The 60948-nt window shown below is 40.3% G+C and overlaps 1 protein-coding gene across 1 annotated transcript; it reads left to right on the top strand.

Moving 5' to 3' along the window:
• The first annotated feature begins 1617 nt into the window (after positions 1-1617).
• On the top strand, positions 1618-51122 carry fam83b (family with sequence similarity 83 member B). The gene is made up of 5 exons (XM_067385456.1): positions 1618-1705; positions 8324-8814; positions 35540-35704; positions 45729-45853; positions 48241-51122. The coding sequence occupies exons 2-5, from the start codon at positions 8371-8373 to the stop codon at positions 50282-50284; spliced, it is 2778 nt and encodes a 925-aa protein (XP_067241557.1). The 5' UTR covers positions 1618-1705; positions 8324-8370; the 3' UTR covers positions 50285-51122.
• Positions 51123-60948: the final 9826 nt, after the last annotated feature.

The raw sequence follows: 60948 nt of genomic DNA, 5'->3' as shown, positions 1-60948 counted from the left end.
TCTGCACCATCTAGAGTTTCATGACAAAACTATGTACACATTTGCATTAAGGTGAGTTTTAGATGAGCCAGTATTTTTTGCTCAGCTCATTGTTCTCACGTTATCCTGCCTGTTATCAATGATTGGAAATCTCAGTTGTCCTTTAGAGCCATGGGAACGCAGATAAACACTCCACAAACATTGAAATAAATCACATTTAGGCAGATGAGTAAGATTGTGTTCCGTCATCCACACTACTGAAGGGATGCCTGCTGGAACAAGCCCACACGAAACGCGATACAGTTCAGGTGACGTATATTACAGTGTGAGCTGCTTGCATTAAGATTTTCCCTTTCGGATAGCATTACTCAACTGTGATGCAGTTACCTTAAGGGACAGAAACCTGTTGTGTATGTGCTAATGTGCCTAATGTGGCCTGAAAGACTGCACCTGCTTCTGAAATCCTCAAGCCATACCGGAACAATGCAGCCAAATGATATGCCTCGTACTACTTAAGGCCTCTGGTGTGTTTGTGACATTGACAAGACTTACCTGTGTCTGTGAATGAAAGAATGCTTTTCCTAAGCAAGATGAGGTAATACCAGGGTTTTTCCCAGTTATGTGGATTCTGGTCTGCCATCAAAGACAGCTGATGTTTGCTGCCAAATTCAGGGTTTTTACTGTGCTCAACCCTGGTCACATGTACAACCAGTTTGTAATTACACTGATTTCTGTTTCACAAGCAGAAATTCTTATGTTTCATTCTTACAGCACCAGATCCCTCAAGACAAAACAATTGCTTCAAGCTAAAACACTGAATAGCAGTTCCATGAAACACCGATAGTGTCTTACATCGAGAACTGAACAAAACATCATGAAAATCATTCAGTAATTTCCTTTATAAATGTTCTCAAACTGTTCTCAATTCTCAGTCTTAAAAATGAATCATCACAATGACAAGGATTATGAAATGTTCAGTTGCAAAAGTGCCTGTATGGGGGGAAGATGACAAAAACACCCACATGAAAACTCCCTGTGTTTTTCTACATGAAAGACCGTTGAATCAGCAGTGCACCCCACTGATGTCAATGCGATCATTTATGGCAAGCACATATATATCCCAGAAGCCTTTTGAGAGACTCCTTGATCTTTAGAGTCGACAATTCACAGAAAATAGATCAGGATTGTGTTGATAAATCAAAACATGCTTTTAAAAAAATAAATGAATTAATTCATAAAAAGGTTTCCTCTCAGTAAGATGCCAAAATTAGAATGCTTTGCCTTCCTACACACTGTGAAGGACTTGATTTAGTACAGCGAGACAGAAGTCATACGTGTTACATTTAAAAAACATTGCTTCTGTCAGTGAGAAGAAGAAATAGAAACTGTCAACTTTATCTCAGTGAACTATGAACTCTCTGAAAGGATAGACACACAGGACGAAAGATAGAGGGGAAGAGGTGTGTCCTCGGTATGTCAGACAGGTTTACTGCCTCTGGCCAGTGAGACGCTATTATTATTTGCATGTGAAAACTTGAGTCCCCACCCTTCACCAGGTTCTCAGCGCTTCTCATGTTAAAACACATTCAGGTTTTTTTTTTTTTCTTTCTTTCTTTTCTTTTTTCTGAGACTAACCAATCCACTCCGGCTTGAGACATACCTTATCTATACTGGTACAACACGGGATAAGAATGCTAAGAGACACTGCATGATGATTTTCTCTTAAGTAAGTAACTTTTTACAAATGGCATAGACTTAGATGTCATACTCGATGTTACTGAAGTAGGTGCTTTAGTAGTTTTTAGAGGTAGTTTGCAGACAGGTTACATTGCTATACATCTGCTCCTTTTGTTTTTGCATATTGAAAGATACGTTTCAGTACTTAAGCACAATGTCAGTGCATGGAACTATGGTTCTCACAGATGCTTAATCTTTTCTGTACATGGATTTTAGTTCTGGTTATATCGTTGGAATGTGCTGATGTCTTATGGTCTCTTAGATGAACAAATCTTAGAAAAGTTACCTGCAATCTCTCAAAATTAACTTTTTTTTGTATTATTCTTGTTTTGAGTGAAGTGTTTAGTGAAATCATGTTTTTGCAAGTGAAATTAATTTTCAAGATATTTTGAATATAAATATGCCTGTTCTTATGCGCATTCTTATGTATGTGTTTATGGGAATGCGATGAAATGTAATGTCATACTAAATGTCAAATGAACTTTAATGTCACTCTTACATGCTATTGCACACATATCAGTTCACTTTCTAAACAAATTCTATCACTGAAGAACTGTACATCAATATTTCAAGATAGAAATTAATCACAAACTTTGTGCAATAATAACAGCCAATATTATGACTATCTCCCACACAATTCTCACAAACTGCACTGTGACATAATTTTCATAAAAATTTGCCTGCAATCTCTCAAAATGAAGTGTTTAGTGAAACTTTAGTGTAACACTTTATTTGAGTTGCTTATTAGCATGCATATTACTAGGATATTGGCTGTTTATTAGTACTTGTTGTAGTACATAATAATGCTTTATTCTGCATGACCATATTCTACATTCTTAATCCTACCCAATACCTAAATTTAACAACTACCTAACTATTAATAAGCAGTAAATTAGGAGTTTATTGAGGGAAAAGTGGTAGTTAATAGTGAATACATGTTCCCTATACTAAAGCGTTACCCAAGTTCCTCTCACAGAAAATGAGTTATTTAACATGCAGCATTCAGTTTTGGTTGACTAAAATCAGTCATCATATTCATCAGAACAGGTGGGGCTCAGAATGGCTTAAATGCCAACCCCTTGTAATTGCTTTAGGCCTGTGGTGATCTCAGCACCTGCTGATCAAGTCAAGTCAAGTTGAATGAATTAATTATGCCTGATGGGATGCATCTGAAATATAATGAATACTGACAGCTTCTGGGAAATAACCTTTTAATGGCATTACGTTTTTCTAGTGTATGGTTTTCTGAATCATCAGTTCCTACTTGGTACATACATTCTTAAAAATGAAAGTTCTTGACTGGTTCCACGAAGAACCTTTAACATCAGTGGAAACTTTCCATTGCATAACAGCTTCTTTATGGTGGGAAAAAAAAGGTTCCCTTTCAAAAGGGAACTTCAACTCTGCGTTGAACGCTATAAGGAACGTCACACGCGACCCGATGTCTGAAAGCCAACTATCCAACAACTCCAATTCCTATTGGCTGGTGACAGCCTATGGCGTAAAAAGGCGCGACCTGTAAGTATAAAAGGAGCGCCTGGAAAACAAACAGTATCTCTTCGTCTTTCGGGTCTGTTCTGTCTGATCGCAACTATATCGACTCTGGTAAGGGATTCTTTAATATGCCTTACAAACGTTCAAGAGAGTGTGTTCATCCATGTCCCATTTCTGGGCGTTTTCTGTCTGGAGAGGAGCGTGCATAGACTGTGATTGAGGGTGCCGTCTGTGTGTTTGTTTGTTGTTTACTGTGAGCGAATTTATTTCTACCCTCTCTCTCTCTCTATATATGTGTATATGTATATATATTTACATATGCATGGATATATTTTATAGACATATATCATGCTCAGATGCTTCTTATTGTCAGACTGATGGCTGGGCCCATAGTGAATATTTCTGTCGGCCCGCTTTTTCGGTTTGATAATGAGAGGATCTTTTAGGCTTAAAACCCTAGATTCCATCCTTTCATGTGAAAACTAGGAGTCTTCTGTCTTTGAGCCGCAGGAGGGTCTATATTTTATGTGTTTAAAATAAGACCTTGTTTTTCCTGTATCGTTTTTCTGAGCATCTAGTCAAAAAAAGGAGGGAAAAAAGTAAGGGTTTTTTGGGCAAACTGAAGTCGACAGACTGGCTAGAGTATGTGTTCTGCAGGCCACAAAATGGCTGCCTCTTAGCCACCTGTTGTTTAGAGTAGCTTCTCATCTGCTGTTTTCTAGAGTAGTTTGATCACTTCATCTTCATCACTTCAGTTCATATGTATGTTTAGGTCGGCCTTAATCGGCCGCCTGACATTGTTTACTTGTGAGCTTTGCTTTCTTTCTCTTATCCATGAGATTTGGAGTGAAGGCCAGGTTTCACTAGGCTTGTGGCCCTGTAAGAAGGCCCGTAGCTTAGTGGCCAGGCTAGAGCTAGATTAGGTGTGTTATATGTTAACCCCAAATATACTATCCCTGATCAGGTGGTATAGTTCCTAGTTCTGGCCTTCTCCCGAGGGAGTTGTTAGGCTGTATGTCCATTGTCCTCTTGTTTATGTAGGTGCAACTGGTGAGTTAACAACTAAGGTTGTAGACTGATTTAGACTCCCTGATGCTGTTTTTCTCAGGTGGTAGGCCCTTATCTTTGCGTAGATAAGTTATCAGTGTATGCTAGGCCCCACTTTCTAGAGCCTTTCATGCTATGAAAATTTTTTTTTCCTTTGAGCCACTTGATTTTCCATTCAAGTCTGAGTTGACGGAAGCGCTAGCTTTTTAGCCTCCATCCTCTAGGGCTCAGCACAGATTTGTGAATCTGTTTGGAAAGAAGCCTTTTGAGTGTGAGCTTACTTATGCTGCCACAGGTTAGCACATGTTCTCATAATAGGTTTTTGGATATTAGCCTCTATTTAGAGAGATTGGTGACTATTTTAATATTCCCCCGTTAGGGTTTATTTGTTTCACTGAGTGCATCACCTGCTGGATTGCATACTCAGGACAGTGTTAGAACCGCTTTCGCTGTCTGGTTTCTATTAGCTCCCTTTAGTAATCTTGATAACAGCTATATTGCTTATAACTTGGAATGTAGGCTATTATGTCTTTAGCCTCTTTGTAGTTAGCAGCTTGTGTTTTTCAAGTGCTGTTGTTAGGTGTTTGCTCACATAGATTTTACATTCACAAGCTGGCACCACGTGTCACTGAAATGGTAGGCCCTAATAGGCCTCCTTTTTAGTTTACATGTTGGCACAGTTCGTGTTTATATTTTTCAAACGGGCTGAACGTCACTTGTTGCTGGACTTGAAGGCCCCATAAGGCCTCCTTTTTAGCTGACATGCTGGCAGGATGCTTGTGAATCCAGTACCACCATAAGCCCCGCCCCACCTCTGCTTTGAGTAGGCCTTAGGCAGGCCTCTTGTGGAGTATGGTGGTGGGATATGCATTTTCTAAATCGCTGATTTCATAAAACAGAAAACACCAGACAATGAGTCACTGAAACAGGGCATTATATGCACATGAACTAATGAACAAAAATTAGGAATAGGTGTGTGTGAATCGATGAAACAATGAATAACCATAGCACCGGAAGAAAACAAATACAGAAAATGATGATAAACAAACTAAGTGCCCTTGGAAATAAAACCAAAACACCAAAATAACGTGACACTCTCCTGCCCACAGCAAACAGAAATTAATGATCTGGTTGTTTCTCAAGAACTCTATTCATATGCACTAATTTGTTTTTAGATTTACTGCACAATATGCTATCAAATCCTTAATGCTGACAAACACCCCATCAACGGTCTATTGACTTACCCACAGTTTCATTAACAGTCTTAATTTGTTTCTTTGAAGGTGAAATTCATAATTTCTGTGCCACTAGATGATTTATTTATTTTTTTTAAAGACTCGAATACGAAAATATAACATTATATTATAGTAGATGTTTTGCCAGGTTTTTTTTGTGACCGACTCTTAAAAGCATGAAATGGATTTCACAGATCAGGGTTTGGTGGCATTGGCAAATCAGCTTTGTCATGACGTGATTCCCCTGCAGCTCCAGAGTAATTAGCAGATGCCAATTACAGCCAATGTGACAATGAGAAATGCCTTGCGGAGGGTTCTGCACCAGCTGAGCAACCATTGAGGGATAACTGTATTTTCTTTATAGACCTCCTTATTGGGCAACATTTAAAGATGGTCAACTATCTGTCCTGCACCCAGCAAACAGAACCTACTGAGTTGGAAATTAATGTTCATGTTGTTTGAGAAGCCCTGACTCAGTAACAAAGCGTGATGCAACGTTAACATTTTCTCAGATTTTCAGTCGAAGAAAAGTGATTACAGAACAGCTTTCTCATTACAGAAACCGTGAGTCACTCAGAGTTTCATCATCAGCAGAACATGGTACATCTGGAGACTTTTATTAACTTATCTTTTTAAATGTGCACACATTTAAAAAAAAGTTTAACACATAATGAACAGAATATAGAACATGTATACTTACCTTGTGAGGGCCACCGTGCTGAAATCACACAACCAGCTGTGTCTTGCAATTTGATAAAGTTACTACTGCTAATAATACCTACTAATTAATTGTAAATAGTAATAGTAATGCCATATATAAAGGCCAAATGTAATGGCTTGCCCAACATAGTTTTCTTACCTATTCTGACATATTTCCTAATGAAGTATGGAGCTTTGCATGACATACAGTACTGTATGTCCAGACTAAGGCCTATTATTCACAGACATGAACTATGATTTTCTACTTTCTATTGCAACTTGGGTTCAGGCAGTGTTGAGGGGAGGGAGGATTTTACTGGACAAAAGAAAGGAAAGGGCTTATGATATTATGCAGAGTGATGGTTGATCCATCATTTCAAACCAAATTATTATGGTAAAATAACGAAATAAAATAATGTAACAAACCATGAAGGTTGTAGAGTTGGGACAAATGACAGGACCTCAAGCTCAAAGCTACAGCATATATTGCTTTTTATGAGTTACTGTATGGAATAAAACTTCACTGTAAAACGTAATTTAGGGACTTATTACCACAACTGTGTGTTTACATATTAAAAATTCTAATTTATTGATTTAATTTAACCTTTTAAGTTGCAAACATTATTTTGTTTGGTTTATATGACAATGTTGATCATTAGCTTAATATTGTGTGTAATTTAAACTCAAATAATAAAAAAGTAAAATAAATAACTTAAAATTGTCTTAACTTTAGAAATTAGTCAGTTGATTTCTAACTCTCTGCATGCTTTGCATAGGACTGAATAAGGAGAGTAAATGTTGATGATTTTTTTTAGTAAAGGGAAAGACTGGTTTAATGTTTAATGCTGTTATGTTCAACATATCTGTTATGTTGTAAGTTTTTGTGGTTATCATTGTGCTGAAGAGTAGACACATGAAGGTAAACATTGACTCTATAAGTGATGCCTGTGCTAATGCCAGTGACAAGTAATATCTTAATTGTTCATTAAATATACATACTAAATAAGTTAAATTAAGCATGTGGTATGATAGCAATGGATTTTAACTGAAATAGATCAGATTAATTGGTTCCAGGGTTCAAGTAGTTGGAGCGACTTCATTTTTTGAGTATTAAAAATGTATTTAATGTGCAAAAACTTAAAAAAATTGGGTTTATGTTACAGATTGCATTCCTCTAACTCAACATAGTTTGAAAATAATGGTAACACTTTATTTTAGGGTCTTTTAAGTAGTTGTTTATTAGCATATCTATTGATATTTATCGATTATTAATACCTTATTCTGCATGACCTTATTCTACATTCTTAATCCTACCCAATACCTAAATTTAAATTTAACAACTATCTTACTAACTATTAATAAGAAGTAAATCATGAGTTTACTGAGGGAAAACTTGTAGTTTATAGTGAATATGTGTTCCCTATAGTAAAGTGTTACCAAATAATTTAAGTTGTTGAGGTTGTCATAACTCAAACAAAATTGATGGTGGTTGCATTAAGCATTATTTTTAGAGCATTTTTCTAAAAAAACAGTGATGACTGTCCTTCGAGGGTCGTATTGGAAGCTGTAGTGATGACGTATTTTTGTAGGCTATCCCATAAGTTTGCATCACCCTGGTTCCCTCTACAAAAACGTATAGCATTTTCCATTGGCTTTTGGATTTTTTCAGCAAATAAGTTCTGTGACCAGCAAAAGTTTATGCTTCTTACACATTATAATGTTCACAAATAATATTAAAACCTCAATACAGTACATGACTTCAACATCACTAAGCTTCCTTTTCTTAAGAAACATTTTTAACGGGCATTTAACCAAATTCCCATTTAACCCAAAACCCATTGACTTCAGGATGATGGAACAGGAAGAGCAAAAATTCAACTAGTTTCTGGGTTTTGGCTTACAGAAGTATGTCATCCCTGCAGTACTCTGCAAGCGCAGCTGAAACCAAAAAGCTAAAAATGCACAAAGTGTGGAAAACCAGGCCTTAATAGCCAAGAAAAACCTCCAAGCAAAAATGTATTTTGCAACGAACTATCAATACAAGACGCTATTATACATGCACCTAGATAAGTTGTTATATTATTGATGTACAGAACTGTCTTAGTTGAACATTGGTGTGTGTTTTTCCTTAGGTGGCAAAGGCTGTACGGCGTTTTGAGGAATCCAAATCAACACCGTGATGGAATCCGATTTTTCACTGCTGTCCTCCTCAAAGGGAGAGTTCAAGGCAGAAGATTACATACAGCCGCATTACAAGGAAGCGTATCGGTTAGCCATCGACTGCCTAGTCAAAGAGGGAGAAGTTTCTTATCAAAATTTCATCAAAGAGGAAGGCATATGCAGTTTCCTCTCTGAGGACGAAATCAACCATATTACACAGAGCGCTGTACAGCCACCCGCAAGCAACCAAGAGGAATTGGACTGCCCACAGGATGACACTTCCTCCACGGGTACGTACTGGCCCACTCACTCTGACACTGATCCGCCAAACCTGGAGTTAGGCTGGCCAGAAGTCCTGCACCGAAGGCTTGAGACCAGCATAGACCTACTCTTCCACCCGCCGAGGCAAAACAGCCCCACTATCAAGGAAGTGATCCGCAAACAAATACAGGATGCCAGGCAGGTAATGTTGATAAAACAGCATGCTGAAAAGGGTGTAAATAAACGCCTCTTTGAAACCAGTCCTTCTGTTGATCATGTGCTTTTGAACTATGCTAAGAGTTAAGAAACACACTGCTGCACACATAAGCAGACATAGCTTAGGCGTTTCTCAAAAGCATTGTGAGCTAAATTGATCATAGAGATTATCGGTGCCAGTAGTTGTAAAATCTACTTAGGCTTACTATGCTTTTTTGAAATGCAGCCTTGGTCGGTAATTGAAATGTTGTGGGTTCAAAGCCCACAAGGGCTGATCTGTGCCCTTTTCCTCGAGGACACTGTTTTAGTAGTAAGCTGTAAGATGTACACCTTCCAATTTCCATCATCAAAGATCGTGCAGCATGTTGACAAGGTCACTCTTCAGAAAAATCGTTTCAGTGTCACCCTGTTGAGCATGTGATAAATAAATTAACACATCTTTGAAATGCTAATCGAGTGCACAGGGTGTTTCATTCAATTTATTCATAGAGAAATTGATTTTTAGTAATAACGTTTAAACATTTTTAAGACAGGCCTGCCATGAGCACTAAGGCTTAAGTGATGAAATATGCTTCTGTAGAAGCTACAAGCCAGTGTTTCATTTGAAAAGACCTACACTACCCACAATCCTGAAGCAAAAACTGCTGTCAAACAACCTTTCCACCTTTTGACCTACTGCATTTTGGATTATGGGTGACACTTCCAGTTTGGCGAAGCTCCACTCAAAAAGACAAAACATATCAAATCTTAAGTTTGTGCTACAAATAATCCTTATTCGTCAGTTTGAATTCTTTGAATTCTGCTATAACAGTATGAAAAAGACATCATATACTGTGCATTTGTGGTCTGCTCTCCCAATTTAATTTACAATATGCCATGAATAATTCACTGGAATGCACTAATAATTTCTTGTTTTCTCCCGAAAACCTCACGTCTCTTTCCAGTTTTGTTTTCACACTGATGCTTTAAAATGTAATTTTATCCCCTTTTCACTTCTAATTGATAATCCAGTAAATTCATATCAGGGTTGCCAACTCTCACTCTGCCAAAGTAAATCTCACAGCAAATTACATTTGTTTTTTCTTTCTTTCTTTCTTTTTTTTTTTTTTTTTTGTTCTCCTGCTTCCACACAAAATCCACACAATTTCTGAAATCCTCAAACACAGGAACCAATTCTCGGCCTTCAACTCAGTTTTCAATTTCATAAAACACTTTTTGCAAAACACAACACACAATTCTCTATGTAATGAAAAATCATCTAACAGGAAGTATCTTGATTTCCTTTTTCAAACACAACCATTGTGTCTGTCCAACTACACATGGTTGATGTATTTCTTTTATTTCGTACTGTGTAATCCTGTATTCACAACCGCAAATGCTTACAGTAAACAAATAAATAGTTTCAATCTTAGTTCAATAATAGTTTCAATGGTTTCAATCTTGCTTTTGTGTTTACCGTTAATTTTTCAACATCTCTCTGCCAATTACTTTCAGTCTTGTACAGTAATGTACACAGGAGCTCATGAAAGAAGAGCTTTAGGTTTTGAATAAATGTGTTTATCATACATCCAAAAATAGAATATTATGGCAAAGGTGTTTGCAACATAAGACAAATGTTTGTTTTTTGAGATATGTTTGTGATATTTTGAATGCAGTGCTTCATTTTGCAAGAGATGTGAGGCATTTTGCATTTTGTGTGTGCAATTCTTGGATTTGTGTAAAAAGTTTTGAAAAAAAAGAGGCAAAGTTTTGAACTTGTGTAAGCATTTGAAAAAAAAAAAAAAAATGTAAAAAAGCCAACGTGCTGCACATACCATTTGGCATTTGACATCAAGAATCGCGAGAGCTGTGCTTTTGAGTCACTGTTGCTTTATTTTGATGTCATACACCAATTCTGTCTATGCAGCATTGCATAAAATCAAACACATGTATTGAAAAGGCATGGGTTTTAATTAGTTTTTCTCAATTGATTTGACATGTTTTTCCAAATTTTTGATTACTTTTCTCAAAACAGCGATCTAAACACTTTGTAATTGTCCTAAACAGATTGTAAGTTTTGATTTCACACAAATTGCAAATCATGTGAACCATTTTCTTAAAACACTACGCACAAAATTCTCAGATGTTTTCATAATAGCTCATACATCCAACCAAAACTTTAATATATCAGGAAAAAACAATCACAGCTATTTTTATTGGCTTTTCACAAATCACAAACATTTATGTACCATTTGTCCAAACACAACAAACTAAACTCTGGAGTTTGTCATATTATCAAATGCACATGTTATGTTTTCATTTAGCCCCAAAATGATATCTGCTTGATTAATAATACACAACACAGGAAATGCAGTTTTCCCAAATGTTTACGCATTTATCACAATTGCATTACACTCAAAAAAATGATTCTAGCTGCTTGTTCAGTTTATTTAAATAAAATAAGCTGAACCAACACAAATCTTTAGTTTTTTACTTAAATGGCATTCGCACTCAATTGTATTATGTTAAATGAAATTAAATTTGCAAAATGTTAGGTCAACCTAAACCATTTGTGTTGGGACTACATGAATCATTTATGTTGCATTGATTGAACCTGGGCAGTGGATTTCTAGTTCCCAGCATGCTTTGCATAGGGAAAGATTGGGACAGTAAATGTTGAACTTAAGTGCTGTTTAATGTGTTTTTTAGTAAAGGGAAATACCTTTTAAAGTTTGAAGTTCAGTTATATTTGACATTTAAAAGAGTTTATGTTATGTCGATTTTTTTGAGGTTACCATTATGCTGAAGTGTAGACCTTGTGGTTAGGCTCTAGGTGGCTACGTAAAACAAATTTATATTTTTCTCAACGAGCATTAACTGTGCTCAAGCCAGTAATGAGAAGTTTATTATCTGATCATTAGTTGCATGCTATAAATGTTACTTAGCATATGAATAAGTGTTATTTTAGTTTAGTTTTTATAGAAATATAAATAAGTTAGTTTGAGGGCCAGCACAAAATTTACACAGTCTACATATGGTCATCAGCTTTTCCCCTCTCAATGGTCATGAAACATGTATGTCTGTCTACAACAGCTTCTCAAAACCTAAGCACAAGCGCACATCTTCACCATGATGGTAACAAAAAAAAAAAAAAAAAAAGCACTGGTTGGATCAACAAGAATGAATTATGTTCAGGAAACATACACAGAATACGTCAAATGAAACTGGTGTGATCTCATTCAATTAGGATGAATTTCACTCATTAGTACAATTAACCAAGCTTAAGTTCAAATAAATCAGTTCAACTGTGTGGAAATAGGTGTCATAATTGAATTAAGTTAGACCAACAAGTTATTTTTTTGAGTGTATGTAATAGGGAAAAGTATACATAGAGCAAGAAAATATGCAAGAGAATGGGAAAATAAAGAGATAAGCGTAAAGGTGGTGGTGTGGGTAGAGGAAGGGGTGTAATGAGAAGGAAAGGAAGAGTGGAACAGATAGAATGAGATTATACATGAGGAGAGAGGAGGAAGAAAAAAGGAGGATAGGAGAAGAGCTGAGTATAGTGGAGGACACTGGTGTAGTGGAAAGAGCAAGAGGAGAAATTGTAAATTGACATGGACATAGTGAAAGTGGACAGCAGGGTGGAGGGGTGGATTTCACATGAAATTACTGTAATTCACTGCTTCTGAATCCTGGACCTGGAGAGCCCTGTCTGAGAGTATGGGGAATTCTGGATTCAGCCCCCGTTTTTTATTTTATTTGATTTTATTAAATGGTTTTATTTATTAGAATTTCAAGAAAAAATACTTTGGCATAATGTTACATTTGAATATACATGTAAACAAATTCTATAAATGGTAACACTATAATAATGTTCAGTTATAAGTCACTTATAAATGATTAGTTAATGATGAACTAATCATTTAAAAAAAACAACTATATGTTCAAAAATTATGAATAAGTTATATGTTAACATTTTATGAATGTTTTTATTATTTCAGTTATAAGTCATTTATAATTTATTAGTTAATGATGAACATCATTTACAAAACATGAGAATATACGTACATAAATAAGTGTTATGCTAACAATTTACAAATGTGGTGTAAGTTATCTTAAAAACTGTAAAATCATGAAATAAATCAAACAGATCATTACTAAATGGTTTATAAGTTATTAGTTGACACTTATCACTTATAAATCACTAAAGTATTTATGACAAAATTGTTTTAAGATCATTATCTCAATAAACAATTGTTAATCATGAACAAATTATGAACAAACCATTAGTAAATTACCAGGATATGATTTATTGATGAAGTTGTAAGCTGGTCAGTGTTCAAAAGCACAAACATGGGTAACACTTTATAATAACTGCACGCTATGAAGCATTAGTTAAGCATTAGTAAATAGTTAATTCATCACTTATAAAGCATTAATAGTCATTAGTAAGCACAAGCAGTTTATAAATACAACTATAAATGCTTTATTCTTGATTTATAAGCATATCTATAATGTGTTTAATAATTGTATTTTCATACTTTATTAATAATCAATTTATCATTTCTAAATTAAGTATTACATTATTTACAAACCAGTTATTTAGGAGTTGTCAGTGGTTCGTACAATCATTTAGGAAGTGTAAGTAAATGATTAATAAACTATTTAAACATTAATTCATACATCATATTATTTAGACATATAGTAATAGTTACTTAGTGTGTTAATAAATGCTTTATTAACACATATTCCTACTGCAATTCTTGATTAATTCAGGTAATTATAAAACATTTAGAAGTGGTCAATTAACTATTTTTGTGAGCTCATCTAAAGTGAGGACTATTTATGCTTTGTAAAGCTTTTATAAATGAGATTTAAAGGTTCAGTGATCTTCTGCACTGCTGTTCTCTAATGTTTTAAAGTTAGTACTGAGGTAGTTTTGACACTAGGAATATGTGTTAATAAAGCATTTATTAACACACTAAGTAATTAATACTATATGTCTAAATAATAAGATGCATAAATATACATTTAAATATGTTATTAATCATTTAGGCAAGGCAAGGCAAGGCAATTTTATTTGTATAGCACATTTCATACATAATGGTAATTCAAAGTGCTTTACATAAAGAAGAAGAATAAAAATAGAACATAAGGAATAGAAATAACAGTAAAAACAGATAATTTTGCTATTTGGATTTAAAATGCATTAAAAGTCTGAATCATGATGATACATAAAAGAAATGACATAAAAACAGGAAAAGAATTTAAATAATAAAAAGATAATAAACAACAAAGACAACAAACAGACATAACCCTGATACATTGTTTGTTTACAGCATTAGTTGAGAGATTTTATGTTTGTTATGACACCGGGCGGTGCACATATGCATGCGCCGAACGCGTCTTTCCATGGTCTTTCCGCGCTCATGGGTAAAGGAGTTTCTCTGAAAGGCTCGCGCGAGACTGAACAGAACGCGGGAAATGTAGTATACCTGGGCCTTAACCACTATAAAATGTAATGGACTGGAGCTCACGTTCACATCGGGAACGCGACCGCAAAAGGCACTTTCACTTTCACGATCAAAGTGCACGCCACTGATAAGCATTGTAAATTAAGTATAACAGTATACACATACCAATGAACCACACAGATCTCCTCTCGTGCGTCCTCCACTGGATGAGGCAATATCACTTTCTATTTCATGATCTATATACCATCGTCCTGTCCTAAAACGTTAGCATGCTTTGATCGATGGTTTGGAGATCGCATGTTTCTCCGTTCGAGAGCGCATTTCCTGTTCACATCCGCGACAAAACAGCTGATTATTTACGAACGAAAGCTCACAGAAATGTGAAAATGGTCTAATTTGAAAGAAATATCCTAAGCTAAAAGATGATATAGTGTGACTAATTGAAACAGCCCTTATCAAAAGTGCAGGGGTCGACTTCTATCTTTTCAAATCTGCGGGGGTCCTGACCCCCCGTCCCCCGTGCCAACGGCGCCCCTGAAAGAAATTCATGTTTATTTGTCAGCAAATCTTTTAACAGCTCCAGGACTTTCATGAAAACGTCTCAGGTTACACATGTAACCATGGTTCCCTGAGAAGGGAACAGGATGCTGCGTTGTCATAACAACACTTTGGGGAATCCTTAATCTAATAAGCTATAAAGGGAGCCAGCAATACAGCTGTTTCAGCTTTCTCATCTGAAGCAAGCAGTTCCCAGGCATGCAGGAAGTACGGCAAGGGGAAACAGCGTCTTGTTTCCTTCTCAGGGAACCATGGTTACATGCATAACCTGAGACGTTCCCTTTCGTGGGAACTCTGTGTTGTCAAAACGACACTTTGGGGAACAATATACCTACATCACCATGCTGACGGAATGCCTGTCCTGGTGTGAAGCAATTGAGGCACAGCTCAGGACATGAGCACCTGAGATCCTGGCCCGGCTGGCAGGTCCAGGTTAGAGAACCTGATGAAGGTGTGTGGAGAGGACCATCCCGCAGCATCTTAAATGTCTTGGAGGGAAGCCCCTGACAACAGAGCTGTAGAAGATATCATACTTCGTATGGAATGTGCTTTGGGGGGGCAAAGGTGAAGGCAGACCGTGCACCTCGTATACCTTAGAAATAGCCTCGACAACCAATTTACCACCAACTTATAGTTGGTTTGGTAGCCGGGCAGCACTTATCAGGGGGCCCGAAGCATACCAAAAATTTTCATATGTGTACCTCAAGGACCCTGACAGGGCAGAGTAACTATAGCTTCTCATGTTCAGCCAACACCTAAGGATGATGAAAGGTGAAAGGTGATGAAAGGTGCAAAATAGCTTTGACGCTACCCAAAGCAAACTACAGACAGGAGGGAGCAACTGACAAGGCTTGAAAGCCCCCAACTCTCTTCAGGGACATAATTGCTAGAAGAAACAGCATCTTTAGTGTGATACATTTGTCAGATGCTGTGTTCAATGGCTCGAAGGGTGCAGGGGATAACCCTTCCAGAACTACTGTCAGGTCCCGGTTGGCATCCTTGAGCCATAGGCCTCATCCTTAGGGTTCCACAGAGGAAATGAGTTACATGATAATGCACCATCTAAAGGCAGATATGGCCATCACGTATACCTTAAGTGTGGATGGTGAAAGACCAGCAGAAAAGCGTTCTTGAAGGAACTCCAGCACGGAAGCCACTGGGCAGTTGACTGGGTCAAATTGATGCCTCCTGCACCATATAATACTCTCCACTTGAGAGCTCTAGATTTGAGTATGGTCTCTACTACCTCGTTAGAGAGACCTGAATTTAAAAACTGATCCCCCTCAGGGGCCAGACCCACAGTTTTCACATTCCCAGCCGAGGGTGAAATATCAAGCCCCCCGCCTGTGTTAAGAGGTCCCTCCTAATGGAAATCTCCCACAGGAGGCTGTCAAGGAGGGCTACCAGGTCCAAAAACCAAACTCGGGCCAGCCAGCAGTAGACGGACCCTGTCCTGGCAAACTCTTTCTAGAACTCCCGGGAGCAGAGAAATCTGTACCATGGCGTCCAGTCCCAAAGGAGCTGGATGAGAGAGGGAGAGCCACAGTGGGTGACGAGACATCTCTTGCAATTGTATGCCACAAGAGATGATGCTCAATCCACAGACCCTGAACTAAGCGGCCTTCCACGACCACACCCCGCCCTGTGCAGGCCATATATTTTGATGCAATGTTTCAATGTCAAGATGCTCCTAACACTGGGCCTTGGGAAGGATGGAGATATGTAAATAGCTTCCTTTAGATCTATTGTGACAAACCAGTCCTTGGACTTTTTTTGACCCACGATAAGAGGTATCGTCAGCATCTTAAACCTGAAGATCTATGATGGGACGTAACCCTCCATCCTTTTTTTAGAACTATAAAATATTGGCTGTAGAACCGGTACTTCTCTCTGGGGGAGGATAATGTCTATGGCCTCCTTCATAAGAAGAGATTGAACTTCCTGCTCCATAACCTGTGCTTGCTCGGGGCCACCACTGTAGTCAAAATATTTTTGAACCTTGGTGAACCCAAACTGGAAGCGCCATAGACAGCGGGGTTGACCATTCAATTTCCTGAGGGCTCGACGGAGGAGCGGGTATAGTTCACTAGGGGCTCGCTTAGAGAGAATAACGGTCTTCAGATCCGATTTATCCTATGGAGCTTCAGCTAAGAATGTTGTTTTGATCCCTGAACTCGTTGTGAGCAACAACACTGTCTTTCTGTGCCGGTATGAGGAGCCAGACGTAAATGGCTGTGGACAGCAGCCCTCCACTATACACCTTTCCCACCATCAAAAAATATATATATATGACTAGGCTTGGTGGGCAATATCAGGGTTTCCAGGGAAGACACAGCGTCAGTGGAGAGATATGTAGGTAATGTCTCTTCAACAAGTGCATCATCCCATAGCCGTTCTCTTTGAGCCCCACAATTGATGAATAAATATAACTGTGGGGAAATATGAGGAGAAGGCTTCTTCCAGGGTCTCAACACTTCAGTGCAAAGATCTGGAAAGAATGGCAAAACCTCAATGTGGAGGCTGTATTGACTACATTAATTGCTTATCTTTTTTTTCTTTTTTTTTTTTTTGAATGCTTCCTGGTTCTCAGCCGGCCAGATAATATTGAGGTTTGTCACGGCATGAATTAAAATCTCCACAAGCTCCTCATACTGTGGAGAAAGGGCTGGTGAGTCACCCAAGTCATCCGCATTGCTGCTTAGGATGTCTACTTCCTCAGAGCTGGACCGTCCCAGCAACATGCGCTCGTCCAGGGTGGAAGAAGCCGCAGAGTGGGCTTCCAGATCCTGAAAATGAGTGCTGGAGCTAGTGGTTGAGAGCTGAGAAAGGGCCAAAGCCATCGCAAATGCTTCCCTGAAGCACAAGATCCACACCAAAAGACTTTTTTCCCTCAAGAAGAGAATCAACAGGACCTAAAACTACCGAAAGTGCATGCTCTTAAGCAACCACACATAGATCGCATCATCGCACCAATTTATTTTTAGTGTAGGGAAGAGGGAGCTGACTGTGCATGCCTTGCCCCCATTTCAAGTTCCTACGGGACAAACAGCTCAGATTGACAGAGGGTTATTAAGAGAACAGTTATTGTCAGGATAGGTTTACTGCTGAAAAATGTATCTTAATATGTCTACTCTTTAAAAAGAATTATGGTAAAAATGGAACATTATGGCAACAGCTTTTGTTACCTCTATGTGACAGCCTTTCGCTTCAGGCGGAAAAGACAGAACGGCAATTTATTTCTGTTTTTTCCTCTCCCTTTGGCCTAAAACACTATGTTCGTGGTCATCCAGTTTGAAGTTGACAACAAACAAGGAGGTTTTTCAGATTGTCTGTTGCAGCGTTCTCTCCATATTTACAATTCTTTGCAGCCTTTATCCACTGCCTACAACTCGCTGGATCCTTCACTGAAAACGAAAGTAACTCACTCCTGCTAAGCATTTACTCTTTGAATTCTTCCACCTGGGAACAATACAAGTCAATACCATTATGACTAAAAGTTTGCTAAGTATTTCCTACTAAAGCAAGTTGGTATTTGACTGTGGTAAGTGTACCCATAGCAGACCAGTGGGAGTGGCCTTGGATGACAACATGCTCGGTGCATTATGGGTGCTGAAGTTCCCTTTCGTGGGAACTATCGACGCTACGTCGAATGATGTGATGGGAACCCTCTGCATTTTGTGTTCGTGAAGCACCTCTATATCCAACCAATGAGGAAACGTGACGTCACCCGCCATCTCCATTAGCTGTCCGTGTTCACTCGACTAGGGGTATGGCGGCCTCAAAGGCCTTAATGTCAGGAGTATCCATTAATGACATATGTGGTTCTGCTGGATGGTCATCCCAGCACACATTTATTGGTTTTACAACCTGGACGTAGGCTCCTCTCCGGGGTCCTCAGTTCTGTCTACAAGATAATGGACAGGTACTTGGTGATACGGCATAGTTGGGATAGAGTTCCCATCAAGTCATTCGACGTAGCGTCGATAGTTCCCACGAAAGGGAACGTCTCGGGTTACAGATGTAACCCCTGTTCCCTGAGTAAGGGAACGAGACGCTACGTCACGTTGCCGTACCCCCGGCATACCTGTGAGCGTCTTCCTTCAGACATATTCCAGAAGCTAGCTTTCTTTGTTCTGGGTATGCTTTATAGTTTCCTGGTCCGTGATGTCACCCGCCTCTGACGTCACGTTTCCTCATTGGTTGGATACAGAGGTGCTTCACGAACACAAAATGCAGAGGGTTCCCATCACGTCATTTGATGTAGCGTCTCGTTCCCTTACTCAGGGAACAGGGGTTACATCTGTAACCCGAGACGTTTTCCTACCTATTTGTCAAAAGGGAAGACAGCAGCCTTTTTGTCTATTTTCTTTACTCAGTTCTTTAGTCAATTTCCCCCTGCCTTTCTACTGTATAGGCAGCCAAGTTTTATTAAAAGCCCAATTTGCCAGAGGTGAAGTATCCCTTTAAAGTCAATTGTGTTAATGTTTGTTATTGATTACATCATTGAATGAGTGGCATGTTTGGTTTAGTAATTATTTTTAATGCCTATGGGAAAAAATTGGTAAAAAGAAGCAATGTAGTAACAAAGGGGGCCACCACAAAATACAAAAGCTAAATGCTGAATTTATTAACCATTAGGCTGGTCATAACAATTCATGTAAAATGTTAGTTTAAATTGTTTCAAATAAAGTCTCTTGCCATCATCTAGAGCAGCACTTCTCAAAGTCCGGACTCCGGACCCGGAGGGAATTCAATCCGGACCCACTTCCATTTTGCATTTCAACAGCAGTAATTGTGTGTAAGGGATTAAAAATCTGGATTTCCTACTTTGATAAACGCATGTCAAAATCATTTGTTTAGTGTTTATGTCTTTTTGGAGATGGTCCGAAATTAAAGCGAAGGCGAGATATTTAAAGTTTTCCTCCGTGATTCAGTTGCCATGACATCCAGTGAGCATATACTTTTGATGTAATTGGACACGAGTCGCGCGACGCAACATTTGAATGGGTGTGGAGCAGTGGTTCTCAACCTGCGGCCCGTCACAAATGTAAATGCGGCCCGCGATATGCCGACCACAATAATAATAATAATAAAAATAATAATAAAAATAGCAATTTATTTTTGTTTTAAAATTTAAATTAAGGTGAATTAAATAAATATAAATGAGCTATAATGCTTTATTTGTCATATAAAATAATTTTGGTGAGCATATATTATTTTCAGACATGTAGGCTAATGATGCAATCACTCAGTTAACGAAACAAACACAAGTGCGCGCTTAGGAAGAATTCAAACAGTAGCCATTAATTTTGTAAATTTAAGCCTCAAAATGGTCAAATTTGTTATTAAAGGAGAAAAGCTAAATGTGGAAGATAAAATGAAGGAACACATGCAAACAAGAAGAGTCGCAGCATCAGCAGTAAAGGTAAGAAGAATGGAAGAATCAGTTTGCTGTTAGGCCTAATGAGCGAGATGGGCAGCCTTCCTGTTTGCTCTGTAGTAAAGTACTTGACAAGCAAAACCAACAATTTCAAAAGACTGAACTGTGAATTTGATGTGTTTGTTTGATGTATTTTAAATCAGTAAAAATAACCGCATCAGCGCACCGCGGCTGGAATGAGCCCAACTCTACGACACTCGCGGATCCGATGCTGCGCGAGGGATTGAGACATGACAGAAAGCTTGATATCATCAGAGATTGTAATTAGCCTACAGTGCGCTCAGTGTTGAGTAACATTTGCTTATTAAGGCGTTTATGTGATTGTTTGTAAATTGTTCATAAAGTCATACAGAATTAAATAGCAACTTAAAGTGATGTATATACAGTTTGTGTGTTCATTGAGCAATACTGATTATTATTGTAAAGTTAATGTCAGTAAGTTAGTTTTTATTTGTTATTTATTTTGTGCAACATCTTGGTATAATGATAGTATTATCTGCTAATACCATAACATTAAATCTGATTGGTTTGCATTGGTGACGTCATATGTAAATTATATGCTGTGAGACTTGCACTTGGACCATTGTGCGGCCCACTGGGAAAAAAGTTTGAGAACCACTGATCTAGAGAGTGAGTTGTTATTGTAGCTTGCTGTTTTTCTTCAGGGTCTAATAGTAACAGATCAAAGCTATATAAGCAAAGATCTTTTAAATTTAGAGATAAACTGTATGTCTTTGATCTACATTGGAATCACCTATCATATGAACATGTTTTTTTTTTTTGTTTTTTTTACATATTTCAGACTAGAAGACAGTTTCTACCTTGAAAGTAAAGTGATTTTTTCCCTAAAGACATGTCTTTATAAATAAAATATGTTGGTACGCTTCATGAAAAAAAAAAAAAAAAAGGCCCTTAGAGTACTCTGTTGCTGAAACAAATTCCATTTTTAGATACATTGTTTTCTATCTTGTCAATTGACCCTTCACAGGGAGTTTGATTGACAAGCGATCAAACCAATCAGAACGCTGAATCCGCCATTTTGACCAACAAAGCAGTCAGTAGTTAGAAGATTAACCTCGGTGGAGTTAAACTTGAAAAATTGTGTATATTGAGGTCTTTCTGCATTTGAAACAACATTCATTCTCATGTTCATTCATGTTTATTTGATGCTATACATGAACTAGTAGGAAGAGATGATCGATTCATGAGCCTCTTGAGCTGAGGCGTTACAGAAATCTGTCACGACCATGGTCACGACACATTAAAGAGCCACAAAACTGTTTTTATTGTTTGAATTTCTTAAAAAAAACTACACAGTTTGAAAGCTGGGACTTTGTTTAATATCATAAGTAACCTGCTCTGTCTTGTCTGTCGACATGTTGTCAGTGTCCTCTTTGCTCCGCAATGTATTTTTCTAAGGGGGGTGGGACTTTGCGAAGGGTTAATTGGAAACATTTTGCAAAGGCAAGCTTGACCTGTAGAATTAAGTCCTTATATTCAGTTGATTACACTTCAATTGAACGTTCTTTGTTCCCAGCATTGCTAAGTTAGTGAGAGATGGTGACAGAAAATGTCTAACTTCCAAAATTGAAAAAAAAAAGAAAGAAAAAAAAGTAGTGCTAATGACACATTTTCATGACAATTAAGCAGATAGATTTTTTTTTTTAATTATTATTCCCATTGTTCTCCGTGGTGATATTAGATTGTCTTTACTTTAACACAATGATCATTTTAAAAATTATACATTTATTTATGAAAGGCAGTATGGTGAATTCTGATGTAATGGTTAAACACTTTCTAAATTAAATAATAATAATAATAATAATAATAATAATAATAAATACACACACACACACACACACACACACACACACTAGATTGCATGCTTGAATTTCCATTTCTTACCAACTTTAATGCAAATTAGATTTTTTTTGTTGAACTTTATTCCACATTATGTGCACTTACACAAGAAAGTGCTGAGTAATATGGATAAACTACATTGACTTATCACAGTTCAACATTAGTTACTGTAATTACTGTACTGACTACATAGCACGTACAGAACAGGACTGAAATAATGTGCTTTTTATGGTAATGAGCATGGTAGTGATTTACATTAATGAGCACTGGAGGTTGAATGCTTAACTGTCATGAAAATAATGTCACAATGCAAACAAAATATAAGTTATTGTTTCTTTCTTTTTTAATTCGGGTTAGATTTAAACCCTTAAACTGGCTCTGAAACCACTGCAGTGAATGTTTTATTTTATTTTTTTTATTTTTTTTGCTCATTGGTGTCCATAATCTTGTATAAGTCATGTTGTACAAAGCCCTGATGGGACCAGCATTTTTGTCTGTCAGAGAACTGAACCTGTGCAATGTCACATGAGTATAGGAAAAGTGCCAACCATTTTCAGTGCCCTGCCTGTTCACCCCGTGAATCCCTCATAATCACAAAGGAGACTCTAGATTGATTTCCTTTAAATCACGGCTTTTGAAAGCAGCCCCACACATCTTGAACTATTGCTAAAGATGTGATAAGGCCAGGTACATCACTTCCTCCCTCATGTACAAATTACACAAGTCTTTCCCCAGCAACAGTGGCTGCTAATCCGTGCTGAACAAACACAGAGCAAAGAATAAAAGTAGTTGTGTAATATGCAATGCTGAAATGATCGCTCCCTTCGCAGTTGATGAGAGAGGAGTGCCAGGAACATCTAGGTGTGCCCATGAGAAGCCAGCTTTACCACAAAAAAACAAAAACATTTTGTCTTGCAAAGAAAGCTCTTCTACTGGGGTGTGGAGCTCATTAGTTATAAGTGAGATTGCAATGTCTTCTTTCTGAGCAATACAATCTTATTTTGATTATGATAGATGATTAAAGCTCTGGCTCTAATAATGAGAGAGCTCATCTAATAGCTTCTGTTGAACATGACACACTGATGGACTGAGATAGATGTGTACAATATCATCAGCATGTGATCTCATAAATTCAGCGCTGACCAACCTTTATGCTCTTGACAAGAAATGAAAAAAACAAAACAAAGTGATCATATAATTTAAATAAACATTATATAATTGAATACTTTGAGTTTCTTCCCAATCCATACAGTATGTGAGTGGAAAAGACATCTGCTTTCTGAAAGGTTTCTGATGCGAATTCTTGGGAAAATGAGATCCAGGCAGATGAAAAATTATTTATTCATCACAATTAAATTTAGCCTCACACGCAAACTTTAATCGATAATGAAAATACTTAATAAAACCAAAAGGTAAAATAACAACCATAAAGAAGCAGTCAATAGTTAATAATAAAATTTAGAGTATTGTATCTAATAGATGAAGATCAAAAAGAGCAATAATTAAGACATTTGCAGATAAAAGACAAGAAGTAGGGCCTAGAAGCCAAGGAGAGCAAAGGAGGAAAAAGCTGAATTATCAATGACCCGGTCAGCTTTTATGAGCATATAGGGAAATTTACATCCCACTCAAATTGATGTTTTGTTCTAAAAGAAAAGGTTAATTTCACCCATTACGTCATCTACTGGTCCAGTGTCAAAAATAGTTGTTTTATCCCCTATAGGGAATTTTGCAAATGTCAGCAGACATATTTTGATCAGATTCAAATGAGCAATAATTCTGAAAAACACCACTTCTGCACTACTTGGCAGGCGTCCAATGTCTAACCACAAACGTGTCAGCATGACCTGTCACACTGGAACACTTTAAAGAACAACTGAACATAGAAATCATACTCTTAAATATAAAATAACCATAAAGGTACAATCACAAGTGAATACTTGAAAATATGATATGAATTAATATATTAAGTTGGAGTACATGAATATATGAAAGCAAAAGTAAAACTGATAAATCATAAGCCATAAATGATTAAAAATAAATATTAATAAAAATGCATGAATATGAATATTGACCATTTCGGATCCATCAGTTTCATAATGAATACAATATGTGTTTTATTTTCTATACCATGATAATCTACATTTGTATTAAAACATTTTTTAAATTACTGAGTTTTCTGAACAAACGATTTTATTTTGAAAGAGTTGCTGAATTGCGAGCTTCCATACAGTCAGAATTATTGGCACCCTTGGTAAATATGAACAAACAAGCTTGTGAAAATAAATCTGTACTGTTAATCATTTTTGATCTTTTTATTAAAAAATAAATAAAAAAATCACAGAAAATCTAACCTTTCATTGAAGTAAAAGAATTGAAAACGTGGGGAAATCTCTTTATGAAATAAATGTTTTCCTCAAACACACATCCATTTATTCAATACATTTTGCCACCTCCTTTTCCCAAGATAACAGCTTTTAGTCTTCTCCTATAATGCCTGATAAGTTTGGAGATCAGAGACCATTCCTCCATATAGAATCTCTCCAGATCCCCCAGATTTCCAGCTTCATGTTGGTGCTTCTCGTTGTCACTCCACCCCTACAGTGTTCAGGTCAGGGGATTGGGATGGCAAAGGCAGAAACTTTTTTTGTGTTGATTTTGAGGTTTGTTCAACCAGGGCCCATCATAAGATCTCTAGAAGAGGCCATCATGTTTCAATTTATTTTTATTTTTATTTTTTTATTTATTGGTATTTGCTAGAATCCATGATGCCATGTATCTGAACAAGATGTCCAGGATGTCCAGCAAAAAAACTAGGCCCAAAAGATTAAAAATCCAGCAATATATTTAGGGGTACCTTTTATCCATGTGTGCATCAAACCCATCTGGTAAGGTTGCTGCCAAAATGCTTTTTTTTTTTTTTTTTTTTTTCCCTTCATCTGACCATAGAACCATAGAAATCTTCTTTGAAGTTCCAGTTGACAACTTAATATGATGGAGTTTGTGTTTGGATGAGAGCACAGGATTTTTCTTGAAACCCTCCCAAACAACTTATGGTAATGAAGGTGCTGTTTGATATTTTTTTAGGCTTTCTGACTTCAAGACTCAACTATTTTCTGCAATTCTCCAGCTGTGATCTTTGGAGAGTCTTTGTCCACTCAAACTCTCCTCCTACTGCACATTAGTACTATAGACACTTTTCCAGGCAGATTTGTAACATCTTTAGTTGGTTGGAACTTCTTAATTATTGCCCTGATTGGGGAAATCTGGATTTTCAGTGCTTTAGCTATTTTCTTACAGCCACTTTCTATTTTCTGAAGCTCAACAATCTTTTGCTGCACATCAGAACTATATTCTTTGGTTTTACTCCTTGTGATGAATGATTAAGCGAATTTGGCCTTTGTGTTTCCTCATATTTAAAATCCTGTGAAACTAGAAGTCATGGCTGGAAAAGTTCATACTCCTAGTCACCCTGGTGTTCTAAAAAAATTAAATATGAATTGGAATATACTTCAGAGATATTTTTGCTCATAAAATTTCTTGGGGTGCCAATAATTGTGGCCAGGATGTATTAGAGAACAACATTTATTTTATAATGTGAACCCCCTTCCCACCCCCTCTTTGTTTTACTTCAATGACATTTTAGAATTTGCATTTTTCATGAATGAAAGATCAAAAGGATAAACAATGCAGATTTATTTTCATAGCCATAATTATGCCAATAATTATGACCATAACTGCTGACAAGTCAATGTATAGCCAATACTCAAAAATTTGTGCTCTGCATTTTACCCATCCAAGTGCTCACACACATACACACTCACACACACAGTAGTGAACACACACACACTGAGTAGTGGGCACCCATTTTTGCTGCAGCACCAGCGGAGTGATTGGGGGTTCGATGCCTTGTTCAAGGGTACCTCAGGTGTGGATAATGAGATTGGAAGAGAGCACTGAGACTCAAACCCATGACCTTCAGGTTACAAGTCTGACTCTCTAAACATTAGGCCATCTCTAACCATTAATGAGGTTCCATTTATTAACACATTAGTTAACATGAACTAAAAAAATACTTATTAATCTTTGTTGATGTTAATTTCAACACTTATTAATACATAATGAAAAAAAAAAAGTCTGTTAAAGGATTAGTTCACTTTCCAATGAAAATTACCCCAAGCTTTTCTCACCCTCAAGCCATATTAGGTGTATATGACATTCTTCTTTCTGATAAACACAATCGGAGAAATATTAATAAATATCTGACCTTTATAATGGCAGTGAGCAAGCTGAAGAAAGTCTCCATCCACATCCATCCATCATTAAAGTACTCCACATGGCTCCAGGGGGTTAATAAAGGCCTTCTGAAGAGAAACAATCTGTTTGTGTAAAAAACATATCCATATTTAACAAGTCATGAAGTAAAATATCTAGCTTTTGCCAGACCACCTTCTGTATTCTACTTAGAAAGTCTTAAACTCTCACAGTTCAAAAAGCTTATGCTACGCCCAGGGCTTGACATTAACTTCTTTGCTCACCAGCCACTGTGGCTAGTGGTTTTCCAAAGTTACTAGCCACTCAACATTTTCACTGGCCACAATTTTGCTGTTGGGAAAATTACATTTTATATGATTAAAGTTGACTTTGGCATGCTTAAATTGCTTGATTTTGAGTCATTTTACTTGATTTACAAGATTTAAAACCCTTTTAAACTTTCAAATAAAGATTGACCACCAAAATCAAGACTACATTATATATCAGCTGGTATGTACAGTTATTTTTGTTTGGCTATATAAAAAGAATATTTTTTTTCAGATACATAGGTTTATTTAACATGTATACATTTATTTAACATCTTTTGTTGTTTGATTAACATTAATGACAGACAGGTATTTATTTGGGGGCTGCTGAATGCATGTACGTAATATACTGACACATATTCAGTTTTTTACCCACCTGTTTACATCCACTGAAGTCATAACCGACTATATCTATGCGAGATACTCCACACGATGGGCATTGTGACATCTGTTTGTGCGGATATTTGACTATTCAAGCGCAAGGAAAACTGAGTGCGCGCGCGACAGAGAGAGTGCGCACGCGAGAGAGCGCTTCTGTTGCGTCATTCAGCGCAATTCCGCCTATCCGCCTACACTGCAAGTTAATCGATAGAGAATTGTGATTGAATTGTAATTTTGTGATATGAAGAGCTTGGCTACCTTTCATATGTCAAATACACCTAGGAGGCTTGAGGGTGAGTAATGCTTGGGCTAATTTTCATTTGAAATTGAACTAATCCTTTAAGTAAGGAATAATCCATGGCTAGCTGTACATTAAATTAAATCTTTCCGTTCATACCATGGTCATCTGTCAGCACTGACAAGTTAAAGCTATCATTGATGTTTGCAGCACTAATTTGACTGGAAGAGTTAAAATGATGGCTATTTTCATCCACTACGACTCGTTAGATCTGCTTTGAATCAGAGACAGAGATAAAGTAGTGCGCTTAGGTTACATTTTGTACTGTTTCCAGTGTACTTTAGTGTAGTTTAATTTTTGAGCCACTAGATGGTGCTATTCTATGTTTTTGATAGTAACCTCTGACCTTAATAGCAGCCATCTTGTTTTACTCAGTTGATGCTGATAGTCACACGGTTAAAGCAGCTATTTTCAATCCTTTCATCATCTTTGCAATCATTTAAAGAAGCTTTGTCTGTAAGTATTACAAGTGTTTACAAGAACGTTATCATCATCTTATATTGTTACTGGTGATGTTATTCAGGACAAATTTCATATTTAGAGAGATTATTTCCAGTACAGTGTTACATGCATCTGCTTTATTAATGTGTATAGTATATGTAGTTATCCCTTATGTGAACTGTTAAATTTCTTTAATGCACATTCTTTAGAAACTTATTTTTTCATTTTTTATGTATTTCAGTTTTACTCTGTTCCACTTATATTTGAAGTGGTGGTCACAATAAATCCATGCTTCAATTCAACGTCCCTGTGGAAGGAGTTATCTATCTGCCTAGTTAAGAAGGGGAACTCTTTTACGAGGGCAGAATACATTTATTAACTTTTATTTAGTAAGGTTAAATTACTTCAAAAACAGCAACGTTACAACCTCCTTGCTGTGTAATATAATATATCAATTCAGTAGCAAAGTTAATTTTTTTTTAAATAAAAGTCTTGGGGCACCATTGACAACAAGTTTTTGTGCTTCTGTTTCTGCGTGTGTGCAGCGTGATCTCACATCTCTGTGTGCAAGTCAGTAACATACAGTATGTGTGTGTGTGCGTGTAAATGAAAACAGTGTTTCAACTGACTGGAATTATTGCACACCTTCCAGCCAATCAGAATTGAGTATTCAGACAGACCATGGTATAAGTAAGCAATAAGGTACGAGAAGCTGTGCTGTATCGTGAATAAGTCACCGCTGAAGGACATTGTTAGGTATGATACAAAGTGGAGTAACTACGGTGGCCGAGAGAGCTCAACGCGCTGCAAATGAGAAAACATCTTCATCAGTTTGACAACACATGCGCTGCAAACTCCACAACACTTACAAATAGTGAAACGCGCTGCAAATAAAGAAAACATGTGGAGTTTGCAGCGCGTGTGTTGTCAAACTGATGAAGATGTTTTCTTTATTTGCAGCGCGTTTCACTATTTGTAAGTGTTGTGGAGTTTGCAGCGCATATGTGTTGTCAAACTGATGAAGATGTTTTCTTTATTTGCAGCGCGTTTTTCTTTTTGTAAGTGTTGTGGAGTTTGCAGCGCGTGTGTTGTCAAACTGATGAAGATGTTTTCTTTATTTGCAGCGCGTTTTTCTTTTTGTAAGTGTTGTGGAGTTTGCAGCGCGTGTGTTGTCAAACTGATGAAGATGTTTTCTTTATTTGCAGCGCGTTTCACTATTTGTAAGTGTTGTGGAGTTTGCAGCGCGTGTGTTGTCAAACTGATGAAGATGTTTTCTTTATTTTCAGCGCGTTTTTCTTTTTGTAAGTGTTGTTGAGTTTGCAGCGCGTGTGTTGTCAAACTGATGAAGATGTTTTCTTTATTTGCAGCGCGTTTCACTATTTGTAAGTGTTGTGGAGTTTGCAGCGCGTGTGTTGTCAAACTGATGAAGATGTTTTCTTTATTTGCAGCGCGTTTTTCTTTTTGTAAGTGTTGTGGAGTTTGCAGCGCATATGTGTTGTCAAACTGATGAAGATGTTTTCTTTATTTGCAGCGCGTTTCACTATTTGTAAGTGTTGTGGAGTTTGCAGCGCATGTGTTGTTAAACTGATGAAGATGTTTTCTTTATTTGCAGCGCGTTGAGCTCTCTCGGCCACCGTAAGTAACCCTATTCACAATTTACAACTTATTCACAATACAGCACTAGCCTCGAGTACCTTATTGCTTTTATAAAACGGTTACCACACAATACAAATATTAAAGCCAAAAATATGTATCAATGCAACTTTCATGAAGTAAACTTTCACTAAAGCCTTCCTTTACGACGGAAAAAATAGACCCTGACCGTGAACAGCAACAGAAGTTACATTATTACGCCATTATATGGCGGCAAAGACTGTCTTTATGAGTGTGTCAGTCAGTAGTGAGGCCTTTTACATTGAAAATACACGGAACACGGAACAAGAAGCAACTGACAAATGCTTTAACTAGAGACTGTCAGCCACGGGAAAACCCCTTAAATGTTAAAAGGACAAGATAATACATCACACATTTAAATAGATTTTTTTTTTATTTTGAACATAGGACTGACCTGAAGGAAAATGCTAAATCCTCTTATACATAATACAGTAAGCTTCAGTGAACAATATCAATTCATACAGTTTACGTTGCTAAGAGTGGTTGCTAAGGGTGTTGTGTAGTGATGCATCGTTGAAGCATCACTACGACCATTTTATAATATTATTTAATGGACCTGAGTTAACATGAAGTAACAATAAACAGTTCTACTTTTATTAACTTATGTTAACAAAGATGAATAAATAGCCTACTATGACAAATGTATTGCTCATTGTTAGTTAATGTTAGCTAATGCATGTTAACTAATGGACCGTATTGTAAATTTTTACCAGATTTTTTTTTATAGAATACATCATACATCGCCCTAAATGATACTTTGTTTGGATAAAGTTATATGTACTATATATCAAAATTTATTACATTTCTGTGTGATGATTAATTTAAATTTTGTGATGATATAAACAATCACGCAGTCCAGATTTGCTATATGGCTTTACGTGAGTGTACCGCATGTTTGCAGGCAAGATTGGATGTACTATCTATACAACTTTTAATATATTGCTGAGTGATGATATTGTTTACATTTTGAGATGATATAAAGAATCAAGCAGATGAGATCGGCAACATTTACGTGTCTGTACTGTATATAAGATACTAAATCCCCCGGGTATAGCCTACTTCATTTTTCGCATTTTGCTCCATCTTGTGCACAGTGGAGTGCTTTATACTTTTGGCTTTTTAGTAGTAGTATAATTCATTATTTATTATTAATTAATTAATTAATTCAAGTTATTAAATGAATTAATTCATTTTGTGGTGATATTGAATATCTGTAACTTGTGAGTTGAAATGATTTCTGTTGGTATAATTTAAAGTTTATATGAATGTTACAGTACATAAGTGATGTAAATTTTTTATTTTTTTTTTATTTGCAAGAAGCAAGGCATTTTGCGTGTAAAAAATGTAAACGGTCTTGGAAGTCTTAGTATATCTTGGATCACTTTTCAACAAATCATTGTTTCCAGTGCAGAGCCACACACAATAGGTGACACAGGAGATCTCTTGGGAGAAGTGGATTTATCAAACCAATTTCAGTGTGTGGAATGAACTGACTCGTGTGGTTCTGGCGTTCTGATTACATGTTCTCCCTAGAGTAATGAAACACTTGAAGGATGTATACAGTATCTTCTCAGGGGGGGGAGGGTGTTCTCATCTACAGTGCCACAATGATATCGATTGATATACTACCCTCTGCCAAGCCAAGTTTCAATGAAATTAAAGGTTTTATTTATAGACAATAGAATGTAACATTATGCAACTGAATATGTCAGCAGCACATCAGCAGTGTGTTTTGTGAAGTTCCCAGGAGTTTTACCAACTACTTCAGTAAATGTGTTGATGTGTTTTTGCATAATAGAGTGTAAACAGGTAAGGAAGCTTTGTAAATCATGGTAATTGCCATTATAAGTGTGTACTTGTACGTGTGTTTTCAGAGGAATTTTAAAGCAGTAAACATATAATAGCTTTGATTGTGCCTGGCAGTGATGATGCCTTGTCAGTATCTCAATGACACATGAAGAAGTACATTAGAAAGGCTGAATGGCTCCTTAAGGTGCAGGATGAGAGGAAGCACTTTGAATAATAATGCATGAGAGTCCCCTCGATGTGAGCTATAAATGAAAAGTACATGTAGCAAAACACATGGGTTATTTTTGTGTGTCTAAGTATATACATGATATCCTTAGGAAAGGTTGAAAAATGTGAGAGCGTACAGAATGAACAAAATTCAGGGCTCGCTTTATTTTATAAAATGGACCATTTCAGCCATGTGCATTTTTTTTCTTTCCTCAAATATGTACAGTTGCACGAAAAAGTATGTGAACCTTTTGTATTCAGACTGACCATGGTATAAGTAAGCAATAAGGTATGAGAAGCTGTGCTGTATCGTGAATAAGTCATGGCTGAAGGGCATTGTTAGGCATGACATGAAGCAGAGTTACCCCTTCAGCCATGACTTATTCACAATACAGCACTAGCCTCGAGTACCTTATTGCTTTTATAAAACGGTTGACACACAATACAAATATTAAAGCCAAACATATGTATCAATATAACTTTCATGAAGTAAACTTTCACTAAAGCCTTCCTTCCATCGGAAAAAAATAGACCCTGACCGTGAACAGCAACAGAAGTTACATTATTACACCATTAGATGGCGGCAAAGACTGTCTTTATGAGTGTGTCAGTCAATAGTGAAGGCTTTTACATTGAAAATACACGGAACAAGACGCAACTGACAGATGCTTTAACTAGAGACTGTCAGCCACGGGAAAACCGTTTATTATGAACGTAGGACTGATCTGAAGGAAAATGCTAAATTCGAATGCAGGTAATGAACTCACGAACACATGTCTTTCTCATAATACTCTTCTACATAACACCGTAAGCTTCAGTGAACAATATCAATTCATACAGTTTACGTTGCTAAGAGTGGTTGCTAAGGGTGTTGTGTAGTGATGCATCGTTGAACTGTTGGGTGAAGCGGTCATAGCCGTGTTTTATATGTGAATCCAATCAGAATCAACGAAAGGAGCTTTTTTTAAAAAGAGAATGCGTGATGAGTAGCACGGCAATTCAGAGTTGTCAGAATTACGAAATCTTCCCCGAAATACATAAAAGTATGTGGCCGGTGAACTGGGAGAAGAATAGAGTAAACTTTGTTGTTTCATACACAATGTGTATCTGATATGAATAAAACACTTCGTCAAATTATATAATTGAAAGGGTTATTGTTGCAGCTTCCATAGACATCAGTGTATGGAATTTTATTTTAACAAACTATAAATGTATTTTTTATGCAATAGCCTACTTAATTCAAATGTGTATTTAAATGTCTGAAACCTAAAATAAACCTGATGAGGTTAAAAACGCAGAATAGTTGTGATGCAGAGTTGTCTCTGGATCAGCGCTAAAGCACATTTGAATTTAGCAGTGAATCTTTGCATTTTATTCTTTGTCATAATCCTAATCGAACACTGGGTGTTATTACAGCTTCAGAATTATTCAACAGTCAACAGTGATAAGGTATAGATAAGTGTGCTCCAGACCAACCTTACGGAAGCATGACTTACAAAAGGTATAAATAACTAAGAACGTTTCAGGAAACATGTATTAACATTAAGGTATAATTTAAGAACGACGTAGAGTTAAGAAGGTTTCAGGAAAATCCAGCCCAGATCTCCTCCGTGGGGCTCTCGGCCGGTGTGGCTCGCAGGTGACGCTCATTAGCACTCGTTCCACTGGCCTCGCTCCTTTCCCACGGCTTTTGGCCTCGCCCTGCTTGCCACACTGTGGTCTTCCCTCATGCCTGCCCTGCGTTCTCAACCTAAGCTTCCTTCCAGCCTCCTCTGTTGGACTTTGCTTTTGTCACCTGTACTGTATGTTGCTTGTGTTCATTTTGTATTGGTTTTTCAATTCTGTTTCCTGGGTTTTTGTTCGTTTCTATGGTTTCTTGTTATTTTAATAATCATGCACACCTGTTGTTAATTTCGTTAATTGGTTTGTTTGTACTCTGTGTTTCTTTCAGTTGACTGTCTTTTCTTGCTGGGTTAAAATGGTTGTTCTGCTCCTGTTTTCAAGTATAGATTGTTTTTGTTTTGAGTCTTTGTTAATAAAATCTAACTGCTGCGAATAGATTCTGCTCACCTCGTCTTGTTTTCAAGCATGCTGACTATATTTGTGTGAATATATCAACATTTGTTTTACCTTATAGCATATGTGTTCTCACTTTATATTAGGAGACTTAACTATGTCTTTGCAATGTATCTACATAAAAAAAAAAAAAAAATTAATGTTAATGTCAATCAATCAATCAATAAATCTTTAATACAGACTCAAGGTCCAAAAAAAAAAAAAAGACAATAGGACAACATATACAGCCAACAGCATCTACCACACACAGAGATACAAAACACAATACCAATGTCTCCGCAGCTTTGACTGATACCGTGTAATACAAATCCCACAATAGATAGATAGATAGACCCACAATAATATCATTTTTAAGAGCATTTAGCCAGCAGATAAATCTATACATAAGATTTTGTAACAGTGCTTTAAAAGTGATTACTCTTACATTCACAAACATTTAACTTGCACTTTTAGGTTTCTTTAGTAAAATTCTCATTACATCATAAGCTACTTGCAGCTTCTGTAAACTAGATGTTCTATAGTTGAACCACAAATGAGCAGTATAAAGTGTTGTACAATATGCTTTATAAAGTGACACCTTCACCTCATCTAAATAGAAACTAAACTTACATTAAAAGTATATTCGCCTGCATATACATCATAAGGCGTTGCCTTTCAATATCCTCATCGTCGGTCATGCGTTCAGTGATGAAATGTCCAAGGTATTTTACTTTCACACACACAGTGAGACTCTTATCAGACAACTTGAAAATTGGAAATTTTATACTTTTATCCTCCTTAGTTCTGCAGATCATAACCACACTCTTATCAGGATTATATAGAATATCATGTTCAAGACCATAATCAGAACACATATTGTAAAACAATATTGAGGTGAATGTGGGTAAGGACAGTTTGCTGGTATAGGTAGGTCAGCAGTCTAATTGTAGATGCAATTACAGAAATTAATTACAGCTGCAATTACATGCAGGTATTTTTTTTAAATATTATTATGATGCAAAAATGTATGTAAGGTGCACTGTATTAAATGATTCATTTAAATGTTTGTACATTGGGTTACACTTTATTTTAAGGTGTCTTTATTAGAGTATAACTATACATGTAAATATTATAGTAAGAATCTAATGAGGAAGTTTGAATTATCTTCATGTTGGTTTATGCTGTTTTGTTTTGTAAATAAAGACTATCTTCATCTTCAGCCAATCCGTGACACTTTGGACATGTTATTGTGAGATTCACTCATTTGATGCTAATTATTTATCACAGTTGTTGGAAAAACATGATTATATTTGACATATTGCTGTTTTACTCCATCTATTGCTTTATTTGAAATGCAAAACTGTCAGACTAGGATCAAGATTGTGTGTTATACAACATTGTTCATACTGACATGGTCTTATCAAATTCTGTAGAAGTTCTTATTTAATCATTTGTTTATCAGTGCATGTTCTACAGGGTGTGGTGAGATGCAGCTTATGCTAAGACTCACTGTCCTTTAGCTTTAACGGAACAGATTAAACCTGTCAAGTCTTGAAATGTGGAATGCTGTTCTTCCTGAAAGACAAATGACTAAATCTTTGAATAGTACAAAGTGAAAAGTCTTGTCCCCGACTCCTTCTGTTTAATATTGGGCACAGTGCCCAAGAAAATGCATATACCCTGTCGGGTTCATGAAAACCACCTTTCAAGTTATTGAAATTGACCTAGATATGATTTTTTTGAACATGCAGAAAAACGAAGGGTGCCGTTTTAATAACGCAAAGCAGTTTCTGGGCTGACACCTCTGCTTCACACCTCTGCTTTGTTCAGCTCTGTGTAACAGACAGGGATTTCATTGATTTAAGAAAGAGAATGACTGCTTTTGAAAGTAATGTCCAGAATTTCTTAGAGGCTGACATTTCTATAATGTTTTCATTTTTATGTCTATACAGGTCATAGCAATCGCAATGGATATTTTCACAGATGTGGACATCTTTAAAGAATTGGTAGACGCCTCAGTCAGGGGCGTTCCTGTCTACATTCTCCTCGACCATAAACACTTCAAAAGCTTTCTCACTTTGATAGAAAAACAAGACATCCAACTCCAAAAACTCAGGGTAAGTGTCTGTATTCTACTGTATATTAATGCACAGGTCACAAGCTGCTTCAAGTCAAGTCAGAATCAAACTGCCCTCCATCCCAAGGAAAAAAGCATGATTACACTTTATTTGATTAATTGATTGATTATCAATATAGTCCATTCTGCTAACTATAGGTTAGCTGACTTTGTCACCTTACTCTTATTAGAATAAGAAGTTTACATGTACTTACAGTCAGTCTGTTGGGAGCAACAAAATAAAGTGATATTAGCAGATATTTTGCAGACAGTCTACTAATACTCTAATGACTGCTAGTTGACATGTAGTTGCAAAGTTACTGTTTTTAAAGTGGAAAATCAAAATAAAGTGTTATCAAAAGCATAATTTAAAATATTAACACAGTTTTACTCCATATATATTTACTACAAAACAAAATGACCCCATATGGACAAATATATAGGGGGAAAGTGGGGAAAGATGAGCCCCCTTTTTTAACTTATGTGGTTCTCAAGATAAGGGAAAATGAGGCAGAAGTACAATGAAAGTATCAATCCTAATTTCAGGATGTTTCCTATCAATTTAAATGATCAGAATGCATCTATATGACAAAGGGTTCGAAAAACTTGGCTTCTCATAAAAAGTGTTCCTGTGGCTCAATTTGCCCCAGGTTAGGGGTAAGTAATCCAAGTCAGTGGGTAAGTTGCACCATCTGGGTGTAAACTGACTGTCTAACTGAATCTGAATCAAACCCATGTGAAATTAAGATAATTTACCTCTTTTAAAAAATAATATAATTATAATCAGTTCCCTTTCAGTCGGTCACGTTCGACGTACGTCAGTAGTGACCGACGAATTGGGATATCGCTTAGAGAGCCCTATCATCTTCGTGTAAACTAAAACAAGCCAATGGAATTGGCGTGCGATATTTGCATAATGCGCACCGCCCCCGACAGGTGTATATAAATAGGAAGCAGATGCAATCGCACTCTGTCTTTCGCTTCGGAGCCATTCACTGGTGTCCTGTTTTAGAAGACTCCTTTCTTCGTTTGTTTTATTCTATAACATTGCCTCAGAAGAGGATTTACAGCGAGCTTTCAGTGCTGGTGAAAGGGCACGTTCAGCGAGGTCGCGAGTCTCCGAGGAGCTGAGCTATAAGCTCGAAAACTGCTGTTTTCACAGCAACACAAAGAGTGTGTGCGTGTGTAGCGATTTGGGCCGGTTCCTCGGTGTGTCAGGGAGTGGTGTACCTGACACATCGCGTCGCTCCCTGGGTGCTTCAGCACGAGTGAGTTGACTTCCCCTTCTAAAAGAGCTTTACAGACGAACCCTGACAGTATGTCATTTCGTCTGTGCGTTAATGGGTGCGGTCGTTCCCTGGTCCCTGCTGATGGGCACAATCGCTGCATCTCGTGTTTGGGCATTCTGCACGCTGAAGCAGCTTTTGTGGATGGTTCATGTTCCCATTGCGGGAACATGACTATCGCGATGCTGAGGTCGAGACTCTCCTTCCTGAAGTCTCAGGAAGCGGGGGTCCCCTCTCCTATGCCGCGTACGACCGTTTTTTCCGGCCCCGGGAACCGGAATGACGGTACGGCGCTGTATAGGAAGGGTGACCGGAGGATTACGGTCAGGGCTTCCCCGCCGAGCGGAAACGCTCCTCGGGCCCCTGCCGCCTCATCAGCACCGCAACCCATCGTGCCACCGTTGGTTTCCGCTGGGCCCTCTACGGACTGTCCAGCCGTTACCTTTGGTGTGCTGGCGGCGGATCGGATGTCGATCGCTGCATCGGAAGGTGAGCCTGAGTCCTCGGGGGAGGATTCGGACGCGCTGCCGCCCGGGACGGTAGCGTTGCCCGAGTCGGATCCCGAGCTCACGGCTGTGCTCTCCCGGGCCGCCTTGTGCGTCGGGCTTGAGTGGAACCCTCCACCCTGTCCCGGCCCATCTCGGTTGGACGATTGGTACTTGGCGGGGGGTCGCGCTGGTCAAATCCAGCGTCCCGCCCCAATGCCTTTCTTCCCGGAAGTACACGATGAGGTGACCAGGTCTTGGCAAGCTCCGCATGGGGCTCGTACAGGGCCTGGTCCCTCGTCCGCCTTCACCTCCCTGGACGGCGGGCTAGCCAGGGGGTACGCGAAGATCCCGCCAGTCGAGCGGTCTGTTGCGACGCAGTTGTGTCCAACGGCCGCTGGCTGGCGCGGTGAGCCGCGTCTCCCGTCCCAGGCCTGTGAATTCTCAGCCGGTCTGACTGAGAAAGCTTACAGTGCCTGTGGGCAGGCTGCCTCTGCCCTGCACGCGATGGCCCTTTTGCAGGTCTATCAGGCAAAAGCGCTGTCGCAGATGCCCCAGGAAGGTCCTGACCAACAGCTGCTTGGGGAGCTGCGCGCTGCCACTGACCTTGCCCTCCGGGCAACGAAGGTGACAGCGCGTTCTGTTGGCCAGGCGATGTCTACTCTGGTAGCCCAGCAACGCCACCTCTGGCTGACCTTGGCAGACATGAGGGAGACCGACAAACATCGGTTCCTGGATTCCCCCGTGTCTCCGGTCGGCCTTTTCGGCGACGCGGTGGAGAGCTGTGCCCAACAGTCCTCCGCTGCACAGAAGCAGGCTGAGGCTATCAGACATGTCATGCCACGGTGGTCCGCTGCTGCCTCCACCCAGCCGCCCGTGGCTCAGCCTCAGCCCGCTCGTCGCCGAGGGCGCCCGCCTGCGTCTTCCTCCGCCCCTGCTAAGTTGGCAAAGCAGCAGCCTACACCAGCCAAACAGCAGGGTGCCGGGCGTGGACGTGGTGCCCAGCCCGTCTCTGCCAGCCAGGTGGCAAGCGGTCGGGGAAAACTCGGCCCTGAGACGGGCGACCTGGAGCGGAAGGTTCCTGCCCTTTGGGAGAGTATTCCATCTGCTCTCCCAACCCCGGAGGAGGGCCGGGGGGGATTTTGTGGCGGCTGTCCATCTACCGCCGCTGGCTCTCCGGAGTCCAGCGGTACCCACTTTGCCACAAAAAGAGCAGTTTCCTCAAACTCCAGGTCACAACAAGGGGTGTCTGCCAGTGTGCCAGGCTCCGCCTCGCTGCTGTCAGCTCCCTCCCCATTCGCCAGCAGGTGGCAGTGTGATGGTGCAGACCGCGTCCCGTGCGCCGTCTCCCATGCACACTGCTGCCTCGCAGAGTCCGACCCCACTCCGGGCCGCCCTCAAGCCGTCCGAGTCGGGTCCCTCTCTGCCTTGCTGCCCCACCCCCGGTGCGTATGTGGTGCCTTTGGTCCCGCTGGCTCAGTGTCTGGAAGCGTGGATAGCGCTCCCCAGCCTGTCCAGTTGGCTCATTCATACTATCAGACTCGGCTATGCGATTCAGTTCGCCCGGCGTCCCCCGGTCTTCAGGGCTGTCCACTTCACTCAGGTGTCGTTGGACAGTGCTCCTGTTCTCCGGGTGGAGATTGCTGTCCTCCTGGCGAAGGGTACAATCAAGCCGGTCCCTCCAGCCGATATGAAGTCGGGGTTTTACAGCCCCTACTTCATTGTACCGTAAAAGGGCGGTGGGCTACGGCCAATCCTGGACCGTCCCCAGGATTGGTTTGCAGCAATAGACCTGAAGGACGCATACTTTCATGTCTCGATTCTGCCTCGACACAGACCCTTCCTAGGTCGGTCTGCGTTCGAGGGTCGGGCATGTCAGTACAAAGTCCTACCCGACATGGTTGTAGCTCCCAACCGGTTGGGTCTTCAGGTCAACTGGGACAAGAGCAAACTCGCCCCCGGGTAGAGGATCTCTTGTTTCGGTCTCGAGCTAGACTCGGTCGCACGGACTGCGTGTCTCACCGAGGTGCGCGTCCAGTCGGTGTTGAACTGCCTGAGCTCGCTCAAGTGCAGGACAGCGGCTCCACTGAAAGATTTTCAGAGGCTCCTGGGGCATATGGCATCTGCAGCCGCGGTAACGCCGCTCGGATTGCTTCATATGAGACCGCTTCAACACTGGCTCCGCGGCCGGGTCCCGAGATGGGCGTGGCAGTGCGGCACGCTCCGTGTCCCCGTGACACCGAGCTGCCGTCGCACCCTTGTCCGGTGGTTGGACCCTTCGTTCCTGTGGGCCGGAGTACCCCTCGAACGAGTGTCCAGGCACGCTGTGGTCTCCACAGATGTCTCTGCCACGGGATGGGGGCCACGTACAACGGGCATGCAGTGACAGGTCTTTGGACGGGGCCTCAGCTGCATTGGCATACCAATTGCCTCGAGTTGCTAGCGGTTCGTCTTGCGCTGGCCCGCTTCAAGGAGCTGTTGTCAGGCAAGCACGTTCTAGTCCGCTCACTAAGCACTGCGGCCGTTGCGTACGCCTACCGTCAAGGTGGTCTACGCTTCCGTCGCATGTTGCAACTCGCCCGCCATCTCTTGTTGTGGAGTCAGAAGGATCTGAGGTCCCTTCGGGCCACTCGTGTCTCAGGTGTGCTCAACCGTGCAGCCGACGAGCTGTCACGGCAGCATCTACTTGCGGGCGAGTGGCGGCTCCACCCCAGGCGGTCCAGCTGATTTGGCAGCGTTTCGGCGAGGCCCAGGTAGTCCTGCTTGCCTCCCCGGAAACTGCCCTCCGCCAGTGGTTTTATTCCCTGACCGGCGGCACGCTCGGCACGGATGCCCTGGCACACAGCTGGCCCCCGGGTCTGCGCAAACATGCGTTTCCCCCAGTGAGCCTTCTCGCACAACTCATGTGCAAGGTCAGGGAGGACGGGGAGCAGGTTCTGTTAGTGGCTCCGTACTGGCCCACTCGGACCTGATTCTCAGACCTCATTCTCCTCGTGACAGCACCTCCCTGGCCGATTCCTCTGAGGAAGGACCCCCTGACTCAGAGACGGGGCACCCTGTGGCACCCGCGTCCCGATCTGTGGAACCTCCACGTGTGGTCCCTGGACGGGATGCGGAGGTTCTGAGTGATCTCCCGCAAGCGGTCGTAGACACCATCACTTCCGCTAGAGCTCCTTCCACTAGGAATCTCTACGCGCTGAAGTGGAACCTGTTCGTCGAATGGTGCGCCTCTCGCCGAGAGGACCCCCGATCATGTTCGGTCGGATCCGTGCTTTCCTTTCTGCAAGATGGGTTGGAGCGAAGGCTGTCTCCCTCCACCCTCAAGGTGTATGTTGCCGCCATTGCCGCACATCACCATGCAGTTGAGGGTAAGTCCCTGGGGAAACACGATCTGATCGTCAGATTCCTGAGGGGGCCAGGAGACTGAATCCTCCTCGCCCTTCCTCCGTACCCTCTTGGGATTTGACCCTGGTTCTCACAGCTCTCCGGGGTCATCCCTTCGAACCTTTGCAATCAGTCGACCTGAAACTAATGTCTCTTAAGACGGTTCTTCTGGTTGCATTGGCTTCCCTGAAGAGGGTAGGGGATCTGCATGCATTTTCGGTCGACGAAACGTGCCTAGAATTCGGGCCCGGTGCTTCTCACGTCATCCTGAGACCCCGGCCTGGATACGTGCCCAAGGTTCCTACCACTCCCTTCAGAGATCAGGTAGTGAACCTGCAAGCGCTGCTCTCGGAGGAGGCAGACCCAGCCCTAGCTTTGCTCTGTCCCGTCCGCGCTCTGCGCGTTTACGTGGACAGAACACGAAGCTTCAGGACCTCAGATCAGCTCTTCATCTGTTACGGAGGCCAGCAGAAGGGAAAGGCTGTCTCCAAGCAGAGGATGGCCCACTGGATAGTGGATGCCATCGCCTTGGCGTACGAATCCCAGGGCGTGCCTTGCCCGCTCGGGTTGAGAGCCCACTCCACCAGAGGGGTGGCCTCTTCCTGGGCGCTGGCTCATGGCGCCTCGCCGACAGATATCTGTAGAGCTGCGGGCTGGGCGACACCTAACACGTTCGCTAGGTTTTATAGCCTACGTGTAGAGCCGGTATCCTCGCGTGTACTCGCATCCACTAGTCGGTAGACGTGTTGTACCCACTCTAAGTGTCGGCTTGCAATGCCATTCCCGCTACTGGCCGGATACGTGCATACTTTCACTCCAGTCGTGTTCCCCGCTTGGCGAACCCTGTCGAGTTCCTCCGCCTCCCCCTTCGGCTCGGACATTGCGGAGTGTCTGATGCCAGGCCTACATCCGTCGCTGACGCTGTCTGTTGGCTGGGGCCCATATGTCGTGACCCCTCTACGTGAGCGGTCCCATATGTGTATTTTCCACGGTTTAAAACTCCCTACGGGCCGAGTCCGTGTCTTTCCCTTAGCAGAACCAGCTCTGCTGTCACCTGTCAGATGAGTCTCCCCCTAACCAGGTGGAGCCATCCCAGGGACTCCATATGCATACTGCCCCCCCGGGCCAGTCCATGTGTGTATTCCCACGTAAACTCCTCCCCCATTGGGTAGGTAGTGGTTTCCGCAGCGTCCCTTACGGGTTCGCTTCCCCAGTGTGTCTAGTTTACTTAGTGGGTAGTGGTTAGACAGCAGTAGACTCTCTCGGTGTAAGCTCGCCCCCTTCACCGCCAGCCGGTGCTATGGGCGGCTGAGCTTGTGCTGGGCACTGGAAGGGGTTTCGTAACTGTGGCGCTTTAGTTGGGATCCCAATTCGTCGGTCACTACTGACGTACGTCGAACGTGACCGACTGAAAGGGAACGTCTCGGTTACTTATGTAACCCTCGTTCCCTGAAGGAGGGAACGGAGACGTACGTCCCGTCGCCACAGTTTCTGTACCCTCGCTGTAGTGCGGACACCAGTTGTCTCCTCAGCGAAAAACAGAGTGCGATTGCATCTGCTTCCTATTTATATACACCTGTCAGGGGCGGTGCGCATTATGCAAATATCGCACGCCAATTCCATTGGCTTGTTTTAGTTTACACGAAGATGATAGGGCTCTCTAAGCGATATCCCAATTCGTCGGTCACTACTGACGTACGTCTCCGTTCCCTCCTTCAGGGAACGAGGGTTACATAAGTAACCGAGACGTTTTCCTTTTACAAATAGTCACATTTATTTTCTTAAAGTTAACTTAAACCACATAAAACTGAACAAATTAAGTTTAAAAACAATAAGTTGAACACCACAGTTATAACCTCTGCAAAAACAGACTAAACAGAGAGTTTGTTGAATAAAAATGAAAGTCACTGAAAAACATTTTAGTCAAAAGATTCTTGCCATGATAGCTTTTATGTAATGTTGAACATGTTAGACCATTAGGGACTACAGGTGAAAAAAATATATATGATTATAATCTGGTGCAAAGCATCTTGTAATTCTCATAAGAGTAGGATTCGGTGTACTTGAACACTGTCCCAAATCAAATAAACTGGTAAACCTTTAACTATGTAACTATGCAGGAAGTCATGCAGGAAAAATGAGTACAACATTAACTCCAGTGCCTTATCATGGGATAAGTTGAACCGCTAGATCAGTTTACCCCGCAGCATTTGGCTCACTTTGCCCCGTAGTTGCCATTTAGGAAAAAAAAAAACCTTGCTTAATTCAGGCTAATATTTAACTAAATGATTTGCATGGATTTATACACTGGTAAATCGCCAATATGCATCATAAATATATTTAGACCTGGATAAATTTGCTTTTTATCTAACATCTGTTATGCAAAAATGTTACTTTGACAAGCCAAAAACTGTTTTTAAAGTAAATGTGTGCCTTCCATGTGTTTCTCCTTTTCACAGTCTGGCAGAAATGATAGGTGCTTCCAAAATATGTGATCACATGACAATAAAAGTGCAACATTTGCCAAGATACAGGGGGTGGGTCAACTTGCCCCTGGCTCATCTAACCCCACTATTATTTAAATCATGGCAACTAAGAATTAATTTCCACTATTTATTAATCCATTCCCTTGTTTTAGGAAATCGTGGCCATGATGTACTAATTCATTCCCTTGTTTTGATTCTGCTCACGAGAAAAAAAAAATATCACCCCTATCAAGGTTCACCATTGAGGCACTGCTTAATGTATGAAGCTGTGCATGAAAGGTTTATCTTGATTGAGTAGACTCACTTTATTATCCCTATTTATGAGACGAGTGCACATGAACAAATACTACACTGTCATGATGGTGCTTTGTCATTGTATGATCTGTGCACTGTCTATATGTGAGTATTTGCCACGTTTTATGGACAGCCCACTTACAGTGAATTCTGATTCATCATAAAGGTTTCTTTTGAATCACCTGTATTATTATGGTGATTATGAGTACATCTTATGGTACAAAGCTGATTTTTGTAGTTCAAGTAGTGTGACTAGAAATGTATATATATAGACCTGATTCTCTGCCAAGTAAAAAAGAAGAAGAAAATTGAAAGAATTTTGTTAAATCTGAGGAATGTTAAGCATTCAGACAGATATCAGAACCAAAGAGAATATTTTATACATTAACACTTTAGTTTAGGATCAAATTCTCACTACTAACTAGTTGCTTATTAGCATAAATAAGAACAAAGAACATGTGACAAACAGAACTTGGCGCAAAAACAGACATACATGTCAAAGTATCAAGGGCAACATTTTTGTTATTAGATATACTGTATGTATATATATTTGATTCCAGAGTGTGACCAGATTTCTCATTTATCTTCATTATATTCTTCTTAAGGCTGATAGCTGAGGCTGATGTCAGTTTAAAGATATGACTGGCAGAACGCGTAACCAGAAAAACAATACGTCAACAACAATCTACAAACCTGTCATTCTGCTCTTGTTATTTTCACAGATCCCTCCTCTATCTCTCTTTTATTTCTTTGTTTAGTACACTAAAGGAAATTAAAGTTGTTTTCAGTAAGTTATTCTTTGATAAACTTAAGCATACATAACCACCAAAAGGAAATTATAAAATATTTTCTACATGATTGATTTCTATTGAATATTTTTTTTTTTGATCTTTGTAAGCAAATCATTTAACGCTTCATTCGCATGCACTTTCTTGTCTAATGTGATGATGCCTTGAATTATTCACTGATGACGAGCCACATAAAGAAGCTATGAACTGCAAAATATTCCTCCCACTTCTTCCCGGAGCATTTGAACTATTATTATATGAAAAACAAGTGGCAATTATGATTTTTCTCACCACACCTCACTAAGTGCCATCATCAGGGCATTTTTTCTGCTACTGTCATTTTTGAATGTCTATTAACTCCTCAGTATATTCAAAGGTCACTTAACAACAGCAACAGCTACTGAAGCAGATCCTGATTTCTATGGTTGATTTAATTTTTAAGCTTTACATTTCTCTATACAATTTCTCACTCTAACAGGAGACATTTTCACAGCTGCCCAACAGACTGTAGAACCAATAAACTTTAATTTTACAGTTGAACAACATGACATGCCCATTGTCGTCAGTGTGGTTTGGGTGTGCAGATGTACAGTAGTCAAACAGATGGGACATATAAACTTTAACAGCTTTGTCGCTTTAGCAGCAGTGATAAGAACTAACCCTGGGCTTCAACAGACAGACCTAATGACATTATCTTTGTTTGCGAAGCAGTAACGAGGCTTGTTTGCCTTTCGCTTTATTTTTGATAAAACAGACTTGACAGCGTCTCTCACTCTCTCTGTAATTTCTCTTTAAAACAACATGAAACTCCAAACATGGCATGAGTAATATAATATAGGATATTCAATGGGGGACTTTAGGGTGTAGGGTGGGACTTTATTTTATCCATAGGGAATTGATTGGATGAAAACTATATCTAATTTTAAAACCGATTATGTACACAACCAATCATATTTTCATTAATACTTTTTAACAATAATTTGAGAACTCTCTTAGAACCAAACTATATTTAAATCTCTTAATTGCATTTGAACATACAGGCTGTGGCACTGATATATCTTATAAATGTGTTATACAGTTAAATTTGATTCGACTTATTTGTCCTCGTAACCATTCATAACCAAAATGTAATATGCTTTTTTATATAATCATCATCAATAAATCATGCACAATAAGAATAGGAATTTGAATGAAAAAAGTTAGGATGTTGTTTCAGATTTAAGGATATTTACATTTGCTTGTTTTCTTGCTGAAATGCATCTAAACATTTTTTTTTTATTTTTTTTTTTTTCTTGAATGCAGAATATGAGGATACGTACAGTGAAAGGACAAGAATACTGTTGCAGATCTGGAGTAAAGTTTCATGGAGCAATGGAGCAGAAATTTCTTCTCATTGACTGCCAAAAAGTGTTTTTTGGATCATACAGGTGAGGCGGCATTATTTATTTATTTAGCTGAAACAAAAAAAAAATATTGGATATAAAACAACAAGCAGTGGCAGTCTTCCCATTTAGATGCACCCCAAAATAATTGCACACCTGTGTCACATTTACATTGCATTAGACTAAAAAAGAAAATCAAACCAAGTTGCATATCGATGTTAGAACTTTCTTCAGAACTATCGAGTGGTTATCCGGAGGGCGAGATTTGTGGCACATTTGGGGCATGGTGTTAACCCTGACATGTTGACAAATGTGACTCAGACACACAGGATTGAAGGCAGACACATGCTTAAACATACTGTATGGCTTCTGAAGACAAAGAAGATATAGACATGCGTTTCTGGCATCTATTTATGGACTTGGTGACCCGCTACACTACATCACGGCATCCATATGTCTGGCCATTAGATTGGTGTGTGTAAACAAGTGCTTCAGACACTGGCTACAGCAGAAGCACTTCCATAGTTCCACTTCAAAGGGGAACCCGATTTTTAAATTTTTTTGTTAAAAAATTGTGCATTTGGTTTCTTTAAAATAAATCACACATGATTTGAAATGATTATATAATCCTAAGCCACTTATAAATGGTGTTTAAGTGACCAAATACTTTTTGGACCACTTTTATGAGGACTTCAAAAAACTTTTAGCACTTAACATTCAACACATGTCAACAAACACTCACTAGTAAACAAATTGCTGGCTTTTAAAGAGCATTTTAAATGATTACAATTAAGTATACCTTGCCCAAGATAAACTGCATTCCAAAGCATTTGTGACCAGTCACGGAAAGTCAGTTCTGGGGCATTTTGAGTTATTCACAAATTCTGAAAGTGTAGTCTCCAAGCTTTCCAACGATGTGTAACACATGGAAATCTGATAATATTTGGAGAAGTTTTGGCCATATGAAGGTAGGCACTCAAAAAAGCTCAAAGGGCAGAAAATGACCTAAAGATTTTGCAGTTCTCGCCTGTTCTCACCTGCTGGGAGTGACAATAGGGCTCATTTACATCTCATTTAGATAAGCCATACCCCCTGTAAAGCTGCATGGTTGCATAGCAACGACAGACGCAACGGGAAAATCGGACCGCATACTATTAATAATAATGATAATGTGCATTGTAAATGTCAGTAATTTATCTTTTTTGACATTAGAACTTTTTGAACAGGATTCTGTGATAACCGTATAGTCCTGGTTTAGACCTCAGTTAGTGGTTAGACCTGGTTTGAGTCAAAGGATTAAAAAAATCATGTACATTAAACTCTTCAATACTTTTACTTTTGACTTATAACGCACATTTTACGGCTACGGATACTTTACACTTTTACTTACGTAGGAATTTAATCTGATACATTTACTGTTACATTAGGAAATCCTTGTTAAGATGTAGTAACTGGCTAAAATTATTAGCGTCACATTCAATTCAAGAATAGTAAGGTTTACATGAGCTAAGTCATTCACACCAGTCAATTCAAGCAGTTGAAGCGTTATTCAAATTAACATGCTAACATTACCATCTAAAAGTATAGTATAATAGTAATGGGGGTTTTTGGCAAGTGGTACGATGCTAACGATTACAATTAAAATGACTTGAACTAGTCCTGAACTAGCTAATAACAATAGACACATGAGATAACGTGTAGCCTATGTGTTCTTAGAATGAACACAAAACGAAACTCACCCCATAAGAAACAGAAAAGATCTTGTTGCCTCCAATGAAATAAGTTGTCCGGGCACACTTTCTGTGTAACCATCTGCGAAGTTTGCACTATTATGCGTCTGTTTGCCTCTAAATGTCCAATAATTCGCATGTCCTACCACTCTTTTTCCGCAGCTAAAGAATCCAGCCGTATGTTGTACTTCAAAACATTTTCGGTGTAACGGCCACGGTTCAGCTCGTCTGCGATATTCTTTGCGGCGTCCATCTTCATTAAATTTTGATATCAGCTAGAGCCGGCCAGAGCGCTGCATAAATAAGTAGCCAGGCTTCCCTTGGAGGGCGGCGGCAATAACAAAAGAAACAAAAGCCGGCCTATCTGATTCCAGTATGGAAATACAAACAGACAATGACACGCCCCTACTGCGAGATAGAATCTCTGAAAAACAAGCCGATTTCAACCTCAAAATGTACGCTTTTAAATAAACCAATACTGCTATCTAAAACACGAAGATGCTTCTACATGATCCCAACTAACAGATTCTGCAAAAAAATGAAAATCACCAATTTTGAAAAAGAAAAAAAATGCTTCTTTCTCAGTTTGCTCAATAGTTGTGCTGTCGACTTGTGTCCCTGGTTTCCGTGACGGGTCACATTTGCATATGTTGCTAAAAATGAATTTAATAACTATATTTACCTTCATTTCTCGTTTGGCAGCTTCATGTGGTCCTACGAGAAGATCAACCTCAGCATGGTTCAGGTTATAACTGGACAATTAGTGGAGACTTATGATGAGGAATTCCGGACATTGTACGCTCGATCGACAATCCCAGCTCCGTTTCAGACTGCCAGCATGAACCAGTGTGAGATGAAGCCCAATGGCAAAATGGACGGCTATTTGATTAATTCCACCAACCCCTTTGAAAGGAAAGATCATTTAAGGCACACACTTGACGCTGTTTACCGGCAAGCCTGCGAAAGGAGATCAGGATTTTCGACATTGAGAGAGGTTGAAGAAAGGCCGCTTGTTACACCGCATACTCGATTCCTTCAAGACACATCAGAGTTTTACAAAAGACACAGCTACGCAGGTGAACGCCAGGAGCCTGTATATCTGTCGAAACTGTCCAAGTATGGCTGTAGTAATTGGAATGTGGCAGCAGAAACCAGTCGTTACGGTGGTTTCTCCAACAATGCGGAAAACCAGTATGAAAGTTACGTCACCAACCCCATGTTCAGAGGCTTAAACATGCGCCAATCATACCACGGCCATGACAAACAAATTCTCAACATGAGGCAAAACCTGCCCAGTTTAGCAAGTACTTCTAAGTCTTTCCTTCGGACATGGAGGATAGAGTCTTACCTCAACAACGACAACGATGCACCTTATGGAGAGAACTACGATTATCTAGACCAATACGAGGAGAATAAATTGGCTCCTCCACAACATTCTCGCCTCAGGTCATCGGTTGTTTTCACGTCCACCATACCTGAACAACCAGAGACGAACAGCTACTCCAACAATTCAGCGTCCTCCAGTTACGATCCAGCACGAATTCAGTCAAATGCTCAGATATATTCTTCAACACAGTGGAATCAGACAGCACAGCATGATGACTTCATGCTAAAGAGACGCAGTTTACAGATTTTAGAAAACTCAGGGAGTAACATGTCATATAGCTCCGGAAGGGATTCAGTATATGCAAGTTTAAACCGAGCCAAAAGTAGATTTGGAAACAAGGAGCATGACTACCTGCAGGAGGACCGATACAAGAGGCACAGTGTTGCCGATCCCAGGTGCAATACATATAACGGTGACATGAACGGGCCTTCCAGTTACATGTACGCATCTTTACCTAGAAGACAGAAAAACTGCAATGTGCCTGCAAACGAGAACCCCAGAAATGGAGTGTACACTCCGAATTTCAAAGAGGACCAGAGGTCCGTCTCACATCATGATTTCAAAAAGGCAGATGAGAACACAACTACCTCAGGAAACTTATGGCAAGAGCCTCCTTTGAGAACTGTGTCAGCAACGCTTCTGGACCAAGAGGACAGTCAGCCTTCGAAATCAAACAGTGAATCATCACAACGCTTCTTTAAAAGGAGCACTAAGAAAATAAAATCCCTTCTGAACATCCCTCAGAAGGGGGACAGCTCACCAAAAGGAAAGAATGCACAAAGTCTCAAAATGGGAAGCAGCACGGATACCATTCTCTCGGATTATGATGACAAGAAACACCATGGCAGCACTGCCAATTCCACCAAGTCTGTTGAGAGCAGCCGACTGAAGCGAGCTAATGGGAAGATCCCTGGAGCTGAGAATCACTCTCCCGGCCTGGTGGGAGAAACATCTGCGCCTCGTTTTAGCACTGAAGAGCTTCATCCGTCTCACTCTCTTGCAAGTGCAGAGACTTCCAAAACACAGGCACAATCATCGGTTGTTGCTCAGAAAGAGAAGACAGACTCAACACTAACAGGATCAGATCTGTTGCCAAAGCAACAAGTATCAGCAAACAGGCTGTATAGCAGATTTGAGCCGCTTTGCTCATTTGAAACTACGCGTCCCACAGCAGGCCAGCCTGCCTATGTGTCTGCACAGAGCCAAGTAAATGAGAAAACAAGGAATACTGTCTTTCTAAGAAGACAACCAATGAATAACCATAACACTTATACAAACCAGCAGACACAGGGACAAGACAACAGATTTGGCCGTTTCATGCAAAGGGTTGGAAATTTAATACACAAGAATAAGTACTGAAATGAGCTGAGATGTGCCTTTTCTGCACCACTAGACTGACCAAATGGATATGCAAAAATTGCACAAATAATTGTTTTCAAACAGTTTTCTCAAGCACTTCCATCCGCCTTCCATTGGTCAGACTAATATACATTTCTGCCTCCAACTTATGCCATTCATTAAGCCAAGCTTGTTATGTCAGACTAGTTGGGATGCTCATGCTTAAATGGTTTGTGTAAATTGTTTCTGCATAATTCAATTGAACGGGAGAAAGTATTTTCAGATCCAAAACATTAGACACTTTGGCTTTTAAAAAAGTAGAACAGTGCTGTTTACTTGAATGCATTATTGCTAATGCCAGTGTTGAAGGTTTGCAATATAACTGGTGGAAAATGCTGCAAGGACTATTACACTGTTTCTTTGTAGTAGTATTTTTTAATAATAATATTTGTCTTAAGGGCAAAGGATGTCTTGAGTGGGGATATGGGCAGATTGGCTTTATAATCTCTGTCACTTGAATGAATGCAATTATAAAACATTAACTGAGGATGAAACATCTAATATGGTCTGATTAAAAGCTTAAGTAAACCATCCATACAATCTTACATTGCACTTCAGCCTGTACAAAAGCTCTCCCAGAATAACCCAGATTGTCGTTGTTAAATTGACATTGAAATACTGGAACAAATGCAAGATAAATAAATGCTGGTTTGTGGGTAATTGGTGCTTAGGTATCTTTAAGGGTGACTAACCATACTGGCATATACTGCACTGGCTTTGCACTATAGGTCATGATTTTGTTTGTCTTTGTATTGTTTTGTATTTAAGATATGTTAATTAATGGCTCTAATTTCACAAAGTGCACATGTATAGTAAAGTATATCAAGGACAAAAAGTACTAAAATGCTGTTCTCTTACAATGTCAGGTCCATTTTTTTTTTCTTTCTTTTTTTTTTTTATATGATCACTGTTGCTTGTAACCTAACGGTATGAAATAAATGAATGGACATTGAAATTGATTGGACTTGAAACTGTTTTATGATGTGAGAAGAAAGAGGTCATGAAGTGCTCCCTTTTACTATGAATACTGCTATTTTACTACAAGATAATCATGTATTTATTTATTTATTTTTTATTAGCTATTTTAGTTGACCGGCAACAAGTAAAATTATGTCCTGGATTTTATTCTGGCACCTATTAGTGAGGATACAACATCACACAAACACAAAAGTCTCCAGTTACCAAGATTTGGCTGGTCATGTGACAGTCCACATAGACGATTTACGCCAAAAGCTAAACAGCTTTTATTCTTCATCTCATATTTACATAAGTTTAAGCATATGTGTCAAATTTATGGTCACACTTTTTATCAGGAGTCTTTACTATTATGATTGTGTTCATATTGTATTACAATTGTACACTATTAAGGGTGGATACGGGTATGGTTAGAGACAGGTTTGCTGGTATGGGCAGGTTTAAGTGTGGGTTACGGTGTAAGGGAAGGTCAACAGTGTAATTATTCAATTCGTTTCACATTTCTTTGTATAGTGCTTTTCACAATACACATCGTTTCAAAGCAGCTTTACAGATAAAGTAATGTTTCTACATTACAACTTTAATCTGTTATCAGAGGTGAATGTGTGCAAGTAATCTCTGAAATGTACAATTCTAAGATAATACAAATCATGCTGTTAACTAATATCATGTATTAACTTAAGAACAAAACAATGATCTCATTAAAAGCAATTATTAAAAGTTGTGAACATAATTATTACAATATATAAAGATAGTTTAGCATTGGTGCACGTTGATTCTTGCAGGGGTTGGAATCATCTCTTCACAGGTGTTGAGTCATCTTCGCAATAAGCTGGATCCCAACTGGAGCTAGTGTAATCTCTAGTTACTTCAGGATGAGCATCCTGAGGTAGAGACAGAAAAGCAAATGGAAAATAACTAGAGTAGATGCTGTTCATAACATTTCAAGCAATAGATAGTCATACATAACTGGATTACAAGGTTATGAGGTGCATTATGTGAGTGCTTGGCTAAAGAGATGAGTCTTTAATCTAGATTCAAACTGTGAGAGATTACAAATATAAGTACACTGTAAAAACATGTATGTACACACTAAGTGCATTGTATCAAATGATTAATTTAAATGTTAGCACATTAAATACACCTACCAAATGTATTTTTAATTTCTTCAGAGGTAAAACATTTTAATAAGAAAAGTGTATCTATTCTGTTGCCCATATAGTATTCATTTAAATTATAATTTAGAAAAAGCTAATTCTAAATTTTTTTAAGCAAAAATTGTACAACCAAATTGTAGTATTACGAATCTTTTGTTTCAAAAACACTTAAGACGCTCCGAACCACTGATTCGAAACAAAAGATTCATAAAGCTTCGAAGCTTCATGAAGCAGTGTTTTGAAATCACCCATCACTATTGTTGAATAAAGTTATTTTGTTTTTCTGGTGCACAAAAAGTATTCTTGTCTCTTTGTAACATTAAGGAACCTCTGCAGTCACATGAACTGATTTAAATATGTCTTTAGTAGCTTTCTGGGCATCTAAAAGTGTTAATTATCTTGCTGTCAATGCCATTAGATTTCATCAAAAATATCTTAATGTGTGTTCTGAAGATTAACAAAGGTCTTACGGGTGTGGAACAACATGAGGGTGAGTAATTAATGATTTTCATTTTTGGGTGAACAAACCCTTTAAAGGTGCCCTAGATTCAAAAATTGAATTTATCTTGGCATATGTGGCGGGGCGGTGTAATTCTGAGACACAAGCCCAAGGTTTTGTTCACTAATAATGAAGTCCGACTACGCCACCCTAAGGATTAACCCCAGGGAAAATACTCAAACCACCCAAATTGGGGAATATAGCACACAGGTTCGGTTCCCTCAAAATGAGGCCAGAGACATGAGTATAAAAAAATACAAAAATGTTTATTAATACAAAAGTTAATTAAAATACAAAACAATGAATCACAGAAAAATACACGAAACCCCACTTCAAACACAAGAACACAAATTACAAAAAGAAAAAGATATCAAACAAAACCAACTTGAGGTAGTATGTATTTGTGTATGTATATGTAAAACAAAGACGGAGTAATACCAGCAGGGGCTGAGGTTCCCAACGGCTGGGATCAATGTAGAGTTTGGTTTCACAAGAGCACACTTCCACGCGCACACACACCCGTGCACTCTAATCACACTATCAAACACTCAAGGTGTACACCGCACACGATGAAGGAGAACCACCACCACAAGGAGGAAGATCAAACCACCCGTGGGACCCCAGCTCCTGCAATAAATCAGAAAGAAAATAAATAACTATAAAAACAAACTGGGCAGAAATGGCAATATAATCATCAATGCAGCAACTCCTCACATAAGTGGTATCAACAAACAGAAGTGAGGAGAAGCAACAATGTAACCAGAAAATCAGATAGTTAATCACCTGAAATTGTTACAAACACCAACTTCTATACAGTAGATCACCACACGATTTGAATTGCATTCATAGATTAAACATGCACATATCGACAGATTGTAGTTTCACAAAAAAAAAAAGAAAAATCAAAGCAATACCATCAAACAAATGTCCACAAACTTAAAGAAAAAGAAAAAGGTTAACTGATTTAACCATGATAACTAATAATAAAATAAACCAAAACGTGAAGCAGGGCACTAGAAAGGCACGTAACAGAATCAAACCAGCAGTCCCCTTTAATAAACTTTGATGACTTCGTCGGCGCGGCTGTATGGACCGCCGCTCTGTTAACAGCGCGAAGACAGCAGCAAGTGCTCACGGCAGCAAACAATCACGGCATAAACGATCACGGCAGCAAACAATCACAACATAGAACGAGAGGGAGAATCCTACATCGAACAAAAGGAGATGTTAAAAAGAGTAATATTATGCTCACCCAGATATAAATTGCCTTAAAAATACTTACCATCAGGATATCACGCCGAATAGAATGCTTCATAGGCATGGGCTTGTCACCGTCATACCCACCGCTAACACCATGGGGTACAGGAAGTCATGTATACTAAATTACACCAAAAAAAATGTTAAATATACTATACTCACTTTATACTAACCACGCAACGAGCTATTAACATTGCATACCTGAGAGGCAAACAGTCATCAAAACCCACTAAGCAGCACAAAAAGGGCAGCAGCACCAGAATATAGAAACTGCACTCTAATTAAATAAACAGTTTTCAGATTATGCACGCCAACAATGTCTAAGTCACCATATTAAAACACAGCACACTTACCCACAGCCACCGTCAACACAGCCAAAACAAGAGAGGAAAACGGACGTGACGCATCCCAGGTAACAGCCAATCGGCCTTTAAATAGGAGGTACTATTCACTGATAGGCAAACACTGCTGTCAATCACCTAATCCTGTTACATTCCATCCCCAGTTTCTGCAACGTCGTCCCGACGGTGAATCAAACAAAATCCCACCTAGGAACTCAGTTCCAAGGCCGGAACAGGGTACCAGCTGTACTACTCACTATACTGGCCACTGAACCTGCCCCCACTGTTCGAGGGAGGTGGTGCAAATTAGAGTGCTGACCTGCCGTCCTCCTCCCAGTCCTTCTTACCGTAACCTCACCTACCTCTAATGAGTTGGAAGGCAATACAACTGGCTGTGAGCCCACCTCAACCTCTGTTACCCTAGGGTTTCCACAGCTTGCCGGACACCAGAGGTCTGAGGAAGAGAAGGACCAATGTCCTGTAGCCTCGTCCTACCTCCAAGTTGTGGTGTCTCTGGCACTAAGACAAACAAATCCTCCTCATCATCATACCCCTCTTCCGGAGGCTGCAAAGACTCAGCCACCGGACTATCAGGCAACCCAGTAGGCAGATCCTGACAGATCTGGGCCTTCAGCAAGGACCGGTGCACATGCTTTACTTTTCCCAAATCCATGGTAGGAGCAATGGTATATACTGCCCCACCTTCCTTGGGTGCTCTCATGATCTGGTACACCACTGAACTCCACAGGTCTTGGATTTTACATCTACCCCTCACACTATGATCACGGAGGTATACCAATTGACCCTCCTTCAGTGGTGCTCCCCTTACCTGCTGGTCATGCCGAGCCTTTCGCCGATCGGCTGCAGCACCCAAACGTTCACGAGCACTCTCAAACGCAACTTGCAACCGATCCTGCTGCTCCAGAATCCACCTATTAACGCTGCCGGCCAACGGCTCTTGGACTCTGCCCAGCAAGAAGTCAACCGGAAGTCTGGGTTCCTGCCCGAACATTAAAAAATACGGGGATTCCCCCGTTGTCTGATGGGGAGTGGTGTTATATGCAAAGAGTACTTGTGGGAGGCAAAGTGGCCAATCACCCTTTTGGAAAGCGGCAAAGTGCGCAACAGATCATGCAACGTTCTATTGAAACGTTCGCACTGACCGTTTCCGGCCGGGTGATATGGGGTCGTACGTGACTTCTCGACTCCATACAAACTGCAAAGCTGTTGAAGTAGGACGGATTCAAAATTCCGACCTTGGTCGGAGTGAATACGACCCGGCACACCGAATTTACAAAACCACTCTACCACAAGAACCTGAGCTACAGTCTCTGCCCGTTGGTCTCTAGTGGGTACTGCCAAGGTGTATTTTGTAAAAACATCGGTCATAACTAACACGTTTTCAAGGCCAGACCTTGAGGGCTCTAACACTGTGAAATCCAAGGCCAAAATTTCATTTGGCCGAGCAGCCAACAAATGTCCCATGAAACTACCAGGTGCAGAGGGGACGCCTTTGGCACACTGGCACCGCTCACACTCCTGGCACCAGCGGGTAATGTCTGCAGACATGCCAGGCCAATAGCACCGCTGCCGCACTAGCTGAAATGTGCGTTCTACCCCCTGATGCCCATGCTGTTGGTGAAGCTGGATCAAGACATCCTGTTTCATGGCTGCAGGCAATAATACCTGGAAGATTTCCTCTCCACCATCTGAGCGCAATACACGCCGATAGAGCACTCCATCAGTCTCCACTAGGCGGTCCCATTGACGGAGCAGAATAACTGCCAATCTGGAGAGTTTCTTACGCTCTTCAGGAGTTGGGGGCAACTTGCGCCTCCAAAAAACCAACAACTCACCTATGACTGAGTCTGCTACCTGCTGAGCACTCATGTCACTAATTGAAGTACAAGGAAATGAGGTAACCTGATTGACCGAGGTCACCAATCCACCTTGGGCAGCTTGCTGCAATGCCACTGGAACAGCCACAGCAGGACAAAACTCATGTACCACCCCTGTACCTGAAAAGCTTTGACGCGACAAGGCATCAGCATTGCGGTTGTTTCTCCCTGACCTATATTTGATCTCAAAATCAAATGATGCCAATTGGGAAGCCCAACGCTGCTCCATGGCACCCAACTTTGCAGAAGTCAGGTAGCTGAGGGGGTTGTTGTCAGTAAAAACCACACATTTATGGCCCAGCAAGTATTCCCTAAATTTTTCAGTCATGGCCCACTTGAGCGCCAAAAACTCCAGTTTCATTGAACTGTAATTGGATGTATTGCGCTCAGTGGGCCTAAGACTGCGGCTACCATAAGCTATAGGGCGTACTTTACCTTGTTGCTCCTGTGAGAGGACTGCCCCTAGTCCTCCATGACTGGCATCTACCTCTAAAATAAAAGGTAGCGAAAAGTCAGCATAAGCAAGCACTGGAGCTGTGGTTAACTTACCTTTCAACCCCTCAAAGCTACACTGACATTCCGCTGACCAGGCTTCAGCAAACTCCTGAACACCCTGCTTCGGCCGCTTGGGATTTGCTAGCTGAGCCACCAACCTATGAAGAGGGGCAGCCAACTTGGCAAACCCCTCCACAAACCGTCGGTAGTAGCTAGCAAATCCCAAAAATGAGCGCAACTCCGCAACACTGGTGGGACAACGCCATTGTGCAACCGCCTCCACCTTCCCTGGATCAGTGGAAACTCCATCTGAAGAGATGACATGCCCCAAATAATGCACTTCCCTTTTGAAAAAAGCACACTTCGATAATTTGGCCTTCAACCCTTCACTTTGCAAGCGGCTCAGGACTACCTCCATCCGGGCAAGATGTTGATCTACCGAGGAGGAAAAGACAACAATATCATCAAGATAAAGGAGGAGGGACTGGCACTGCTGATCCCCAAACAACCGTTCCATCAATCGTTGGAAGGTGCTTGGGGCATTGCACAGCCCAAAGGGCATCCTATTCCACTCAAAGAGGCCAAACGGGGTGCAAAAAGCAGTTTTAGATTTGTCCCCCTCAGCTACAGGTACCTGATTGTACCCGCTGGCCAGGTCCATGGTAGAAAACCAACGGGCCCCAGCCAGCGAGTCCAGAGTCTCCTCTATACGTGGTAGAGGGAACGCATCCTTCCTAGTCTTTGAATTTAAGCGACGGTAGTCCACGCACATGCGCAGACTACCGTCCTTCTTTTTGACCAGAACAATGGGCGACGCATAGGGACTGCAGCTCTCTCTAATTACCTGAGTTTCCAACAATTGATTGATATGTGCCTTGACCACCTCATACTCGGATGGAGGAATACGCCTGAACCGCTGCCTAACAGGGATGTCATCCAACAAGGGGATCTCATGGGATATCAAATTTGTGCATCCCAAATCCCCATCGTTTGCAGAGAACACAGGCACATACTTCTCCAGTAGTGCCCTGACCTTACCCTGTTCTTCTTCTGACAACACAGATAAGTCTAACATGGCTATCTGTTCTTGCACAGTAGGGGAAACCTGCACAAACTGTGTACTCACCTTAGCTGTAACGGTCTTAACTTCTGCGACCTCCGGGGGCAAACTAATCACATCAACCTTATTCACAGTGCCAATAACAGTGCTAGCGTACAATACCACATCTACAGTACCCACATTAACTACTGGCACATAAACTGTACCACCGTCCACCCTTAAGAGAGCAGGAGAGGCTAGCAAACCTGCCGGTAGACCAGAAACTGGTGGCTCAAACAGTACTGTACCACTCGAATATTGCACTGAACAGGTTGCAGCAACCAATTTCATGGTGCCACCCAAGATGCGCCACGCCCGACGTCCCCGCACTCTAACTCGCCCTCCGCCATCTGAAACTGGCTGAACGTCAACCTGGTGGCAATGCTGTAAGGCCTGAAAAACAAAATTAGGGGCCTGTGATACCACTGGTAAGTCAAAGAGAGCTGTGCCATGCTGGCCAAAGAGCTCCCGGTAGCAGCGGCTCAGGATGTTCATACCTAACACCCCAGGAACTTCTGCACACACCACCGGGAGGATCTCTGACCACCAGTATGCCGCAGCCTGAAATTACTCGCCCACAGAGTTCCACCTCTAATTCCAAATAACCAACATAAGGAATTGAAAGACCGTTTGCAGCTCGAAGTTGTAACCAATGACACGATCTAAGCTGTTCCTGACCCCACGACCCAAAATTTGTCACAAACCAACTCTCAGTAATGGTGGACACCATAGAACCAGTGTCCACCAGGCAAGGTATCTGAGCCCCACCCATAGATACAACAAGCTGTGGACAAGTAGACATAAGGCGTGACATAAAATCAAAATCAGTTACAGTTTTAGAGCCTATCCTTTTCCCAACCAAATTGTGGCCCTGCAACTCGGTGGGAACTAGTTTTCCGACGGCTGCGCGGATGACTGTCCACCCTTCATTACGGCAGAATTCACACGGGCTGATGGTGAAGCAGATCTCCGCTCCCCATCGCAATCTCTGGCAAAATGGCCAGGTTGCTGACACCTTCTGCAAATTAAGTTAGCCTTAAATGGTCGTGAACGTGACTGAGAATTTTGAAGCTGAGCCATACTTTGGGTTAACTGATTTAATTGTTGTTGCTGCTTTCTGAGCATGTCCCGTAGTTCACTCATTTCTGACGTTACTGAACCACTACTACTATTAACATGCTGATGTCCCTGTACCCCATATTGGATGCCATAAGCGGATGGAACAGACTGGCTCCGACCACGTACCCCCAGGCATACCCTCTCTTTCCCAACGAAGAGCTTCGCTGCGAATGTCAAACAATGTAGCAGTAGGTTGACGACGCACAAATTGCTTAAGTTCACGCCGAAGAGCACAATCGTTAACATACTCAACAAACTGATCTCTTAATAACACTTCGGCGTTAGGCATGCCGTGAGGTGACTGACTTTTAACCTTTTCCAGGAGACTCATCAGGGCCAGGGAGAACTCCACCAGCGTCTCCCCATCCTGTTGTCTTCTGGAAAAGAACGACTCCTGAAGTGCTACATAAGACTTTGTACAACCGTACAATTCACGCAATACCTGAATAATTTGATCTGGATCCTCCCTCTCGTTCCTCGATCGATAACGAATTTCTTCCCTCGCCTCTCCTTCCAGATGATCAAACAAGAAAAATGCCTGATCAGCTGTAGACAGATGGCGAAGCCGCATACAGGCCTGAGCCTCCTCCACCCACTCATTGATGCCAATGCCCGACCGACCGCTAAACTTTGGGCACTTGCGATCCCGAGGAATGAAAACAAACCGCTCCGCTGTCGATGCACCAGCACCAATAAGTGGGGGATTTTCAGCCACAGGAATAGCAACATTAGATGGACCTGGCTGCGCAACAGACACTGGCTCTTGCCGCAGCCTTTCATTATCAGCTTTCAGTTGAGCTACCAAATCTCTTAACTCACGCAATTCGTCCTCCATATCTGCAACTGCACACGCAAAGAGGGACTGCTGTTGTCTGGTTCCTACCAGAAGAGAGAGAAAGAGAGAGAGAGAGAGAAAAAAAAAAAAAGCAAATATACAAACAAAACCCACGTCTCTGGACTACACAAGAGGGGATCCTGCCGACTACGCCAGAATGTGGCGGGGCGGTGTAATTTTGAGACACAAGCCCAAGGTTTTGTTCACTAATAATGAAGTCCGACTACGCCACCCTAAGGATTAACCCCAGGGAAAATACTCAAACCACCCAAATTGGGGAATATAGCACACAGGTTCGGTTCCCTCAAAATGAGGCCAGAGACATGAGTATAAAAAAATACAAAAATGTTTATTAATACAAAAGTTAATTAAAATACAAAACAATGAATCACAGAAAAATACACGAAACCCCACTTCAAACACAAGAACACAAATTACAAAAAGAAAAAGATATCAAACAAAACCAACTTGAGGTAGTATGTATTTGTGTATGTATATGTAAAACAAAGACGGAGTAATACCAGCAGGGGCTGAGGTTCCCAACGGCTGGGATCAATGTAGAGTTTGGTTTCACAAGAGCACACTTCCACGCGCACACACACCCGTGCACTCTAATCACACTATCAAACACTCAAGGTGTACACCGCACACGATGAAGGAGAACCACCACCACAAGGAGGAAGATCAAACCACCCGTGGGACCCCAGCTCCTGCAATAAATCAGAAAGAAAATAAATAACTATAAAAACAAACTGGGCAGAAATGGCAATATAATCATCAATGCAGCAACTCCTCACATAAGTGGTATCAACAAACAGAAGTGAGGAGAAGCAACAATGTAACCAGAAAATCAGATAGTTAATCACCTGAAATTGTTACAAACACCAACTTCTATACAGTAGATCACCACACGATTTGAATTGCATCCATAGATTAAACATGCACATATC

This window comes from Chanodichthys erythropterus, chromosome 5, assembly GCF_024489055.1.
Source record: "Chanodichthys erythropterus isolate Z2021 chromosome 5, ASM2448905v1, whole genome shotgun sequence".
NCBI classification, from domain to species: Eukaryota; Metazoa; Chordata; class Actinopteri; order Cypriniformes; family Xenocyprididae; genus Chanodichthys; species Chanodichthys erythropterus.
The sequence above is the reverse complement of the archived record's forward strand: the minus strand, read 5'-3'. Positions and strand labels throughout refer to the sequence as shown.

Coding starts and splice junctions, on each gene's coding strand:
- fam83b (XM_067385456.1), top strand. CDS start 8,371: ATGGAATCCGATTTTTCACTGCTGTCCTCCTCAAAGGGAGAGTTCAAG. Junction 35,705..45,728: donor TCCAACTCCAAAAACTCAGG/GTAAGTGTCTGT, acceptor TCTTGAATGCAG/AATATGAGGATACGTACAGT. Junction 45,854..48,240: donor GTGTTTTTTGGATCATACAG/GTGAGGCGGCAT, acceptor CTCGTTTGGCAG/CTTCATGTGGTCCTACGAGA.